Source organism: Quercus lobata, chromosome 1 (assembly GCF_001633185.2).
Source record: "Quercus lobata isolate SW786 chromosome 1, ValleyOak3.0 Primary Assembly, whole genome shotgun sequence".
Lineage (NCBI taxonomy): Eukaryota > Viridiplantae > Streptophyta > Magnoliopsida > Fagales > Fagaceae > Quercus > Quercus lobata.
Genome location: NC_044904.1, coordinates 18,314,535 through 18,386,623, shown reverse-complemented (window position 1 = coordinate 18,386,623; position 72,089 = coordinate 18,314,535). Strand labels below are relative to the sequence as shown.

The following is a 72,089-nucleotide window of genomic DNA, read 5'->3' as shown; positions in this document are numbered from 1 at the left end:
GTTGAATAGAGAATGTTTGTTTTGCTAAAGTCTTGTATGTCTTCTTTCCTTGGTTTGGATGAAATCAGATTATTATTATTATTTTATTTTATTTTTTTAACAGTTAGTGTAAGAACCCGGCTGTTTTTATTTTTATTTTTATTTTTTAATTTGATAAGAATTACAAACTCCTTTAGACAAAGATACATATATTTATTGAAGTTAGTACAATCTCCGGTCATGGTTATAACTCCTATTTTGGTTGTTAGGCTGGGAGTGTTTTCAATTGACAAGTAGAACATTAACAAATATGTTATTTGTTCTTTATGAGATGTATATGTGTTGATTGTAATTTTTATGTTGTAGAAGCCACTGAGAGTAGGAAATAATCCTTTAAATTGCTTCTAATATTATTGCATTTGGATTATTTAAAAGTCATATAGGCATGGCTATATGCATAAATTTGTGATGTTTCTTTTGCTGCTTTTACGTGTTTGAGCTTTTGACATCTTATTTTTAGATTAAATGATCTATCAGATTTTTCTCCTTCGTGTATGTGTGTGTTTTAATGTGCTATATGTGTTCTATATACTTACAGCCTTAACAATTTCATTCGAAGTACTGGTAGTTGCAATTTCAGATTGCCTCAATATCTTCGGGTCATTATTTATGAGGCCATAATTCTTTCTAAGGATGCTTATCACATGGTACAATTCAAGGGTTGCGGGCCTTTGATAAGGTAAGGGCTTAATGCAGGCACCTGCAATTTTGAGCAACTGAAAGACTTCATTATCAAAACCTAACCCAATAAGAGATTTATCAATGAAATTGCACATTAAAGAAGAGCAAGTCAAAAGACAAGTAATCCAATCAGTGTAACTCCCATCCAAATGGTTTGATTAATTATTTATTTGAATGGGTGCCTTTCTTGTAATTGGCTCAAGAAGCAGAATGCCAAAATCATAGACATCCCTTCTAAAAAAATCCAACTCCGTAACTCCACTGCCATCAGGAACTCTATTGCTCAAGTCATTGTCACTTGAGTTCACAAACATTAGTCCTCCTAGTTTCAATATTATTGCCTCTCCAAAATTTGATATCTTGGCATCAAAATTCTAATAAAGTAAGATAGCATTCAAACTCAAGTTGAGATGGACTACTGAGAAATGACAGTTATGGAGAAGGCATGCTATGCCTCTTGCTATCCCAATGGCAATTTTAATCCTCAAGGGCCAATCCAAGATCTTATCCTTATCTTTCACAGCATGTAGCCAGTCATAAAGGTTACCGTTCGATATATATTTGTAGAAGCATTTCCTTCCTTTCTCTACTGTTGTCTTTTCCCAAGTGAGTTATTTTCTTAAGATGATGCTTTTCCTAAATCAGTTTATGATTTGATATGCAGCTTATTTACGAATAAAACGTGCTATTTATGATATAATCTACTAGGTTGTAAGGAATTAGGGACTAATGTATTAGAACTTCAATGTGTAATGTTGGCAAACCATGATCAAAATGTTTAGTCTAGATTTAGGCTGCTCAAATTGTGTTTTTGTGTAAAGTTGGAATCGAGTGTACTGCAGGATTTATTGTGTAAATCTGCAAAGCTCGATCGATCGAAAATTAGACTCAATTGATCAAAGCTTGTGCAGATTGTTTTTCTGCAGAATTTTCCAACTCAGCCCAAGCCAGTTTGACGTGTAGGGTTTTATGTTTTGCCTTAAGTATAATAGGAAAAACCCTAGCCACATTTTATGGTTGTTGTTTATGCTATGTGTATGAATTTCTTGTGAGATCTAGAGGTGTTTGCCTTCATACATACTTAGGGTTATGAAGAATCATGATTCATGTCAAGAGCTTGATGATCGTTTCAGTTGCTACACAAAGAGCTTAAAGAGAAACACAGTGGGAGTACTTGTGGTTGCTGTGAATCCAAAAAAGTAGTTCGTGGACTTGGAGCTGTCATATGGTCATGGTAGTAAGTTTTCTACTCGAAATAGCAATAGGATGTTAGTGGTCTAAGTCGCTATTGTAAAACTTCAATTTTTTCATAGTGGATTTGTTTTACCTTGAGAATAGCCAAGTTAAATCATCCCTATATTTTTTACTGGTTTGGTTTTTCTGGGTTATCATATCATTGTGTTCTTTATTTTCTGTACTGTTTCAATGATATGATTTATCTGTGTTAACCTAGATTTGCATAATTTACCTAAGTTAATCACTTGGCTGAATAACTAGGTTAATCTTGTTTGTGTTTAAGGGGTCTAAAAACATACATAATCCTTGCTGAACATTCTTGATATGTAGATTACTTGCTGAAAATTGAATTTACCTTTTAAATCAGTTAAGTCTTGGTCCTATGAGCATTCAACGTTACAAGATTTTTATTTTTATTTTTTTGCTTATACCCGAAATTTTGTACATGCATGTGTTTGCTGCACCCATACCCAGTCAATGACAAACATATTGGATAATTTATGATATAATCCTTTGAAGTTTATAGAGTGCAAAAATTGTCAATATCCTTATGCTTCAAGAAATTTGTGGAAAAGGATTGTTCTAAAAAGCATCAACCAAATGTACATGGCTTAGGAAAGGAGTAGGTAGTTGTAGATTTCTCTGTGAGATTTCACAAATATAACTTTGATTTAGTGCCACCATCTTTTAGTTTTTTATGGGGTAATACAGTGATTGGTATTGATAAAACTCTACAATAACTTTTTCAGGAGTTTTGGTTTTTTTTTCCTACCCCAACAACTATCTTTTTTGCGGTTTTTGTATGTATTCTTAAAATTCGTTGTCCTCTGTGTAGTTTAATTTGGATAGTTATAATAAGAATCCTATAATCATGACAACATAGTTTGTATAATTGAGGTTTTTTTGTATTTTCTTTATTCATTAGGTCTTCATTTGACCATATTTAATGCATAAACACACCTTCAATTTTAAGGGAGTTTCTCATCATTTTAAATAATAATAATATAATCAAGAAAAATCAAAATAAATGGGAAGTTTTTTCCTTTTCATTTTCTTTTAAAAAAAGCAGTTTATATCAACATGAAATTCAAGTGATGTAATATTTGTGATTCTAGTTTTTTACTTAGTTGTAATTTTAACCTAATGTTTTTTGCTTAATTGTAGTTATGGTTAGGGGTTTTTTAGTTAGATCTTGTTTACATCTCAATGTGTTAATGTCATTCTTTCCATCTTATCATTTTCTTTGTGTCTTTGTTCAATTGAAGAAAATTGGAGTGCAAAATGGTATTAGACAAATAACAACTGACTGCCATGAACAAGGAAAACATTTGGAGTTGAGAAATTCAAAATGCAAACATTTGTAGGAGATGACCAACTTTTCAAAAACTAAGGAAAGCTATTAATCTGTTGTGGTTGGTCCCCACTTTTTCTTCTTTTTAAAACTCTAAGTTGTTCAAGTATTAGGAAAGTCGTTAATCTATGAAATAAATCAAAAGGAATAGCATAATCTCAACATATATTCTTCATTCTAACTTTATCACAGACAAATTAGATCATTTGGTGTTTGCTTGAATTGCATCTATTATTTTGTAAATTTTACAGACTCAAAGGAGGAGCGAACCGGACCTACAATTAGAATTCGTCTCCATCCAAACTGAACAAATATGATTACCACACAAACATTCATTTTAAACTCTCTCTTTTTCTTCTTTTCTTTTCTTTTTTCTCTTTTGGTGTTTGTGTAGGTGATTTTGCAGATTTGCCTGCACCTTAGTATATCTTACATGCCCACATTGCCTATCATAAACCAAGAACCATGCTACAAATAAATAAATGCTATGAACAAAATGTTAATGTTGTTCTAGATGTAAGTAGAGCATTGTATAGATGTAAATACTTCATTCTATTTTTATTACAAATAGTTCAAATTAGTTGATGTTTGTTTTGTATTGCGTGCATTTATGATTTTGTAATTTTTATAGACTTAAAGAAAGAGATTAACTTCATTTAAAATTCTTCTCCATCTAAATAGAATAGTTATAATTACTACATAATCATTCATTTTAAACTCTCTCATTTTTTGTTTTTGTGGAGGTGATTTTGTAGATTTGCATGCTGATATTGCCTATCATGGACCAAGAACCCACAATATACACTGTAGTCTATGGATTAGGTTTGGATCAAATACCCCTTTTCCACAAGTTTGCAGACCATGCTAAGACCATTGCCTACGTTGTTTTGTACGATTGTTTTTAATTTTAAAATTTATAATTAATTTACTTTTAAACTAAATTCTTTTTCTCTATACTATCCATTGTTATATTGTAAATAAATAAATTAATTAATGTTGTAAATATTATTGTTCTATAAAATGAATGGATGTACTACATTACCTGGATTAATTTTATTGTATTTTATTGTATTTGTTATGTCAAGTTGATGGTATTTCAAATATGCATAATGTTTTCGTGCATTGCACAGGTTAAATGCTAGTATATATAAGATCAAAAGCATCTTATAATCTATTTTTCTAAACAAAACACAAACTCTCCTCCTTCAATCGGGCTTGGGACCAGTTGTGTCAAATAGAAGAAAATGAAAAAAGAAACACAGGCAGAGTTACTTCTTTCATACACCAAAAAAATGGCAAGGATCTTTATTTTCATATATTTGAATGCAAGGACTTGAGGGAGAAGAGAAGAAAGACGAAAGTGGTCAGACACTCTTTAAAAAAATAAAGTCTCAAGATTGCAAGGGAGAGTCGAACCTTCTGCTGCCAAAGAGAAAACTTTGCCACTGGTCCTTGTTGCTAGACCTCGCCATCACTGTCTGCAACTTCTGTTTTAGCTGAAGAGTTAAGGGTTAGGACAAAGATCAGCGTACATGAGACTGTGAGAGAGAGGGATTTTAATTTTTACCACAACCCCAACCTCCATGAAAAAAACAATTTATGTATTTATTTTTAAATATTTTAATATGATGTGGCTGTAGAGTTGGCAGTTGAAGTGGTAGGTAACTCAATTCTTTATTATTCCTTTTGACACATTAGACTTTTCCATTCATGAGAAACAGTAGGGACAAAGTTAACACAGTACTAAAATGTTAAGGACCAAATTCACAAAATTGAAAGGTTAGAGACCATATTGAAATATGGTGTAAAGGATAGTACCATTTATGTAGTTTATCCATATATATATATATATATATATCCTGTTCACTTTTATTTGTGCCACAACATATTCTAAGCTATAGCAATTTGAAAGAGTTTTTCTTGGTATATTTAGGGTTTGGGCTTTGTGAGGGTGTTTTTGTGCTAAGTTTTATATCTATTTTGCATAAACCCATTTGTTTACACATGTAACAAAATAAGTGTTTAGGCTTCCGCTATCTCAACAAATTGGTATAAGGGCTTCTCTGATACAACAATTGTATATGCTAAAAAACAGAAAGTATGAAAAATATTGAGAGTACAAGTAATGAAGCTCCAAAAGAGAGCCATTACGGACTCCTTTAGTAGACCAATGACACAATTAGTATTATGGCAGAAAAGATAGAGAGGATTCTAAAATATGAAAATAATGAGTGGCAAAGAGAATAGCGAACTGCTTGAGGACAACACTAGGGTCAGCTCCTTTTGCACACTGGGGCAGGAACGACCTCCTGGTTACCATGAAATTCCTATAGACAAGAGACCCATAATGAGTAGCCTTGGGCTGAGACACCCAATTGGTACCAAGATTATTCACATGATCCAAATGGTGGCCAAGGTAGTAAGTGGATTAATTGGCACGAACCCACAGGGAATAACGAATAGAATTCAAACATTAAAAAAAAAAAAAAAAAACAGAATGTTCAGTTTGGACAATATAGGGTACTAACTGTTCATGAAGGAACACCTCATATTCAAACTCCCCAACCAAGACCTCATTAAGGAGTAAGCTTGTTCATTTCAAGCAAGTTTGATGATGTGCTCGAGTCTGCCTTAATGGGGTAGCCAAATCATGGCATTCCACAAGGGCAAGCCATGTGAACAATTATTATTACAAAAACTTCCCATAAAAACAAAATTAACTACAAACAACTAATGAGACGACATATTGTGAAAGAGAGCAAAGATCAAGATGAAAGCAATTAATTGTAAATCTTCTTGTATGAAGTGATAAATACAAGATTAACCATTCTCACTATAAGGGTATGGGCATGGTGGAACGAGTGCCTCAACAACACCCTCAAGCATTTGAGTAGCCGTCCTCATGGCAGGTCTAAGAGATGGGTCTTCTTGAATACATCAAATGGCAACCATCACAAACCTTTACAGCTTCCTTCTGTCATCCAGGGAAAGGCTTGCTTTGATACCACTTGACATGGGCTAAGTCAGACCCACAACTATATCACAAAATGGTAAGTGGCAAGATAAGGAAAATAATAATTAAGTATACAACTTCTTCTCAAAAAAGAATTAAGTATACAACTCAACTCCTATTTATGGATTGTTAATCCATGTCAAGCAAGAAGAGAAGAGATAAAGCACAAAAGTGACGCTGAAAATCAAAAGATTTTATTAGTGACTAATTATTAGATGCTCAAGGAAGAATGATGTGGTGGGCCTTTTTGTGTTTTTTTCTTTTTGGGTTGGATTGCTTCTTGCCGCACTGTGGCCCAATGATTCTGGGGTAGGAGAGTTAGGACTGGCTTGATTGAAACTTACCTCAAGCCGGCTTATGTGCAAGCTATAATCCTCTCACCAAGATCTTAACCACTCGCCTACGATAGAGGACACTATTACATAAAATGTTATGGCAAGAGGCCTTTAATACAACAATGGTACGTCTACTGACAGTAAAAGATAACACTTAAAAATCATTTTCTTAACAAGAAAAACACGACAGGAGTATATTTACTGCTTAATTATTCATAACAAAGGAAAGCAAAGGAGAATTAGTCTGTTGTATTCAATTCCTCGGCATTTTAGGTCCAAGAAGGGAACCATCCTTCAATGTGAGCAATCTCGCATGGAACTCCTGCCATAAAAATTGCTTACTTTGAAGAAATGGACCTAAATGGCTTGATCCCGAATCTTCTAACTTGCTAGAGAGTAGGCTATTGAGAGTGAGAGAAGGAAATAACCTATTGGTGCATGCCTTATTGCCCTTTTTTGTATTTCCCCCTTTCCCCTTTTCCTTTTTTTTTTTTTACTCTCTCTATTTACGCTGTGCTTTTCTCCTTTCTATTTTCTCACTTGTCTTCTTTTCTCTTTGCCTTTTTCACTTTTGTTTTTCCTCCCTTTTGCCGTGCACAGCTAAGGCCCTTTTATACTCTTTGCCTTTTTCGCTTTTGTTTTTCCTCCCTTTTGCCGTGCACAGCTAAGGCCCTTTTATACTGCCTACCATAATGAGTTTTACTATTTTACGCCTTAACTACTTTTGGCCTGGTGTGGGTGTCCTTCTTGGACCACCCATTGGTTTACCAGCTGCTCAACTAGCACCACTACCCTACGTTGGCTGCACCATGTCTTAATTCCAGACAAAAGAGTTTTTTGTTTTACTTTCTTGCCTTCTGTGGCATTCCCTCTGGCTAAGAATTGAGCATTCTCTCTTACTAATTCCTATGGCATGCATCTAGTGATTCCAGCTCATCTTTCTCCCTTTTGGGTTGTATGTCATCCCAACAGGACATTTCCCAAAAGAGTTTTGAGCAGGAATCCTAGAATAGACTTTCCCCTTCTTCCTATCACTAGACCATACCTTCTCTTACCTCTAACCCATGGCCCAATGTGCTTGTAGTGGCTGGGTACAAGTGGGTAATGCCTGAGCCCTGTGCATGCTCCACTCCCATGTGAGTCTAGGGCTTGTTTGTCATTCATGCATTTATCGTGGCCTGTGGATCGATCTGATCCTTCTGCGCATATTGCTACTTATTTTTAACCCTTTGTGGCGTGAAGGAGTCACTGGATCTTCATTCTCTGTATCTCGTTCCTTCCCTAGGCTGGGCTTTGCTCGGGTATGGGTTCTTTCCTTCTTCAACTCGGCCCCTGCCTTCTTTGTGGGTCGGCTAATACTTTTATCATGCCGCCCCATTGCTTCTGCCATGTTGTCGTTTGACTTGTGCTTGCTGGGCCTCCTTTGGGTCTACCGTACACTTTCCTTTTACTTATTTCATGTTGCCCAGTACTTCTGCTGGACTTGTTCTCATACTATTTTGGGCTTCCTTGGCCCATTTCATCCCTTTGGGGCTTCCTCGACCCACTTCATTTCTTTGGGCATCCTTGGCCTATTCCATTACTACATTCCCATGGGTTTTTGCTAAATCTTTCGATCTTCCCCGGCCCAATTACCATACCACTTACTAATTCGTAACCTTAAGCTCCTTCAGCCCATTTTTGCTTGCTTTCCATTTCTTATGATACCCATGGCCTTCCTACTCCTTCCTCTAGGTTTCCTTGGGGCCTGTTTGCTTTCTTTTGGCCGTTTTACTATTTTATAGGCTTGTGGACCATTATTCCTGTCATTCGGGCTTAATAGTTTTTTCTTGCCTTGCTTACTCTTCTTCCTTTGCCCTTTCCATATTGTTGGGCTGCCTTTTTACCAAAGTCGACATCAACATTCAACCCTCTGAGCATATGAATTGCTCCTGCAGTTCATATGCCAAAAAGAAAAAAACTTTTCTTCTTCTTTTCTCTCTCCTTTTTTGCCTTCGCGGGTTTTTTCAAACAGTGGGCCCTGTCCTATCTTCTTTCTTGCTGTGAATAGTGTTGTCTCGTTAAATTTCCTAGTTTGGTAGTTATTCTAAAACGTAGCTTTTGCCTCATTAATACGATGCTTCTTTTGGCGATTAACCCATTGTATCCTTTCACGTTATCTTTATTGTCATTAGTACTTGAACTCATTCCCTTCCATTATTCGTACAAAACGCCTTTTCACTCACTCTTTTCTTCACTGTGTTTCTTTCTCACCCATCCACTTTAACCAAAAGCCTCATCATGACACCAGTGAAAGGTGAGAGTTCCTCCCGCCAGAAGGGGAAAGTGATGTGAACCCCGTCAAGAATAACGAGACCCAACAACGAAAGGGAACCCAAGATCATTCTATGGACAGATTCAAATGGAAGACCTCGACCCGTTGTTTATGACAAGCAAGAACCTCGGTATAAGGAAGACGCCACAAACAGTGGTGGAAACTCCGTTTGATAAGTCGAGATGAACGCCACGAGAATTCCCGATAAGTTCGAGTAGTTCTTCAAAGAACCAAAGAGAATAAACCTCATAAGTTTTATTAATAATCTCTTAAAAACGTTTACAGACTTAGATGACTATTTAAGGGCTCCTTAAAACTTGACAGATAAGAAAATATATTCTAAAATAACTCCTAATTGATACCTAACCATATTAGGAATAAAGTTTGACCTAAAAAGCATTAAATGCACCTAAAAACAAGGAAATAAATCACCTAAACCTAGAATAACGTTTTTTACATAGACCCAAAATATTTCATGCCAATTCTTAGCCTTGACCGGATCCTTCTAGAACTTGAATCAAGGTGATGATTTTTTGCTGCACACGTGGATTATGCTCAATGGGCCTCCACGAATTTGCTTGAGCCCATAACTCTTGGATGAGTCCGTTGAGTACATCCTTGAACTTCTTTGCTTATGCTCTTGTAACCGGCCCAATTGGTACTTGAATGAGATCCTTCGAAGCGGTGCCTTGATCTCCATCATTCCCCTCCTCTTGAAAAGGATTTGTCCTCAAATCTTCACCTACATCAAAAGGACTCAAATCAGTAACATTAAAAGTGGCACTTACATCGTACTTACCAGGTAAATCTAGCTTGTAAGCATTATCATTGATACGCTCGAGGACTTGGAAGGGACCATCTCCGCTTGGGAGCAATTTGGAACATCTTTTCACCAGGAATCTTTCTTTTCTCATATGCAGCCAAACCCAATCTCCGGGTTCAAAAACCAGTTTGTGACGTCCCTTGTTGGCTTGTGTGGCATATTGCTCCGTTCTTTGCTCAATGTTGAGTCTTGCTTTCTCATGAATCTGCTTCACAAAGTCAGCTTTCTTTTTGCCATCTAAATTAACGTGCTCCGTCAAAGGTAAAGGAGATAAATCCAATGGAGTTAAAGGATTAAACCCATACACAATTTCAAATGGCGAAAATTTGGTAGCAGAATGAACAGCTCTATTATATGCAAACTCAGCATGTGGTAAACATTCTTCCCATGTTTTGATGTTCTTTCTAATGATTGCCCTCAATAGAGTAGACAAAGTCCTATTTACTATTTCAATTTGACCATCAGTTTATGGATGACAAGTAGTGGGAAACAATAGCTTAGTACCTAGCTTACACCACAAAGTCTTCCAAAAATAGCTCAAGAACTTAGCATCTCTATCCGAAACAATTGTCCTAGGCATGCCATGTAATCTCACAATCTCTCCAAAGAACAAATCAGCAACATGTGAAGCGTTATCCGTTTTGTGACATGGAATAAAATGTGTCATTTTAGAAAATTTATCCACGACCACAAAAAATTGAATCTCTTCCACGTTTAGTCCTAGGCAATCCTAACACAAAATCCATTGAAATACAATCCAAGGCTCACTAGGAATTGGTAAAGGAGTATACAAACCGTTGGGCTGCACTTTGGATTTAGCTTGCCTACGTGTGACACATCTACCACAAATCCGTTCGACATCTCGTTTCATATGAGGCCAATAGAAGTGTTCCTACAAAATAGCTAAAGTCTTTGCAACTCCAAAATGTCCCATTAATCCCCCACCATGTGATTCCTGCACTAATAACTCCCTCATAGAACAATTAGGTACACATAGCTTATTTTCTCGAAATAGGAATCCATCAAGCTTAAAGAACTTACCAAAGGCGATTTTCTCACAAGCACGATATTCCTCACAAAATTCGTGGTCTTCAACATATAATTCTTTAATGTGTTCAAAACCAAGCAATTTTGCATCAAGTGTGGAGAGTAAGGCATACCTGCAAGAAAGTGCATCAGCGACTACATTCTCCTTACCTTGCTTGTACCGAATGACGTATGGAAACGTCTCTATGAACTCCACCCATCGCGCATGCCTTTTGTTTAGCTTGTGTTGGCCCTTCAAGTGTTTCAAGGACTCAAGATCGATGTGAATCACGAACTCCTTAGGCCATAGGTAGTGCTGCCACGTCTCTAAAGCCTGAACCAATACATACAACTCCTTGTCATAAGTTGGGTAGTTTAAGGCTGCCCCGTTGAGTTTCTCGCTGAAGTAAGCAATTGGTCGTCCTTCTTGCATAAAAACGGCTCCTATACCAATACCTAAAGCATCACATTCAATTTCAGACGTTTTAGAAAAGTTGGGCAAAGACAACAAAGGTGCGTTAGTCAGCTTCTCTTTGATTAATTGAAATGCCTTCTCTTGTTCTTCTCCCCACCAAAATCCAACGTTCTTCTTGATCACTTCGGTAAGCGGTGTGGCTAAGCTACTGAAGTCCTTCATGAACCGCTGGTAGAAACTAGCAAGTCCATGAAAACTACGAACATTACCTACACTTGTGGGACTCGGCCAATCTTGGATTGCACGTACCTTCTCTTCATCAACCGTTATGTTGTTGATGGCTCGGCAATCAACGCACATTCTCCACGTCCCATCCTTCATAGGTACAAGTAAGACCGGAATTGCACATGGGCTTATGCTCTCCCTCACGTGCCCTTTCTCCAACAATTCACTTACCTGCCGTTGAAGCTCCTTTGTCTCCTCGGGATTGCTCCTATAAACTGGTCGGTTTGGAATGGTTGCACCGGGAACAAAATCAATTTGATGTTCAATCCCTTGACTTGGAGGTAACCCATGTGGTGTTTCCTCGGGGAAGACATCCTCGTACTCCTGCAAAAGAGAAACAATAGAACTAGGCAAAGCAAGGTCAAGTTCGTTAGTGTTTAAAAGTGCCTCTTTGTACAAAAGTACAATCATCGACTTATTTGAAAACATTGCTCGCTTGATCTCACTCACTTTTGCATAGAAATTCTTTTGTTTTCTCTCTGATTTTCTCTCAAGGGCCGAACTTTGATTTTCTTTTTCTCCCTCATTTTTCTCAGCCTCTCTCTGATTTTCACTCTTTTTCTTTTGCTCACTCTCTTTCTTTTGATCACTCTCCTTTTGTAATCTTACTTGATCTTCGTATACTTGCTGCGGTGTCAATGGTACAAGAGTGATTGATCGTTGATTAAGTACAAAAGAGTACTTGTTCGTAAAGCCATCATGCTTCACTTGCCTATCGAACTGCCATGGACACCCTAGCAATAAGTGTCCCGCTTGCATCGGTACTACATCACACAACACCTCATCTTCGTATTTACCGATTCGAAATGCAACTAACACTTGCTTGTTCACCCTTATCTCACCACTATCATTTAGTCATTGCAACTTGTACAGTCTAGGGTGCTTTACCATGGGCAATCCCAATTTCTCTACCATAATTGTGCTTGCAACATTAGTACAACTACCACCATCAATAATCACACTACATACCTTGTCTTTAACATAGCACCTAGTGTGAAAGATGTTCTTCCGCTGTATTTCATCAACTCCTTTTGCTTGCAAGCTCAATGCTCTCCTCACCACCAATGTCAATGCGCCAGGGGCTAAATACTCCTCCTCGGAAACATCCTCTAATGGTGGCATGTTGTCGGTGTCGGAATCTTCATCATCGGTCACAATTTCACCATTGGCTTGCAACACCATGACTTGCTTGTTTGGACATTGACTTGCTATGTGGCCCCTGCCTTGACATCTAAAACATTTAATATCACAATTCCTAGAGGTAGAGGCTTCAGTTTTACCTTGAGGAACATGGCTGGTGGTCGAGGACTTGGGCTCGAGTTTAGGCGTTTGTGACTTGTCCAGCGGCTTAGCATGACTCGATTTCCAAGAGGTAGAACTAGAGTTATGGCCCGCACGTGTCCCATTCCCTCTCTTGAGTTGTTGTTCCACTTTGATAGCCATATGCACCATATCTTCCAATTCCACATAATGCTGCATCTTTACCTTATCATGGATCTCCCGGTTTAAGCCAAGCAAAAATCTAGCCATTGTAGCCTCCTGATCCTCCTCTACATTAGCGCCGATCATAGCAATCTCCATCTCCTTGTAGTAATCCTCTACGCTTCGACTCCCTTGTCTAAGACCTTGTAGCTTTTTGTACAACTCTCGGTAGTAGTAACTTAGAACGAATCACTTTTTCATCACTACTTTCATCTCCTCCCATGTGTGTAATGGGTGTTCTCTATTCTGCCTCCTGTTTATCACAAGTTGATCCCACCAAGTAATAGCATATTCAGAAAATTCAATCACGGCTAATTTTACCTTCTTTGTCTTGGAGAAATTGTGGCAATCAAACACGAACTCCATCTTCTTCTCCCACTCAAGATATGCCTCAGGATCAGACCTACCTTGAAAGGACGGAATCTTCATCTTAATACCACCCAAGTTGTTATCTTTGTGATTCCTAGCTTCTCTAAATCTTCCTCCAGGTCTCCTATTGCTAACAATGGAATCCCGATCTTCTTCTTCATCAAAACCAGACCCATAACGCCGTCATCCTCCTCCCTCGGTGGAACTCTTTCCCTTCTACGCAAATTACGACCGTTTTGTGGTTGCTCCTCATGTCTATTCTCCATCTGATCTATCCGTTCGTGAACCTGTGCCATCTCCATCTTCATCACACGCCTCATCTCACTCATCATGACCTCCAAAAACACTTTCGAATCAGCCAATTTTGTATCATCTTCGGCAATGCTCTTACCACTATCGTGAGACATGATTGTTGCAAAACAAAGGTTAGAAAGAAAAAAAAAAAAAAGGAACCTCACGAATCACTCCCTTACGTGTTTACACTCAAGAATGTGGATCACTCTCCACTCGTGTTTCACTCAAAATAATATGGCTTTTACCCTCTGATGTTCTCACCACTCTTGCCTTTTTCCACTCGATAATTCTCTTTCAGTTCTTTTGAAACTAAACAAACAACTCAAAATTTCCAACAACAATTCACCAAGAACTAATCAAGGAATCTCAGATTTGAACGTAAGGAATATGGAAATTTTCAGATTAGAATTAGAAGGAATATGGCAGCTTTGGAATTTTGGAAGCACAGAATAGTGAATATTTTTTTTTTGTTCAGACTCCTTTCTGTCTTCTTCTTTGAGTCTCTCTCTTTTCTTTTCTTTTTTTAATTTTTATGATCAACAACTAGCTTTTGAGAATAATGAAATAAGATTTCGAAATAACTAAGAGATGTGAGACCAGACCAATAGTTCAGACATCAACAAGACAAACAAAGATTAAACAGATAAGGTAAAGGAAATTCGGCTAAGAAGAGATAAATATGTTAAAGGATAGGCAAACCTGAACTAGAAACCTGCTCTGATACCAAATGATGTGAACCCCGTCAAGAATAACAAGACCCAACAACGAAAGGGAACCCAAGATCGTTCCATGGACAGATTCAAATGGAAGACCTCGACCCATTGTTTATGACAAACAAGAACCTCGGTATAAGGAAGACGCCACAAATGATGGTGGAAACTCCGTTTGATAAGTCGAGATGAACGCCACGAGAATTCCCGATAAGTTCGAGTAGTTCTTCAAAGAACCAAAGAGAATAAACCTCACAAGTTTTATCAATAATCTCTGAAAAACGTTTACAGACTTAGATAACTATTTAAGAGCTCCTTAAAACTTGACAGACAAGAAAATATATTAGAAAATAACTCCTAATTGATACCTAACCATATTAGGAATAAAGTTTGACCTAAAAAGCATTAAATGCACCTAAAAACAAGGAAATAAATCACCTAAACCTAGAATAACGTTTTTTACATAGACCCAAAATATTTCATGCCAATTCTTAGCCTTGACCGAATCCTTCTAGAACTTGAATCAAGGTGATGATTTTTTGTTGCCCACGTGGATCATGCTCAATGGGCCTCCACGAATTTTCTTGAGCCCATAACTCTTGGATGAGTCCGTTGAGTACATCCTTGAACTTCTTTGCTTGTGCTCTTGTAACCGGCCCAATTGGTACTTGAACGAGATCCTTCGAAACGGTGTCTTGATCTCCATCAGAAAGAAGTTGCCGCTAATGATCTTGCCACCAAAACCATAGGCGAGGATGCTTCCCTCTCTAAATCGGAATGCTCCGAGGAGGATATAGGTCGTGATTCAGGTTGCGAGTGCACTCCTCTCATCGATTTGTGGTATGATACCCACATGCATTTTTTGGTGGTACCCGATGAGTATTTGCCTTCGTTGTCGGGTCGCGTGTGGCTTTCCACTTGCCATCATGACACGAAGGTGTCTTAGGTCCCTTTTGCTTCTTCAATCCCTGATCTTGATATACACCAAGGAAACTCGCTCCCCGTGCCCATTCTCTTCGAATTTGGGTTGGTTCTTTGGGTTGGAAGGAATGGGTAGATAAGGAGTTGTCCGATACGGGTTTTATGGCAGTGTTGCAGCAGGCCAGTGTATTGAAAGCTATTGCCTCGTCGCCTTACTTGTCCAACTATAGGGATTTGTTCAATCTCAGCCATTTGGTCCGCCGATGGTGCACCGCTACCCATATCTTCTTTCTTTCCTGTGGTAAGATCACCGTGACTTTGGAAGATGTGGCAAACCAACTACTATTGCCCATTCTTGGCGATGTCGATCCGAGCGACATGGAATTCCCTCCCGAGGAGGAGGTCGTGGTGGCCAAATTGAAGAAAGGGATGGGTGGCAACACGAAGTTGTTGCATTGGGTTGGAGCTTTCTCCAAGGCTTCTATTGTAGTTTGTCGTGTGGCATTTGTTGCATTCTAGCTTTGTAAGTTCTTCTTTGACTCTCACCCTTATTATGCTGCAAAACCTCTTTATTTTCGCTTAGCCGTGAAAATTTCTGCTAGGGTGAGTCTGCCATTAGCCCCTATGTTTTTGGGTCATCTATATGTGCAATTAGATATTTTGCAGAGTGATAAGAAGCAAGCATGCTCCTGCCATATAGTTACTACTTTTGCCACTAAAAACAAAGGGGTCTATAGCCACGTTTAAAAAACACGGCTATAGGGTATAGCCGCGTTTCCTATAGCCTCATTTGTAAACGCAGCCTAAACAGTGCAGCAATAGGCCTATAGCCGCGTTTTTGTAACCGCGGCTAAAGGTCTGCCCTATAGTTGTGTCTCTTAATCGCGGCTATAGGGTTCGGGCCTATAGCTGCGTTTTTAGAAAAGCGGTTACAAACCAGCTTTAAGCCGCGTTTTTAAACGCGGCTATAGGTTTTTTAAAAAACAAAAATTATGGATTTTTCTTTTTCCCCCAAAAAATTTAAAATTCAAATATAAAAAATTCAAAATTAAACACAAGTCCAAAAAACTCAAAATCAAACACAAACCCAGAAAATTCAAAATCAAATACAACATACTCACAATACAAACACACCCAGAAAATTCTAAATCAAACACAACATACTCACAATATAAACACACCCAGAAAATTAAAAATCAAACACAAACCCAGAAAATTAAAAATCAAACACAAACCCAAAAAATTTAAAATCAAACACAACGTGCTCCAAAATATAAGAACACAAACCCATGAATCTCCTTTTATTCAACAAAACCAACCCAAATCTAACACTAATTCCATTCAAGGAAAACAAAAGCACAAGCTTAGAAACACAAAAGAACACAAACCCATTTAAGTATAAGCACAATATCAACAACACAATAGCACAAATTCAATTACATATCCAAAAAATTCAAAATCAAAACTCAAATCCAAATCAAGACATAGACACAAATATTGCTAGAATATCCACTTCATTTAAAATTTTCAGCACCTCCTCCATTTTCTTACTAACTAAACATTAAAAGAAATAAATAAATAAAATAAAATAAAACGTAGATCTATAGACAAATCAGTACGTGCTTGAGATGAAGAAAAAAAGAAAGAAAGAAAATAAATAAAGAAGAAGTAGTAGCAAAGAAACAAGGAAAAAAAAAAAAAAGAGTTACCTAGATGTGAAGAAGGAAGAAAAAAAAAAAGAAAGAATAAAAGAAAGAAAGAAAGAACTTGATGAAGAGTTACAGTGGAGTACTAAGTGAAGAATGAAGAAAGAAAGAGAAAAGAAAGAAAAGATATGTTAAAGTGTGAGTAGGTGAAAGTGGGTATGTAGGTGTGAAATGGGGTGTACGTGGGAAGCTGAAGAAAACTTTTTTTTTTTTTTTGGGCGTTACCAATAGCCGCGTTTTTAAAAAACGTAGCAATAGGTCATCCTTAAAAAATTTAATTTGGCTGGACATATAGCCACGTTTTAAAAACGTGACTATAGGTCCCCCTTAAAAATTATATGGTGGACCTATAGCCGCGTTTTTTGAAAACGCATGCGGCTATAGGTCCCCCTTAAAAAATTATACGGGTAGACCTATAGCCGCCTTTTAAAAAAATGCGGCTATAGTCCACCCGAAAAAAATTTATTCTACTTGACCTATAGCCACACTTTAAAAACGTAGCTATAGGTAGTTATAGCCGCGTTTCTTAGAAACGTGGCTATAGCCCGCATTTTTTGTAGTGTGCCCATAGTACTATCTTGCAACATCTAACGTGGCTATAGCCTGCGTTTTTTGTAGTGTGCCCATAGTACTATCTTGCAACATCCACTATGGGAACGTTTTGCTAGGGTTTATCTGAAGTAGAGTTTTAAATTTCTTGGAATTTAGGTGATTAATTTTTATGTGGAGTAAACTAATGGAAATAGAGTTTAATTTATGGTAAACTATCTTAATAATTAATTAGTGTAGACACTTATCGCAAAATGAAGATAACAATAAAATTTTAAAAAAAAAATCAATAATATAATTAAAATGAAGTTTTAAATTTGTAAAGGAGGTTTTAACTCTTTAATAGTAATGTTGCATAAAATTAAATTCAAATTTAGAAGTTAGTACATTGATATGGTGATTATATGAGAATAAGAATTAAAATTTTAATATTGTCTATTATTAGAATAGTAAACTCGAGATAGAGAGGGATATTGCATGGGCATGGGTTGATGAAGAAAGTTTGGGTATAGGTGTGAGGAATTTTGGATAGAATTAAGCCAAGTCTTGCGATGTAGCATTTTTCATTTTTAGAACTTTTATTTTTTTGATGGTATTCATTTTTAGAATTTGCTACCATTCTTAGTGGGTTGATTTAACTTGAATTAATAGTCCTGGTCTATATCTATATATATCTAAAAGTTAAAGTGTAGCATTTATTATTTCTATGCTCCAGTTAAGCCACATCAGCATCCACGTCATTATCTTTTTTTCTTTCCAATTTTACTATTTTTTTTTAACATTCACTTATTTTTTAAATATTTACACTTTCTCCAACCTTTCTTCTTCCCTTACCTTTTCATTTCCTTACTACCCTCTACTTTAATATCCTTATTCATCTTTCCCTTCATCTTCCTTTATTTATCTCTTCTTATTCACTTCTTCTTACTATAAATTTGTCATTCTCTCTTTCATTCTTTACAGAGTTTTCACTCACAAAAAAGGTTCTCTCTCTCTCTCTCTCTCTCTCTCTCTCTCTCTCTCTCAATTTTTTGGAACTCTAATTTAGGTTGATACGATTTAGTTTTGTGTTTTAAGTTATTATTATTTGTTCTCTTTGATTGTTAAATATTATCCGATTACATTATAAAGAAATTAAGATAGTAGATAAGAATATAATATTATTCTATTACATAGTATGATTTGGATAATTTAGTGTTTATTGTTATATCTTTTAATTTTATTTATTTTTCTTCTCATCTTATTTTATTCAATATTGAAATTCAACTACGTCCTCCGTATCATTAAATTATTTATATTCTCTCCCTTTTAGTTTTAAAAAAAATAAAAAATGTAATATTTTACTTAAATTCAAATAAATAAATAAATTTGTCCTCATCAAATTGTACTCACTTTTTTTAACATTTATACTTTCTCCAACTTTTCTCCTTCCCTTTATCTTTTCATCTCCCCAAACCTTCTACCTTAATATCGCTCTTCTTCTTTCCCTTTATCTTCTTTTATTTTGTTTCTTTTTATTATTTTCCTCTTAGTATAAATTTGTCATTCACCCTTCCATTCTTTGCATAATTTTCCCTCACAAAAAAGGGTTATTTCCCTATCTTTCTCCCTCATTTTTTTGGTGGATCTTTTTTATTTTTCTTGCATCTCTACTTTAGCTTGATCAAGTTTTGTGTTATTTAGAACTCTATTTTGGGTTGATGTGATTTAGTTTTGTTCTTTAAGTTTTTTTTTTGTTCACTTTGATTGTTAAATGTTATCCTATTGCGTTATAAAGAATTAAAGATAGTATGTAATAATATAATATAATTATATTACATAGAATGATTTGGATAAGTTAGTGTTTATTGTTTTTTTTTTTTCTTCTCATATTATTTTATTCAACATTTGAATTCAGTCACATCCCCATATATATCATTTTATTATTTATATTTCCTCTCCTTTTTTTATATTAAACATATAATATTTTTCCTAAATTCAATAATTAGTATTGTCCTCATAAAGTGGAGTAATGCTAGGGAAACACTCATTCTTGCACCCAATGCATCAAAGGAAAAATGGAATACAAAACAAATGTCAATTTAGAAACACTAAAAAAACAAAAACAAAAAAAAAAAAACTAATAATGCAAATTTAATGTCATAGAATCATCATCAAATTTTGGAAAACGATAGGTTGCCAATGGAGAGAGAGAGAGATGGCAAAGAAAGAAAACAATACAAAGTAATAAAGAGTAGATAAAGAAAAAAAAAAAATCAAACGTCAATTAGTAACCACTAATTGGAAAACAAAGAGGTTGTAAGGAGAAGTAAAAAATAAAGCAGTGATGACCATACGGAGAACATTAAAAACTTTATAGTGTAGTAAAATAAAACGTTAAATACACTTAAAAAATTAAATCGATAATCAACAATTAAATACAATCATAGTACAACCAGTGGTCGTGGCATGCTAGTTCTCTGACCTAGGGTGAGGCTCACCAAACCCTAATAGTCAGGAGATAAGTTTAGTGCCTATATTTCAAGTGAGGCAATTGCAGTTCCCTCTCAACGTGTTGCCCTGTTGTTTGTAGTGGAGTGAGTTTCCTGTCCCTAGTAATGGAGAAGACGAGTTTGTGGGAGAAACTGTTCCTCTCAGAATTAGAAGGGAATAAGTTTGTGATTTGAGACGATCCAACAACTGAGGAACATCTACTGGCAGCAAAATTTCTCACCAGAAGAATTCTTAATATGGAGGCTATAGCTAAGAAATTCACTCTATTGTGGAAAACCAGAAAAGGGTTTGAAATTAGGGATATGGGTGACCATATGGTTATGTTTGCATTCCCTAATGCATCTGATATTGATAGGATACCGCTTGGGGAGCCCTGGACTTTCAATAGGCACCTGGTGGTTTTAGAGAAGATGAAGAATAGCGATGCCAATGAAGAGTTGGGTTTTAATCTGACCAGTTTTTGGGTGCAAGTGCATGATTTACAGTTCGATGTTCGTCACTAGAGGTAGCGAAGGAGATTGTTTCGGTGGTGGGAAAAGTTGATGCAAGAGCGACTAAGGAAGGAGGCAGTAGCAATTTCAACTTCATAAGAACTAGAGTCGTAGTGGATATAGCAAAATCCCTATGCTGAGGATGTAGGATTACTAGGGCAAGTGGAAAAGAGGGATGGGTAAGCTTCAAGTAGGAGAGATTACCTAACATATGTTACTGGTGTGGTGGACTAACGCACAGTGATAGAGAATGTCAATTGTGGGTAAAGAGTAGAGACACTCTGAATACTGAAAACTAGCAGTTCGGGGTATGGTTGCGTGCAGCCACACCAAATCCATCTTGGAGAACAGTGATCCAAGTGGTGGGGCTAGATGAAGAAGATAATTGGGATGAAGTTGGTCAACATAGGGATAAGAAGGGGGAGGAGTTTGAACCAGGTTTGGATGGAGGAAACGAAACAAGGCAGAGGAAAGACAGCGCAGAGGATGAAGCTAAGGCTAATCGATACGGGGAGGCTACCAGTGATGTTTCCGACCAAACTACTGTAGCTATTACCGTTACAAAAATTCCACCTTTTCAATATATCATTAAAGATACTCATTCAATCATGGAAGTTACTCCTAACAGCCTAGCCATTTCAAATTCAACCAAGAATAATTAGCAAGCAGATTTTATGGAGCAGTTAGAGGAAATTGATAATGAGCTCTCAAAGTTTGATAACATAAAAATAAGTGTGGGAATACCTGATAATAGTGGTTCAAAAAGCTATGCAAGCCTAATAGGGGATTCTGAGGTTATTGGGCCAAAAGCTTTGGGCTCTAACTCCACTTATGCTGCAGCAAAAAAAGAAGGTAAGACAAAAGGACGGGGCTGGGTCTATAGAGAGCAGAATAGAGGTGAGCCCAGTGGACAAAACTCTTCACTGTTAAAAAAAAGATTTTCTAGGGATGACGATGCAAAAGATGGGATAACAGAATGGAGTAGGAAAAATTGGCAAAGGCGGGCACATTATTATCGGCAGAGGCTGGGTCCCAGCCTCGCCGGGATCAATGAATCTCCTAGCATGGAACTTCTGGGGGTTTGGGAATCGCCATGTAGCTCAAGAGCTTGTAGATATAGTACAAGCACAAGGTCCTATGATCGTGTTTTTATCAGAAACATGGTTAGATCAGGAGCGAATGGAATGGGTTTGGTGCTAGTTAAAATTTGATGGATGCTTCACTGTCCCTAGTACAGGTTTAGGAGATGGATTGGCTCTCTTATGGAAGGATGAGGATATGGTTTGGGTGGACAACCTTTGAACTACCATATCGATGCTATTGTGCATGGGGGTTCAGAGAGAGCTTTGCAATTGACAGGGTTCTATGGAGAACCTAAGACAAATAGATGAAAGGAAGGGTGGAACATGCTACGGATGTTGAGCTCAAAACCGAAGCTCCCATGGTGTTGTTTCAAAGATTTTAACAAGCTATTGGAGGTGGTTGATAAAAGGGGAGGTGCACCACACTTCCATAACTTAATGCAATCATTTCATGATGCACTAGATGATTGTGGATTTATTGATTTGGGTTTCTCGGGACCAGAGTTTACTTGGCATGGAAGAAAGAGAGGCGAACTAATTTGGTAATTGTTGGATAGAGGAGTTGCAAATTACGAGTGGTTGGATAGGTTCCCTACGGGTAGAGTAAAACACCTTCACTATTTTACATCGTATCATAGACCCCTGCTACTTGCCCTTGATCTGAATGGGGAGAGTTAGAAGTGGAAGTGAAGATTTTTTAGTTTCATAGCAATGTGGTTGATGGACCCAAGTTGTGGTAACACGGTTTCTAGAGCATAGGCATACCAAGTCAATGGTACCCCTATGTTCAAAGCAACAGAGAAGTTAAGAAAATGCAAGAAGATGTTAAAGTAGTGGAGTAGGGCCCATTTCGGCAATGTCAAACAACAGACAAAGCGGACCAAGGAAAAGTTATGGAATGCTGAGCTGACTTTGGTTAGGGATGGTAATGACCAAGTAGTAGTGAGATTGAAGGCAAAGCTAAATGAATTATGTGAAAAAGAAGAAAAAATGTGGCACCAAAGATCAAAACTACAATGGACCAAAAGTGGAGATAAGAACACAAAGTTCTTTCATGGGACAACAACTCAACGAAAGTGAAGAAATTTCATTAAGGGGCTTCGAAATAGTGAAGGAATATGGCAGCCAAAGGAGGGATTATTTACAAAAATGCTTACGAACTTCTATGCTGGTTTGTTCACAACATCCAATCCTCACAACCTTGATAGCATTATGGATGGAGTTTAGGAAGCAGTCAAAGGGGAGATGAACTCAAAGCTCACAACCATGTATACAATAGAAGAGGTGGAGTTGGCAATAAAGGAGATGGCACCTTTAAAAGCACCTGGGCCAGATGGCATGCCACTACTCTTTTATCAAACTTAATGGACCGATGTGGGTATAGATATTTCTCAAGTTGTCCTAGCTTGTCTTAATTCTGGATCTCTTTTAAATTCCATAAATCATACTTTTATTACTTTAATTCCAAAAGTAAAAAATCCAGAAAGAGTTTATGAATTTCGAACTATAAGCTTATACAATGTAATTTATAAAATTGTTAGCAAGGTTATAGCAAATAGGCTTAAACCTTTTCTCAATAATATTATCTTAGAAACACAAAGTGCCTTCACTACTAGTAGATTGATTACTGACAATGTTTTGATTGCCTTTGAATCCTTGCATCATATGAAGACAAGTTGTACAGGAAAATCAGGTTACATGGCTTTAAAATTAGACATGAGTAAAGCATACGATAGGGTGGAATGGATTGTTCTGGAGAAAATTCTTTTGAAATTGGGTTTCCAGAACTCATGGGTATCTTTGATCATGGAATGCATCACTACGGTGACATATTCCATTTTGGTAAATGGGGAGCCACAAGGTATGATTACCTCAACTAGGGGACTAAGACAAGGAGACCCACAGTCTCCTTAACTCTTCCTTCTTTGTGCAGAGGGTCTACATGCTATCCTTTGAAAAGCAGCTAATGATGGGGACATTCATGGTTTCTCAATATAAAGAAGGGGCCCAAAGATTACTCACCTCCTTTTTGCAGATGATTGTCTATTATTTTGCAGGGCCAACTTGGTAGAGTGTGACCAAATAAAAAATATTTTGAACACCTATGAAGCTGCCTCAGGTCAAATGGTGAACAAGGATAAGACTACTCTATTCTTTAGTAGAAATATAGATGATGCTACCCAAGAAGCAATCAAAGTCTCCCTTGGTCTCCCGGCCACCCAACATTATGAGAAGTATTTGAGATTACCTTCTTTTGTAGGTAGGAATAAGAAAGCTTGCTTCACTCAAATCAAAGAATGAATTTGGTAAAAAATGCAAGGATGGAAAGAGAAGTTACTCTCTTGAGCTAGTAAAGAAGTCATGATAAAAGCAGTGATTCAATCAATCTTAGCCTATTTTGTGAATGTGTTCAAGCTATCAGTTAGTCTTTGTAAAGACAATGAGACTATGATCCAAAAGTTCTAGTGGGGAAGTGGTGAGGGAAAGAAGATCCATTGGGTAAAATGGAGTACGCTGTGTTCTTCAAAATCGGTTGGAGGCATGGGGTTTCGTGATATCCAAAATTTCAATAAGGCCATGCTTGCAAAGTAGGTTTGGAGGTTCATCCATCAAAAAAATACCCTGCTGTACAAGGTGTTCAGTGCTAAATATTTTCCAGAGGGTAATATTTTGGAAGCACCAATTCCTACAAAATGCTCCTATGCTTGGAGGAGCATTCTGCAATCCAGGCAGGTAATACAAAGAGGAGCGATTTGGAGAGTGGGGGATGGGCAAAAAATTAGCATCTAGGATCATAATTGGCTACTCGAACCTGGTATGAGCAGAGTGATATCACCAAGAATCAATGCAGAGCTGAATAGGGTGTGTGATCTCTTTTATCCCAATACAAAGATGTGGAACACGGAGGTGCTGTAGAACTCCTTTTATCCCTAGGAAGTTGACTTGATAAGAAAAATTTATGTGAGTGATCTGTGTAATGAGGATTGCCCCATGTGGCCTAAGTCACCGTATGGTTGTTACTCGGTCAAGTCTGCCTATCAAATGCACGCAACAGAGGTGATCAATAGAGCTCCTTCATTGTCTGCTAGGGAAGATTTGAAGGTATGGAGGGGTATTTGGAAGATCAGAGCTCCCCAAAAAATCAAGCACTTCATGTGGAGAGAAGCAAAAGACTCCTTGCCTTCAAAACAAAATCTGGTTCGTCTAAAAATCCCTTTGGATGAGACATGCTCTCTTTGTGATGAACAGTAGGAAACGGTTCTAGATGCGCTATGGTTATGTGACCGAGCCAAGGCTGTATGGAAATAGGTACCCTGTTTTTCCCGACTGTACCAAATAGGATATCGGTCTTTCATAGACCTCCTTGAGGCTATACTCGATTAAGGCTCACTTTACTCAGTTGCTCTCTTCTCAACCATAGCTTGGAGCTTATGGCAGCAACGGAATAAGATTCGAGTGCAGCAACCATCATGGCCTCTCCATGAGATCAGTAGCAGGGCAAAGGATTTAGTGGTGGAGTTCTTTGATATCCATAAACAACCTCCCAGATCAGCGGTGCAAACTTCTCTAGTGCGATGGACAAAGCCTCCAGTGGATTTTTATAAAGCAAACTTTGAAGCGGCTTTATTCAATAATTGCAATGTGGCTAGCCTAGGTGTGGTGATTAGGGACTGCAATGGAAATATTATTGGCACTCTAAGTCAGAAAATAGCTTTTCCTCAATCGGTGGAGCATGCAGAGGCTCTTGCGGCGTCTCGGGCTGTGACACTAGCAAGGGAGCTGAATCTATTCAAAGTTATTTTTGAAGGGGATTGCCTACGGATTATAAAAGCTATTAATACGAAGGAGGCTTGCCATACTCTGTTTGGTCATATTATTGAGGAGATACGAAGTCTTAGTTCTTCCCTATTGAGTTGCAGCTTTCAACATATAAGGAGGGAGGGCAACAACTTGGCACAAGCCTTAGCTAGAAGAGCAGTTGTATTTGTAGACACTGGTGTATGGGTAGAAGAACTACCTACGGATTTGGAAGATGTATTCCAGCTTAATTTAGTTCAATAAAATTCACTTACAAAAAAAAAAAAATAAATAAAATACAATCATAGTACTAAATTTAAACTTAAAACTAATCATACTCTAACTATATTTCTAATCATAACTAAAAAAGAGATGTTCTCTGGTAATAAAGAGATGTTCTCTGGTAATAATAGAAATTACATAAGAAATAACGTTAGAAAACTTTAAAATCCCTTTTTTGACATTTCATTTAACCTTATTTATAATATATATATATATATATAATATGTAAAGGTTAAAAAAAAGGTATATTTATGGTTTTTATTTACTTAAAAACTAAGGAAAAACCAATAATTGATAACTAAAATTATAGTATTAAAATATTTAATGAGATCATCCTAAAAAAATTATTACATGCAACGCGCGGACATACGACTAGTTATTTTATAAATGCCCTTGTTTTCTCCTTGATTGAATAACTCCTTTGTTGACTTTTCAAATTAGATGTTAATTAACAGTTTCTGTCATTTTATATAAAGTATTCTTGTTGATTTAATTTTACAACAAAGTTGTAGGACGAATAGCTGCCTTTGTTGATTTTTCAAATTAGATGTTAATTAACAGTTTCTGTCATTTTATATAAAGTATCCTTGTTGATTTAACTTTACAACAAAGTTGTAGGAAGAAAAAAAAAAAAAATTCTTCTCAAAAAAAAAAAATGTTGTAGGAAATTATTGTTTGTGACAACTAGTCAACTAGTAAGTGGCTATGATTGATTCAGGAAAAAAATGATACTATGCTAGGGCTAAGGTCCTTTCATTGATGGAAAAAAATTATGTACTCTCGAAACAGTGCTACAAACTCTAAGTATGTTTGGATAGCGGCAAGCGTCTCGCGTTTTGCATGTTCAGTGTTTTTTAGTGGGTCATGTGTACTGTTCATAGGACCCGTAAGTACTTTTTTTTGTTAGAAAAACAACTTTAAAACTGGACCCTACGGTATTATTTACACATTTAAAAATTATTTTACTATAATGTTTTTAATTTTCAGCAATAAACGGTATCTAAAGAAATCCATGGTCTACGTTGGTTTGAGATATACTCTTTTTGTTGTTGTGTTGTGTTTTATGACGGTGGTATCATACGTTTCGGATCTTTATTGGGATTGATGAGTTTCGGTGTTTCCTGCATTTTGCTTCTGCATTGTTGAGGTACGTACTCCGATTTGTGAAAGAACTTTTTTTTTTTTTTTTTTTTTTTTTTTTTTTGTTTGTTTTTGGATCCGTTTGGTTACTGAGAAAGCAGAGGAAAGTGGGAGAAAAAATGGAATCTTGGATTCTTGAGAAGGCCAAATTTGTTTTCGGGATTGTAGGTGTGTAGTAATAAATAATAATAGAGCAATGTTACAATTATGAAAACTAACTGGTGCCGCTCAAGGAGATGACCAGGAAGGAGCTTGGAACTTTCGGCTCGGGCCCTTGCCATCGACTCCACCTCCAATAAAAATTAAAAAGTATAGAGACTAGACAAAAATTTTAAAAACACAGATGAAAATGCAATCACAGAAGTATAAAGACTAGAAGCCTGGCTTTTGGCACCACAGTAATAAATAATAATAGAGCAATGTTACAATTATGAAAACCAGGAAGGAGGCTGGAACTTTCGGCTCGGGCCCCTTATATTGACTCGACATCCAATGAAAAGCATAGAGACTAGACAATGTAAATTTAAAGGGGTGGGCCTCACATGTGGTTGCCAGCTCATTAGAAAAGTCTAGTCTAACTTCTTTTTGGGTTTAGAACGCTATGGTTCAAAACTGGTCTTTGGTGATTGAAAAAGTTCGAATAGCGTTCTCTAAAAAAAAAAAAAAAAACAAAAAAACAAAACAAAATAGTCTAAATAGCGTTACTATTAAGCAAAGACTCTGAGCTTTCTTTGCAGGTCAAGAACGTTGTCAGCAATGGCAGCTCCAAGATTTCTTTCAAGTGGGTCAGCAAGAACTAAGAACTAAGAAGATGACTCTTGAATAAGAGATGGATTTTGCAATTTACGTGGTTAATGTGGTAGGGTAAATCAATTTTTATTTTTCTGTATAATACATCAAATTTTTCTATCTAAAAAATAACATTAGAAATCAAATTGACATAATATTTTTTTTTTTTATTGGAATGGTAGAAAATTGACATAATATTGAAAAGGAAGGTGTTTGGATTGAGGTGTTTTGAGTTATATCGCTCAAAACCCAAAATCTGTGGGACCCATTGAGTGAAAATTTATTTGATTAAGTTTTCAATTTTTGTTTCCATGACTCATATCTCAAATTTTTGAGTTGTGAGGATGATGACTGAGAACTACTCTGAAAGTATTTTCAATTTTTAAGAAATGTGTTTGATAGCATTTTCGTAAATAAGTGCAACCGTGGGGCCTGTTAATGACTTGTCACATCCTTGCTCAATACCGTTGGAAGCTTTTCTCTTCTTTGGCTTTAGCTACAGCTTCACAATGAAGGTCAATAAATACGTACACCTATCGTTCCCCTCTGTTTTTTCTCTCTACTCTTTGTAGCCATTACTACAATTCCAACTTCCCCTAAACCTAACATAAATTTCTTCATTTACTTTTTCTTTTCCTGCTTATATCACACGCGGGAGGGAGAAGTGACCATTTTGAACCATACAGGCTATGGGCTCCAAAAAAAAAAAAGTGACAAAGTTGAGTTATGAGAATGAGAAACACGATTTTGAGTTATGAACCAAACAATTAAGAAGTTGGGGACCACATTTATATTTGATATAAAATATAAGGACTAAATATGTAATTTATCCTTAATTAAAAAAACAACTTACAATCTCATGCATTTGTGAAATATTTTGTAAAAATTTTCTTGTGTATCTAGACTTAATGATTAACAGATCATGTCATAAATTTAAATGCATAAAACTTATAAAACAATTTGTCACTAACCAAAAAAAAAATAAAAAATTTAAGCATTCGTTTATGAAAAATGCTACCCGGCATTAGGTTGTTTAAATCTGCTCATCACCTTCATTACAATTTTCCTTCTCAAAAATAAATATAAATAAATAAATAAATAAAAACCTTCATTACAATTTTTTAGCAAAAGTTTTAATAGAGCATTTTCCTTTTCCTGTTGCCTGACTTACAACAGCAATTCCTCTTGATTGAACCCATTTCACTCTGGCAATCATGGATTTTGTTCTGCCTCACCTACTTTTCTTACTAATTCTGTTACCAATTTTCTCTATTGCTCAAAATAATGGTAATGTTACCACTGGAAACTTTCTCACAGCCACTAACAATAGCTCTCCATGGCTATCACCTTCAGGTGATTTTGCTTTTGGATTTCACCCACTCAACCAGACGGATCTCTTCCTGCTTTCCATTTGGTTTGCCAAAGTACCAGATAAAACCATAGTTTGGTTTGCTAAAGATAGACTAGATACTATTCCTGCACCGAGGGGATCAAAAGTGGAGCTAACTGCTGACCTTGGGCTAGTACTTACTGGTCCTCAAGGGGATGAGTTATGGAGATCTAATAACATTCTTCGTACAGTAGCCAGTGGTGTTATGAGCGACACAGGCAACTTTGAGCTTCATGATCGCAACTTTAATAAGCTATGGGAAAGCTTCAACAATCCCACAGATACTTTGTTGCCTTCACAAAATATGGATATTGGAGGGGTGCTTTCTTCTCGACAATCAGAGACACACTTTTCCAAAGGAAGGTTCCAACTACGGTTGATTCCTGAAAAAGATCTTGTGCTCAATACCATAAACTTGCCCACGGATTTTCAAGATAACTTTTATTATTCAAGTGGTACAAGTCAACCATCGAATCCTGGTAAACAACTGGTGCTTAACCAGTCAGGCGATATTTACATTCTGAGAGATGACAACCAAACACTTCCTCTAAGACAGGGAAAGCCAGAGTCAGCTGCTGAATTCTATTTCAGAGCCACTCTCAACTTTGATGGAGTTTTCACGCTATGTTCTTACCCAAAGAATTCCAGTGCCAATGGAATCTGGACTCCAATTTGGTCTGTGCCGGATAATATTTGTGTTGCCAGTGCTGCATTCGCAGGTAGTGGCACTTGTGGTTTTAATAGCATATGCACCCTTGGATCTGATAAGAGGCCGATCTGTACATGCCCCAAGGGATACTCCTTACTCGATCCAAATGACCCATATGGCAGCTGCAAACCAGACTTCATTCAAGGCTGTGAAGACGACAAGCTAAGTCCTGGAAAAGATCTTTATTATTTTGAAGTCCTAACAAATACATATTTTATAAACTCAGAAAACTACGCAATCTTGAACTCTTATACTGAAGATCAATGCAGCAAGTCTTGCATGGATGATTGTATGTGTGTCGTTGCTGTTTTTAAAGACGGTGATACCTGTTACAAAAAGAAGCTACCTCTCTCTAATGGGAGAGTGGACAACAGCAAAATTGGCGGGAAGGCTTTTATGAAAATCAGAAAAAATAACTCAATTACACTTACGGATCATCGTTTGCCAATTCCGGAAACAAAGAAGAAGAATCATGACAATTTGATCCTCATGTGGTCAGCGCTTCTTGCTAGCTCTGTGTTTGTGAACATTATATTAATTGTTGCAATTTGTGTGGGTGTTTTCTCTATTTACAATAAGAAGCTCAAAACTCCTATGAGAAATTTTGGTGCTGTGGAGATGAATTTGAGATGTTTTACTTACAAAGAACTTGTAGAAGCTACAGATGGTTTCAAAGAAGAATTAGGTAAGGGAGCTTTTGGTGTTGTTTACAAAGGAGCTATAGAAATGGGTTCTAGTGTCCTAGTGGCAGTCAAGAAATTAAATAGTTCAGTTCAAGATTATGAGGGAGAGTTCAAGACTGAAGTGAATGTGATCGGTCAAACACATCACAAGAATCTTGTTCGTTTACTTGGATTCTGTGATGAGGGACTACACCGATTACTGGTATATGAGTTCTTGAGCAACGGCACTTTGGCAAGTTTTCTTTTCAGAGACTTGAAACCTAGTTGGAATCAAAGAATCCATATTGCAGTTGGGATTGCAAGAGGCCTTTGGTACTTACATGAAGAGTGCAGCAACCAAATTATCCATTGTGATATAAAGCCTCAAAACATACTTCTTGACAACTGTTACAATGTGCGAATTTCCGACTTTGGATTGGCAAAACTTTTGAGAATGAACCAAAGCAAAACTCATACTAACATCAGAGGAACGAAAGGGTATGTTGCACCCGAATGGTTTAGGAACATGCCAATCACACCTAAAGTCGATGTTTATAGCTATGGTGTCATACTACTAGAGATAATTTGCTGCCGTAGAAGCGTAGATATGGAGAAAATTGAGGAAGAAAAAGCAATTTTGACTGATTGGGCTTATGACTGCTATAGAGAAGGTGCACTAGATGCTCTAGTTGAATATAATGTGGAGGAATTGGATGACAAAGAGAAGCTGGAGAGGTATGTGATGATTGCCATTTGGTGTATTCAAGAAGATCCATCTCTAAGACCTACCATGAGGAGGGTTACGCAGATGCTTGAGGGTGTTGTTGAAGTGCTCGTTCCACCTTGCCCGTTTCTGTTTAGTAGGACAGGTTAATCCAACATTAAAGATTTACGATAACTATGTCTGTCTTAGTCTTTGCTCTCTATTGCAATATGCAATCAGATCTTTTGGTTGTAGTTAAATATGTTTTTTGGTCTGTTTTATAACGATCTTTGTTATATTGGTTAATGTACTCTTGGGTGGATGAGGGCCGTAAAGATAGATGTAGCTGTAGAAGTTTGTTAATGAATAAAATTCCTACGGAATTTTTTTTTTTAAACTATAAAGCATAGTTTTGCTAAACAGTGTGGTCTGTTGTTTGAGTTTCTATGAGTTTGCTGTTTCTTGTCCTGTGATATTGTGATTTTCCTTTTCACTGTGTTCTTTCTATTTCTTTATGTGTTTGTGCGTACAGGAAATTTATTTGCTGATCAAACACCATATATAAGAAAAAGACTGGGCAATGAAACAGAGACAGCTAAGATGGTTCGTGTTCCATAGCCTATGGGTTAGTGAGGGCAAGGATACCTAAAGATTATGTTACATTTTGATAATTAGGTTCAATATATTGCATCTGAAATAATTGTGTTCAATAACTCCATGTTAGAGGGCTATGCTAGCTACTAAGCGCAGGACTCAAAGACTTGAGGAGACAAGTGTGACAAAGCCCAGTGAGGGTTACATGGAGCCATAATGCACCTTGAGACCAGTCAATATTTAAGGCACAACCCTATGTGTGATATTTCATGAACTCTTAGGCCACTAGTCCAACGTACAATCCTAAAAAGCCAGCATGAAAGGAACACTCAAAAGATGAGAGAGAGAGAGAGAGAGAGAGAGAGAGAGAAGTCCTATAATGCCTAGATGTACATGAGAAGTGCATGATAATCGAACTCATTAGAACTTGATTCCGAAACAAAGTTCATCCTAATCCAAACTAAAAATATGAGACAATAAACCTGAAAACCACTTAAAAACTGGACCTATTACGAAGTTGGCTTTTTAGCAAACACATGGTGTGCATGAACAACAATGACCATACATAAAAGTCAATGAGCATTATATGCAGCCCACATACATCATCTAGAAATAACCTAGATAAAACTTTTGTTTGGAATTAGTATAGAAAAGTGAAAATATAAAAAAACTTTTTTGTTTGGTTGAGAAAAAATAAAAACAATAGAAAATAGAATTGGTAAAAATTTACTACGTTCCTTTAAAAAAAAAAAAACAGAAGTAACACGTAATATTTTTATTAAAAATTTTGTGTATGAATGAATGAATACTTCATTAACCAAAAAAAATAAAAAAAAATAAAACTGACTTGAAAACTGAAAAGAAACAAATGAGCAAAAAAACAAAAACGAAAAAAAAAAAAATGAAAGAGGCTTGAACGTGGCCGAGTGAAGAGCCAAGAGGAAAAGAAAAAATGTTCACTCAAGGAGCTCGTGAACCTTGGTGGTTCAAATTTTTGTTCAGAATGGTGGGGCACTTTTGTCTTACATATTCAACAATCCTTTCCATGCCTATTTTCTCTATTTCCGAGAGACAAGTTTTGTGCGGCCCAGGTGGAAAATATCTAGGCCCACCCAAAAATTTTCTTTCCTCCCTCCTTAGCAAATTACATGCAAATTCAATTTCTACTTTATTGTTTTCCTTCCACTCTATTTCACCTTTAACCAAACATACCTTTAATAATGCCAAAAGGATATTAAATGAATGGAATTGGGAATTTGGGACATGGATGGAATATAATAAAATAGAGCCACTTTGAGGTTCTTTATGAAATGAGGCATGAAATAGACCGGATATAATTTGATCATTATGAGCAAATCTATAATTTTTGTAGACAGATCCAATCATTAGTTCTCAACTATAGGGGCAAATGGAATCCTATACATAAATCAGTTACTAAAAGAATGGAAAAGACTTTGACTGTGTCACTTAAGTTATATAGACCCAAGAGTTAAGAATAACAAGTTCATTACTTTTAGATTAAAAACAAGTTCTTCATTACTGAAAGACAAAGTTTCATCCAAATCAGCTATCTTTGTCTACCCAATAAGTGGCCATATATAAACAATTCGCATGACTCATTTAAAATTTATTTCATGATTACAAATTCAATCAAGTGCTCGTACAAACATAATTAATTTAGTTTCAAAAAATGCAATAACTCAAGAGTTATAGGAAAGTAATGTTAGATTAAAATGTTCATAAGTGTCCATGATACAATATGCAAAAAGGATCCCAATGAGTTAAAGACACTTCAAAATTATGGAAATTTATCAAGCAGCAACGTACAAATGGGTTCATTAATGAATTAGGAGAAAGTTAAGGAGAGTAATGCATAAAGTCCCACTTAACTAAAGTGCACCCAATCACACAAGCAAAAAATCCAGAATTCGAAAATCTATTGAATTTTGACAAAACCATTGCAATTTGGGTTAAAATAAGTTAAATTTATGGGAAAAAAAATAACTCATACAAACATAACCCTCGAGCTCTCAATCTAGCAAATTCAACTTAAAAGCACATGGGTTTGATTCATCAACGTGTGACAATTCCAAAAATTCTTGACAATTTCCAAACAAGTCCCAACAACTCCCTAAAAAGTCACAGTTGACAAAGGGTTGATGTCGAGACAAACTTGAAAGAATAAATATTGTTGTACGCAGTTTTACATACAATTAAAAAAGCAATTAAAGTCACGATTTCTAACTTAAAAATCATGACTTGAAGTCACAATTTATTTGTTTTTCCAATTGTGTAAAAGTGTGTGCATTGAAGTGTGTGTAATGAACACTACATAGCTTGAAAATTTTCCTAAAATGGATTGTTAACGAGTGCCCTAAGGGCACTCGTTAGCATGACCCTTAGTATATAAATTATGTTTGTGTGGTTGGTCCTAACCATTAGGATCTCATCATTTTATAGTGAATGATGTGGTTATTCAGTTAAAAGTTTGAACTATATGGGATCACACAAAGGAGACATTTTTCATGCTCTCATTTGCCAATGTTTTGAAAACCATCTTAAAAAGAGATTTTTGGCAAGGCAAACTGTGAAAGTAGAATTTTGAACTCACGGATTCAATGAGTCTTGCTATTTCTTGAGTAATGCTACATACAAAAAACAAAAACAAAAAAACAAAAAACAAAAAAAAAAACTTTTTCACACCAATTAAGTTGACAAATTTTTACTGCAACCCTGCCACTAACATAACTTTATTACCTACTGCTAACAATCTGCCACATTAGCAAGTTTCAATTTTTTTTGTGTCTCTAGAGTTTCTCCTCTTTCTTTGAATGAAAATTTTATTTTTACTATACTTTTCAACATCAGTGCATTGAGTTTTGATCCTCAGAACCAACTGAGTTTCTGCCAAGCCCACAAAAAATTATTTGGAATATATTTGGACAAAGAGATTGCAACAATCTATATATATATATATATATAGAGAGAGAGAGAGAGAGAGAGAGAGAGAGAGAAAGAGAGAGAGAGAGAGAGAGAGAGAGAGATGGGTTCAAGTTACACCTAGTGTAACTCTTGTAAAGTAACTTCTTTTTTACACTGTAGATTTGTAATAGATCTAACGGCTAAAAAAATATCATTAAATGCTATTAGTTTCCACCTCATTCGTAATTAATACTAGCATTTTATCTCTCCTTATTTATTTATTTTCACTTGATTAAAGGGCACACTGCCATTTTTAACAACTTACATTTCTATACTTGGAAAAAATAAAAACTATACGAGACAAACAAAGAAGTACTAATAAGACGTGCTAAAGGGCACACTGCCTCTATCTCTAATGTTGTGTTTTTGCCTTCTTATTTTGATGTGTAAGTTTTGTTAACCAAACAAAGAAGTACTAATAATAGAGAGTCATTTGGTTGAATATTGCTAAATTCAGAAAGCAATAATATATTGTGTCAGTGCACAACCTCATAAGTCTTGTATGGATCTACATAAGGAACCAACTATAATGGAGAGCTGAGGATTATTTGATTCTGTAAACCATTGGATAGCTTTTCTGAACTAAAAAGAATATGGTTCTAATTGATCTCACGGGAGAAAAAAGTAATCAAGCACAAGGAGAAAATTCAATGTATTCACAAGCAAGTTAGTTCCAGTCAGCTCTTCAAAAAAAAAAAAAAAGTTAGCTCTGTTTGTTTCAGCATTAATGTTTTCTGGAAAATAGGTCATTTCCAAGAGAACATTTGTTGGAAAACTATCTCATTTTCCAGTGTTTGGTAACGACCTTGAAAATGGGCTTGAGAATGTTTTCTAGTGTTTGGTATGTACAAACATTTTTTGGAAAACTATCTTATTTTTTTGGAAAACTATCTTATTTTTTTAGAAAACTATCTCATTGCAGCTATACCACTGCAATTTGTGTGGCTCTAGAACTCTAAGCATCAATACCAAGTGAATAGAAATACGCATATTGGCAAGAAGTGCTTATCTTTTACCATCCCACACCTTTGTAGCAGATAGCTTTCTCAGCTTCCTATCATGATTGAGCATGGCACTTACACTATTAACCACCAAAATTATGCAATCAATATCCACTAGTAACAATAGCAAACCAATCATTCCATATTAAAATAATTTTTAGCCAACAAAAGGACTAAAAGTTGCTTCCAAATCCACATGCCCATGAAACAAAAGGACTAAAAGTTGCAAACCAATACCCATTATAATGATCTCAAAACCTACAAACTAGACGCCAAATAGTCTAATAAATACCAAAATGCGAAATTGTCCAAATAGAAAAGCATAAATTCTAACAAAAATGCACCTACATAATCAAAATTGGCTTAAATAGTTGTCAAAGAAGTTCTGCAACCATTGTCTATGAAGCTTGTCATTTTTCAACATGAATGACCTTGCTTGTTTTTCATCCCCATTCAAATGGTCAAATGCAGACACAAGCATATTTTCTTCAAATCCATCCATCTTCATAACTTCTTCATAAAGACTGCCAAAATTTAGCTAATTTTCAGAAATCTTTTCTATTGCAGAAGCAACCTTACCAAGTTGTATGGACAAATCTTGGTAAACAGCATCTTCAATCATAGTAGCATGACTTCGTTTCCTGTGAGACCTTGTTTCACTTGAGGCCACATGTGAGGGATCAACTTGCTTCTTTTTGGATATGTCATCAACATCAGCATCAACAAGCGGAGGTGAGTCATCCAACGCTTCTACACCTATATCACCTACTCCCTTGGAAAAACCTCCTGTAGCCATATCCTTACCCACAACCAAAGCCATCTCATCAAACATCTCAATTTTCTTGTTTAGAAATTGTGCATGATTTGGATGTGCCTGTGTAAAGAAATGAAAAGAAAAAAATTAAAAAGAAAAAGAAAAAGAAAGGAATAGAGCCAAAAACTAATATGAGAGCAATAAGGATAATGAAAAATTTTAAACTTTACAATGATACAAACTAAAAAGTTTCTACCTATAAAATAAAAATAATAAAAGTTTCTTACCTCGACTTCTTCATCATACACTGTCCTATCACAGGTGATCATTTTCAAATCATCATTCCATCCAAACCCGCTTTTCTTATTACGAAGTAATGCAATTGTATTCCAATTGGTTTTAAGTGTTTTAAAGCGATGTTCCACATGCTTTGGAGTACATTCAATCATAAATTTCTCAGTAATTGCTTCAGCTACTTTAGCATATGATGCATGTTTAAATGTGTTGGATTGCTTGTTTACATGAAGAGCCTCATCTGCAAGTATCTCAAGTAATAAATTCTGCCTTGGTTGTGACCATCTAAAGTTGGTCTTGGTGTCCTTGACCTTCTGAGTATCCTTTTTATTTCCCATTGCAATTCTATTACAATGATATTCACAAGAAAAATGAGACAAAATGAAAGAAGAATATAAATAATATTCAATACAAAATATGAACTGGGGGTGTGCATGCCAAACAAAAATAATTGTAACATAAAAGTCTTGATAATATAAAACCAAAAAAAATCCATTACATAACCAAATAATATAAAGAGTATGAAATCACTCCATAGCATTATAATCCTCCCACATTTTACGACAAATATTATCCCGTGTTTAAACCCATTCTCTATTTTCTTCTTGGACTTCCCATTGTGATTGTTGGACTCTTCTACTTGTACTGTCATTTGCAAGTGGACTACCACAAAGCCCATTGTTCATAATTGAGTTTAAAGGGTCAACTCCTATTATATGATTGTGAATTATGCAACAAGCTAAGACTACATCCACTTGTGTTGGGAATGACCAAAAAGGTTCTGCATCTAACACACGGAAACGTTTCTTCAAAACCCCAAAACAACGCTCAATGCTAGTGCGTAAAGAAGAATGGCGAAGATTGAATAATTCTTTGTCATTTCTTGGCGGGTTATCACTAAACTCTTTCAAATGGTAACGAACACCATGATAAGGGGATATAATTCCTTTCCGAACTCCATAACCAGCATCACCAAGATAATATTTACCTACACGTTCATAGTCAAAAGGAAAAAAAAATCACTCCAAAAGCTACTATCCATAATAAAATCACTTTCTATTCCTATAATACCTTCAAAAATTTTTAATCCCCTTGGCCTAGAGAGTGTATCATTTAAGACACGTGAATCATGTGCACTTCCTTCCCAACCAGCTAATACATAAGGGAATTTTAAGTCAAAGGTAGCAGTAGCAAGGACATTTTGTGTTGTTCCATCCTTTCTGCCGCGAAACCTTCCTTGTATTTGAATTGGAACAGATGCACGAACATGAGTTCCATCAATAGCTCCCACACAATCCTAATTACGACCAATATAAGTTACATTTATCTTATATCTTTATATGTATATAAAAAAACAGGGGAAAATAAAAGCCTATGGAATTTACCTTAAAATAGGAGTTAAACCTGCTGCTATTTCTTATCTCCAAAGGTGTATCTTTGTCAGGCTCTCTAATCATGTGTTTGTATAATTGCAAAATAGCTCTAAGGACATGCCTAAAGTATCGATGCAGTGTCTCAACTGATCTATAAAACCTCCCACCAACAACTCGAAACCTCACATCATGTCCAATAGTGTGTAAAAAAATTAACACTTGTTCTTTAATGGATATATGAATGGTATCTTAAAGTAGATTATTCTCGCTCAAAATTTTGCATAGCGCATAAAGAGCAATGGGTCTCATCCTTATATGATGGAGACAACGCATATCACCTCTACAAAGAATATCATTCATATATGTCTCTCTTTCAAACTCTCGATTAACATGAGGTTCTCTAGGCATAACTCTTCTAGATCTTAGTCCTTTCAAAAGAACAACACCCAAAGCAATAACAGATGTAGCTGCCCCCATTATGGCAGCAGGAAGTGATGGGTTATCCATCTATATTTCCAAAAAAAAAAAAAAAATTGATGAGTATGAATTAAATGTGTACTTACAGAAAGCATTCATATATACAGGTACCTAAAGAAATCACTTCATAAAAAAAATGAACACTTTAAGTTTGATGAGACTAAACTATAAGGTAACAACATCATCACTCCATAAATACTAGAAACCAATGGCGGCTCTAGGAATTTTTTCTAGGGAGGTCATTAAGAAACTTAAATTAAACAAAAATTTAATTTAGAAAAAAAAATTTGAATATATTGAATTATTGAAAACAAAAACACACAAATACATGAAATTTTACAATTTTCTTCTACGAGTTTTCATATTTTGAAATCGTTTCATGATAGTTTATTATCAGTTCTCATTATCTATAGTCAATATAAGTATGACCATTTTATTTTGTTAAATTTGTATAATATTTTTATTTTTATGCAATTGTGGTTATATATTTGTCATTTTTTTAAAAAATTAAAAAAAAAAAAAAAAAAAAAAACTCAATTCCACTTGCACTGTATAACTATTAACTCACACAACCACACTCATCCTTCCATAAATAATACAATAAGTTGTTATTTGATTGTGAGATAAATTGATATGTGATCAGAGTGTGTAAGATTTAAAATAAAGTGTGCAAAAATATTTTTAAAAGTATTAAATTAGTAAAGCAATATATTATATATATATATATACATTTTTTTTTTCAAGTCAGGGGGTTCATTTGAACCCCCTGAAATGTATGTGCAGCTGCCCTTGCTAGAAACAATAACTATTGAGTTTGTTATTAGAGGCTAAAAATTGACAAGGTAATAGATGGTGAAGGAGGGACATTTGCCCTTAAAAACACTCTATTTCTGGACCACGTTTTGACTGGCTTACAAACACTCTGTTTTTGGACCGAGAAACAGAGTATTTCTCCTAACGAAAACAACAACAACAACAACAAAACTCTTTAATAATTTTAATTCCCTAGACATTGAGAGAGGATTCTAATATGACTAACATGAAAATATATATAGATAAAACCTCTTCTATATCTCTATCATGGCTGGACACATAGGCCTGAATATATAGAAAAGATACGTGCCAATAGCCAACTAGTCATTAAATCACAGGTTTATTTCTGACGTGATTTCTGATGTTTTTGTATACAAAACGTTTGACAATAATTACAGTGACGTATAATTGAATAATGGCTACCATTGAAGATCTGGATAGTAAACCGTGTGAGCATAATTGAAATCAAGAACCTTACCATGGGAATACTGCAAGGAAGAGTTGTTGACCGTGAGAGACAAATAGAGAGAAATCTGTGAAAACTGAAAAGAGGAGAGACCAGAGGGGGAGAGACAGTGAGAATATGAGAGGAGAGAAAAAGCAAAGAGAAGGGAGAAAACTGAGAACTTACCGTGAGACTGTGAGACAGAGGCGCCAAAATAGTTGTTTCCCTTGACTACAGAGGGTAAAGAAAAAAAAAATATTTATAGGAGATGTGATGCGTGAGAGAGAGATTGTTTTCCAAAAAAAAAATTTGGAAAACATCCCATAGAAAATAAGCCTTGTTTTTATTAGGGTTTTCCATTGACTAAAGATAGTTTTCCGTTGACTAATTTTTTTTTATGCTACCAAACACTGGAAAATGTGGAAAACTATCTATATAGATAGTTTTCCAGTGAAACAAACAGAGCGTAATTGAAAATGAACTTGTTCTTCTCAATCAATCAAATAAAAAATGAACTACTATTTCCAAGTACTTAGCTGAAGTTACTTGACCATTCTATTTCTCAATGATTATCTATCTTAGATATTTTTCTTGTATAGTTTATTTTTTTTCAAGTTTAGAAATGTAAGTTGTTAAAAATGGTAGTGTGCCCTCTAATCAAGCAAAAAACAATAAATAAGGAGAGAGAGAGAAAATACTAGTATTGATTATGAATGAGATGAAAAGTAATAGTATTTAATGATATTTTTTTAGCTATTAGATCACTTACAAATCTACAGTGTAAAAAAGATGTAACTTTATAAGAGTTACATTAGGTGTAACTTGAACCCATCTCATATATGTATATATATATATATATATATATAAGCTTAAGCATAACATTTATTATTACTACAATCTTATTGAGCCACATCAACGGTCACATAATCCACCTATTTCCAACCATTTTTCCCTTATTTTTGAACCTTCTTCTTTTTATTAATTACTAGTTATAGGCTCGTGAGTTGCACGGTTTTATGAAAAAGCTTATAAAATAAATGTATAAATAATTATATATATTAATAGATTCAATAAAAATAAAAGAAAAAAATTATCAAGTGTAAATAATTATCTCACTAAAATAAGAGGTAAGATTTCATCCTAAAACTAAATTAAATTGATAATTCCAAATTGAATTTTAAATTGATAATTATTTTAAAAAAATTTACTAAACAATTGATAAATCTAAAATTAATATAATCTTGATAATATTATAAATTAAGACTAAAGTCGATAATTCAAGAAAACACGTATAGAACATCTTGATAATTTGATGTAACATAAAAATCAAATAAGAAAATTGTTAAAATTAAAGTATTAATTCTAACCATATTTAATCATTAATTCTAAGACCCTAACCCTAAGCATATAAATTAGATCAAAGCTAAGAAAATTAGTTTAAACAAAAGGCAACCAATACACAAAACCTAATCAATTTAATAAAAACAAAATGCAAAAACAAAGAAGGAGGCTTTAGAAACTTGACAATGTTTTCCAATGTTTTGAATTCATTAATTAAAATCACATGAAGAGAAAAAACTAATAATAACGCTAAAGAAAATAAACAAAATGAAAATAATAATAATAAAAGAAGAAAGAATGCATACCTACATTGTCATGGGATTTAGACATTCACATATTGAAATAAGTTTCACTCCAAAAAAGATATATAGGGTTATATATTGGTAGAGTTCCATTTGAAATATAATTCATTTAAATCTTATTGAAATTAAAGATATCTAATCAATGTTTTTGTTTTTATCCCATAAAAATTGGAATTAAAAAAAAGGTCATATGAATAGGAAAAAAGAAAAAAGAAAAAAAAAAAAAAGAGTTGATTCAACATAACGTAACATATAAAAAATTTAAAATTTAAAAAAAAAATTTAAAAGAGAGAAAGATATCATGGTTGATAGCTATAAGGAATTTACATATATATATATTTTAAATGTCATCAACGTAGAAATTATTAAATTAATGGAGATATATACAGTTTTTTTGGGATAGATAGAGATTATCAAATTATTGGAGATATATACTGTTTCTTGGGATATATTTATATTAATCACCTCTTGAAGAATTTGGATTGTGCTTATCCAGTTTTGTAGCTTGATATTCTGATAAATAAAAAAATAATGTTAATTAGATGAAAAATATTATCTAAGTTAAATTTTTGTATGTTAAATATTATCCCTTAATTTAAGAAATATATCCTAACAAATAAAAAATAATGTTAATCTAATTTTATTTAATGATAAGAATAAATTAGAGTGATGAAGAAGATTGTTGCAAATCAAAGATAAGCACTTAGCCATTAGCATAATCACAATTCATGACATGAGATTATTATATTAGTATATAAATTTTTATGATTTGGCAACATCTTTTATATTTCCTTTGTCACATGACTGTACGTCAAACTGGAAGCCAATGAACCCACTAAAAGCTACAATGCTAAAAACACTGTCAATTTTTTGTTTTCCTCTGTTTTTGGTTTAAATTCTATCCTTAGGTAATTCTTTTAGATAAACACAACTGTTATAGTTGTAAATGAAATACTATTTTCTTTCATTACTTGATTTGTCATATTTATCCAAAAAATATGTATATATCTATTCTTAAAATCTAAAAACTTATTAAAATTTCTGCAATTTAGTAAAGCCACATGGCGCAACCACGGCGTCTAAGCCTAACTTTTATTATATATAATATGATATAATGTATCTTACTACTACACTTCTTACAACCTTTCTCCCTCCCTTTTACCTTTTTATCTCTTCACTACTCTCAACCTTAATATCACTTTTCCTCTATCCCCTTCTCTCCCTTTTTATTTTGGCTCTTCTTATCCCCGTCCTATTACTATAAATTTGTTATTCTCTCTCCTATTCTATGTATATTTTTCCACACAAAAATTTATTTCCATCTCTCTCTCATTTTTTTTTGTGATTTTTTTTTTTTTTTGGTATCTCTACTTTAGATTGATGAATTCATGTGTTCTTTAAGACTCTACTTTCCGTTAATGCAATTTTTTTTTTTTTTTTTTTTGGAGAAAAGCGTTGATGCAATTTGGTTTTATTATTTTAAGTTATTATCTTTTTCTCTTTTCTTTAATTGTTAAATGTTATCCTATTGCATATAAAGATAATGTATAAGAATACAATGTTATTCTATTATATAGAATGACTTGGATAATTTGGTGTTTGAGGCATGACTATTACTTTTACTAGTTGCAGACTCGTGCAATGTGCAGGAAAAAAAAATTATTTACTAAAATGAAAAATACTATTTCTCTTTTAAGAACTCAAATGGTAAAGCTAAAAATTGTTCATTCCTAACTAATAGTTAAAAAGAAAATCTTTCTCAATAAGCATACATTAGACACTCTACCTTTCTCAAATAACATTTGTGTTTAGTTTATTACGAGAGCACCAAAATTTTGGACAGGGAGCTAATCAAACTACACAATATTATGGCAACTTCAAAGGCTGACATTATGCTTATAAATTTAATATCTTCAAGTTTCTGCCCTCTATTTTAATGTTTACTTCAACTCTGAGATGATTACTCCAATAGAAACAATCTTAGTATCTTACTAATTGACATCTCTTCTACAGTCAGTTACATTTTTTGGTTCTTCTTTTGAATTCGAAAGCTATTTTAGACATTTACATCTAACATTGTCATCTAATAACTATAGTTCTAACCCTTTGAAGTATGTAAAAAGAATGTGAGCTTGATTATTTCTTACTAATACAATGCTTATCTAGGTACATTCAATAATATCTACTAATAGCTTACAACCCAAAAGTAATTCACCACACCTCTATTATATAATTAGGCTAAAAATAAGCATGATTTGGATAATGTCTCCGTGATCAGTCTAGGATGAAAAGAGCAACACTATCGCATTAAGGATTTGGGATTTCTAATGTATCACCTTCAATTTTGGTTTTTGTAGCATCACAGTGGAAGCAAATCAATAGCTTAGCACAATCCCTGCGACAAAGAAAGCTAACTCAAATTATAATTTTTTTTTTTTTTTTTAGAACAAATCTATATATTACTAAAAGCTGAAGCGTAACGTTTAATGCTGCTGCTCTCATGTTGCGCCACATCAACTGCCACGTCATTTTTTTTTTAAATATGATTTGTTCTACAATTTTAAAATGGTTTTTACAATTTCCAGCCTTATAAATGCAGCCCACTACTTATTTATTTACTTCCACTATCACCCTATAATAAATCTGTATAATTAATCCAGCCCACCTTTTATTTATTTAGTTCTACTATCAAGCCCAACTCAAAGTATTTTCAGTTCAGTTTTAAGATTTTGTGTGAGCCTTTTCATCTTAAAGGAAAAACAAAAAAAACAAAATGTTGAAGCTTTAGGTTTTTTTTTTTTTTCAATTTTCTTATAATTGTTTTTAACATTTATTTTTTTAATATTTACACTTCTCCAACCTTTCTCTTTTCCTTACCATTTCATCTCCCCACTACTTCAATATTTCTCCCTCCCTTACCTTTTTGTCTCCCCACTACCCTCTACATTAATATCATTCTTCCTCTTTCCCTTCATCTTCCTTTATTTTTGTCTCTTTTTATTCACACCCTCTTACTATAAATTTGTCACTATCTCTTCTATTCTATGCATAGTTTTCCCTCACAAGAAAAAAAAAAAAAAAAAAAAAAAAAAAAAAAAAAAAAAGAGGTTCCCTCTCTCTCTCTCTCTAAATTTTTTGGTGGATTTTTTTATTTTTCTTGCATCTCTACTTTAGGTTGATAATTTTTTATATTCTTTAAAACTCTATTTTGGGTTAATGCAATTTAGTTTTGTTTTTTAAATTGTGATTTAGTTTTGTTTTTTAAATTGTTGTTGTTGTTGTTGTTGTTTTTCTCTCTCTCTCTCTCTCTCTCTCTCTCTCTTTGATTGTTAAATGTTATCCTATTGCGTTCTAAAGAATTAAATATAGTATATAAAAATATAATATTATTCTATTACATTGCATGATTTGGATAATTTAGTATTTATTTTGTTACATAGCATGATTTTTTATAGTGCTTAATTTAGATGTTAAACTATGAGACTTTACTAATTTTTGTTTATTTTCTAATTCTTTGTGGTGGACAAAATACTCTTAATAGTTGTATTAGAAGTACTCTATAATGCCATTTATTTAAAGAAAAGCAAAGGTTAGCCAAACGAAAATAATCGGATAGGTAACGAATTTTAACTTTTGCAATTTTATTTTTATTATTATTATTTTATAACAATGCATGTATAGAAATTTAATTCTTAGATTTTGCTAATAATGGTTTATTTGATAATATGTTTTGTGCGGCCAAAATTATAATTTCTACAAAGAAAATAACCTTAATAGATTATCAAAAACAAAAATTTATCCTAATATTGGTTCAATTAATCATTGTTAAGTTTTATTAATTTTTTTTAGTTTACGTTTTTTGGGTGTTTTGGATTTCCTATATTACATTTATGATTGTTCCTACAATAAAAAAATATATTTATGAAATACATTACTCATTATTAGATTAGTTTAAATTGTAATTTTTTTTTTAATAAAACCACCATAAAAATAATTATCTCGCGCAACGCACGGGTTAGTGGCTAGTTGTATATAATAGATATAAACTATATGGTTGTTTCCTCTACATCAACAATCATAGAAATACAAAGAGAAGTGCAACCCCAACAACCATTATGATTTTAATCAACAATATTGTACACTAACACATCAAGCATAAACTGTCAAATGATTGGTTAGTAATAGGAAAAGAAGAAAACCTAAAGACTAAAAATTCACTAGCTTTGGTCAACGAATGCTACATTAAATTAAGGTAACAAACTTAACAGGAGAACTTGAACTTTTTATTAAGTATTTTATACGTAATATAAATGACTTGGGAGGAAAGAATAGTTCCCAACAAATTACTTGTTGACTCAAAAGCTAAAGAGCACTCCAAGTCACAAAGATGACAATACTACCCAAACACCAAAGGCAAGTGCTGAACATAACTTAAATAAATTTAAGACAATCTTATTTTTCATGAGGTTGAAATGCAAAATGCACTAAGAATGGGAATATACATCTAACAAAAAAAAAAGTATCAAAGAGAAAAAGATATACCAACCCAATGTGACACATTTCTTTGAAGATTGGAACTTCTCTAGGTGGGGTTCATTAGGGAATAGAAAAGCTAATTTCAAAGAAATAAACAGTAGATTGATATCTCAATGCATACGACACATTCTAAAAATTGTGTTGTCCTTAAAATATGCATGTTGGCATAGAATGAAGAAGACCAAACTCATATAAATCACAAATAAGACAAAGAGAATCATTATTGTAAATTTAGAATATCCATCATTTGGCACTTTGTCTAATTCAGTTTGTCATCATTTCTTCATAATAGAACAATACAAATTTTGTGTACAAATATATATGATTTATGACTATTAAAAGGGACAATCAAACAGGGGGCCAACTTCAAAATCAGAGGTGTTGATAATCTATGCTACCCAACATTTTTAAGAAAAAACTAACCTAAGAAATCGAGGAGTAGATACAGTGGAGAGAGCGACTTTACCACCAAATCTTAGATATGTGTTTGGCTCATTAAATCTACATCAAAATGGAATCTCCTCACCTGCCAAATCATTTTGGGAATCTCAGGCCTCATAAATGGTGTGGGGTCAAATACACCAAGAGAGGAAACTATAATGATGCAAACTTGCTTTGAAAAAAAAAAACACATGCATATGGAGTTAATAGTTCAGTTTTGAAAGGGATTAAAAAGGACAAACCTTCAAATGTGCATTGTGTCTTTCCCCCCTCCCCCCTAACGTCAGATATTCTCATCATTCTTGGTCCTAAACCTGGATTTGAAATACCTTTTGTAGGGCTAAGGGCCTAAATGGTATATTGGGCCTTAGGCCTTGGCTGAGAGTATAGTGATCTGAGAACAAATGAATGGTGTTGGATGGATCAAGCTTGGAATCTAATGAGTAAGATGCGAACGGAAGGTGGTCTGAGGAGAAATGTCTCCTCGGATAGGTTAAGCACGGCTCAAATGTGTATCCTAAAGTTTCAAGGTAACCATCCAGGAGGCTCCAATGGTAGGGACATGTATCTCGAGTGTACCAGAGGGCTGGGAGCTCAGAAATATCTAAAGAAAAGATATTACCACCGCATTAAATGCTCTGCAGCTAACTTTCTGGCTGCATTAATGTGGAGAAAACCCCTGAACAGTGCTGCCTTAGCTATCCCAACTCACAGAGAACCTGAAGGAGTGTCCGATAGGACAAGCACTTAAGTAGTGGCTTAAATGACTAACAAGTGTAGGACCAAGATCATTCAAAGGAGACTATATAACATAAGAAACCCCCCATGAAGAGGGGATCAGAAAAAAAAAAAAAAGGAAATACTGTAGCAATTAGGAATCAAACTTGTAATAGAGCTTCAAGAGCAATTTATAGGAACCAGTCTCCTCGGACGTTGCCGAGGATATTTTTCCTTAGTGTAAATTTGTTATCTTCCTTTCTTTATCATCAAGATCTGTTTATTTGCTGCTTAATTCATTGAAGCACAGTTTTCCAACCCATTCTCTACCAATTTATTGTTTTGGGCTTTTTGGGCCTTTTGGGCCTAAGTCCATATACATTTTGGGCTAGGAGTTCAAACCAGGTCCTTACAATTGGCGCCATTTGTGGGAAGATTACTCAGGTGATAGTGAGTGCAACGTTTAACCATGGTAAGTTTAGGTCTATACCAGATAGAATCCATAGGATCCCAACGTGAAAATCTTTTTGTCAACCTCAAGCGAAGGAGGGATCGGGAGGGGAGTGCGCATACTGTCTAGTCTGGTAGGAGTCAGCCCCGGGATAAGAGCCATCTCTCTCGTCAGGATGATACCAGAGCCCTACAACTAGAGGTTGACCATCTGAAGAGAAAGCTACACCGTGCACAGCAAAAGCGAACCCCCTCCGACTCTGACGTCTCCTCTAATGATGGAGAGGATGCCAGTTATAGACAAAGGTAGGACCCCACCCAGCAAGTCTTTCTCCTACGACAAGGAGCACCATCATAAATGTAGGTATAAGAGCCTGCCTTGCAAAGGCCTAGGAAATTGCGCTATAAGTAAGGCATTGAACCAAGTTTCCAGATCACCCTTCATGCGTAGGATTGAAGGCACAAGACTTCCTCAACGATTCAACCAACTAGCGTTCACCATCTACAATGGTCGAACAGATCCCGTGAAGCATGTGAGCCACTTCAACCAAAGAATGGTTGTCCATTCCAAGAACGAAACCTTGATTTGCAAGGTGTTCCCCTCCAGTCTAGGACCCGTGGCAATAAGATGGTTTGATGGCTTAAGGGCGGGTTCCATAGGTTCCTTCAAGGAGCTCACCTAGGCATTTGGCTCTCGTTTTATCACTTGTAGCAGGGTTCCTTGGCCCTTAGATTCCCTATTGTCTTTGTCCATGCAAGAAGGGGAAACCCTGAAAACGTACTCGGATAGATACTGGGAGATGTATAATGAAACAGACGGTGACTATGATGACGTAGTCATCAGTACTTTCAAGGTTGGCCTCCCAACAGAGCACCGTTTAAGGAAGTCTTTAACAGGAAAGCCTATCACTAGCGTGCGCCAACTCATGGACCAAATTGACAAGTATAAGAGGGTTGAAGAAGACCAGCAACAAGGGAAAGGAAAGGATAAGGTTATCCCTCAGGAGAGGAGGGATTTCAACTTAGACCAATACAACAACAACCAGCCTCGAAGAGACTTTGCTAGGCAGTCAAAGTCTGCCAATACTTAGGCGGTTAACACGATGTTCCAAGAACCGGTACATCAAGTTCTAGAGAAAATTAAGAATGAGTCATTCTTCAAATAGCCAAATAAGATGGTAGGAAACCCCATGAGACGTAATCAGAATCTCTATTGCCAATATCACCAGGACCAGGGACATACAACAGAAGACTGTAGAAATTTATGAGACCATTTGGACCAACTGGTCTAAGAAGGAAAGTTGAAGTAGCTCTTGCATCATTCTAGTGGCCAGGGGAGCCAGACCTGCTCGGAACCCCGAAGAGATGCTTCTTCAAGACCCCATTTGGGCACAATAAATGTCATCTTTGCCGCTCCAGGGAGGATTGGTTCTTGCCCCTCTAGAGTGAGGTCTATAGCTCGGCTATCAACCGAGGACACCAGTCTAAAGCCGAAGAGGGCTAAAGTGAACATCCAGCCGGCATTAAGCTTTTTGGATGAGGATAAGGTTGGAACTATACAACCCCATGATGACGCTTTGGTGGTCACGCTCAGGATTGAGGGATATGATGTGAAAAGGGTGATGGTGGACCAAGGCAGTGGTGCTAAGATTATGTACCTCGACTTATACAAAGGGCTAAATTTGAGACCCGAGGACTTAATAGCCTATGATTCTCCTTTAGTGAGTTTTGATGGGAAGGTTGTCATTTCGAGGGGCCAGATTAGACTACCCGTGCAAGCTGGTTCAGAAGTAGTAGAGGTGAACTTCATCATGGTGGCCGCTTATTCCCCCTATACTGCCATTGTGGCCAAGCCCTGGCTCCATGCTCTAGAAGCCATCTCTTCTACTCTGCACCAGAAGGTGAAATATCCGTCGGGCGGCCAAATTGAAGAGATTGTTGGAAGTCAATCCACGGCTAGGTAGTGCCTAGTGGTCGCAATCTCACATCAGCTCGAAGCTGTGTCCTCAGCCTCTGCTAAAAAGGGCTTATAGCAATTAAGAGCTCCGGTGTTGCCTATCAATGGACCGGCCGTGGAGGTGAATTGCGAAGACTTGGAAAAGGTCGTTGTTGGTGAGGATCCGGAGAAGTTCTTTCAGATCGGGGCTCAGCTACCTCCTCTAGAGAAGGAAGAGCTAGTAGAGTTTCTTAGAAAAAATGTTGATGTGTTCGTATGGAGCACTTATGAAGCCCCGGGGGTGGATCCGAGCTTTATCTGCCATCATTTAAATGTTAATCCATCTGTCACTCCTAAGAAGCAACCGCATCGGCACTCATTTAAGGATCACTCTAATGCCGTCAGAGATGAGGTGAAGAAGCTTAAGCAAGCAAGGGCTATCAAGGAGGTTTTCTACCCTGAGTGGATGGCCAATACTGTGGTGGTAAAGAAGAAGAGTGAAAAATGGCGAGTGTGAGTAGACTTCACAGATCTAAATAAGACTTGCCCGAAAGACCCCTTCCCTATGCCTAAAATCGACCAGCTGGTGGATGCAACTGTAGGCCATCCTCAAATGAGTTTCTTAGATGCCTTTCAAGGGTACCACCAGATACCATTAGCCCTGGATGATCAAGAAAAAACAGCTTTCGTCACTCCCACTGGAAACTACCATTATAAGGTGATGCCCTTTGGTTTGAAGAATGCAGGGTCTACCTATCAAAAGATGATGATTAGGATGTTTGAAACACAATTGGGCAGGAGTATTGAGGTCTATATAAACGACATGGTGGTGAAGAGTAAGGTAGTGTCCGAGAATGTGGGAGATCTCGAGAACATTTTTGAAATTCTGAGGAAGCACAAGTTACACCTTAACGCTTCCAAATGCTCTTTTGGTGTGGGATCAGGAAAATTTCTGGACTACATGGTTACTCACAAGGGAATCGAGGTCAATCTTAATCAAATCAAAGCCATTAACAGTTTACAACCACCTCGAAATCCCAAAGAGGTCTAGAAGCTTACCGAAATGACTGCTGCCTTGAACCGGTTTATTTCTCAGTCAGCGGATAGGTGTAGACCCTTCTTCCTCTTGATGAATAAGTGAAAAGGATTTGAGTAGACCGAGGAGTGTGCTTTGGCTTTCCAACAACTTAAAAAATATCTATCTCGGCCACCTATCATGTCCAGTCTTGAGGTGGATGAGGTCTTGTTTGCTTATATCGTTGTGGCCCCTCATGCTATAAGTTTAGTGTTGATACGAGTTGACAGTGGCATACAACAGCCAGTTTACTATGTGAGCAAGTCACTACATGATGCCGAGGTTCGTTATCTACCACTGGAGAAAGCCATCTTGGTGGTGGTGCATGCTACACAAAAGCTTCTCCATTACTTCCAAGCACACATAGTTGTTGTCCTAACTCAGCTTCCACTTAGGGCTATACTTCGAAGTGTTGATTACACGGGGAGGATTGCTAAATGGGGCATAGTTCTAGGGGCTTTTGACATCAAGTACATGCCTCATACCTCTGTCAAGAGCCAGGTCCTTGCGGATCTGGTGGCCAAGTTCGCTAAACCTCCATTAAAAGAAGTGACAACAACACAAAACATAGATGGAAAATCAGTTAGTACAATCTCCCTACAAGAACCTTTATTCTATAAGGTATATGTTGATGGTGTAGCAAATCAAAGGGGCTCTAGAGTGGGGCTAGTTCTGGTTTCTCCTGAACAAATCACCATTGAAAAGTCACTAAGACTGGGCTTCTCGACTACAAATAATGAGGCTGAATATGAAGCTCTGCTAGAAGGAATGTCCATGGTTCAAAGAATGGGGGGAAAGAAAGTAAAGATGTTCTCGAACTCAAGATTGGTTGTTGGCCAAGTGAAGGGCAAGCGAGAAGTAAAAGATAAGAGAATGCAAGGGTATTTAAGTCAAGTTAGGCATTTGCAATCAAGGTTTGAATCATTTAGCCTATTGCACGTCCCTAGAAGTGGAAACACACATGTTGATTCCCTAGCCACGCTTGCAACCTCCTCGGTGCAGAACTTACCTTGGGTTATCCTTATAGAAGACTTATGCAAGCCCACAAAGGTGAGCAGGAAGGTGGTTCATGTTCACCAAGTTAGAGTGGGGCCTAGCTGGATGGACCCCATAGTACTATTCTTGAAGGAGGATATCCTGCCCGAGGAGAAGTCAGAAGCTAACAAAGTACGAAGGAAGGCTCCTCGGTTTTGGTTATCCGAGGATTAGAAATTGTACAAACGCTCTTTTTTTGGGCTATATCTACTCTGCATTCACCCTTAGGCATCAGAGCTACTCCTTCAGGAGTTACATGAAGGAATTTGTGGAAACCATACAAGAGACAGATCTTTGTCTCACAAAGCCATCATTCAGGGCTATTGGTGGCCAAATATGCAGAAAAAAGAGCAAGAATATGTGAGGAAGTGTGATCAGTGACAAAGATTTGCACAAAATATACATCAACCAAAAGGAGTCCTTAACCCCCTATCCAGCCCTTGACTATTTGCTCAATGGGGCTTAGATATTGTTGGCCTTTTCCCCAAGGCAGCAGGGAATAAGAGATATTTGCTAGTCAACACGGACTACTTCACCTAGAGGGTTGAAGCTGAGCCTTTGGAAAATATTAGGAACGTGGATGCCAAGAAATTTTTTTGGAAAAATATTGTCACACGGTTCGAGGTCCCTCGTACCCTCATCTCAGACAATGGCCTTCAATTTGACAACAAATCTTTCAAGAGATACTGTTGTCACATGTCCTTTGTATGTATAGAACTACACTTCGTAGGTCAACAGGATAGACCCCCTTTTCAATGACTTATGGAGCCGAGGCTATTATTCCTTTAGAAACTGGCTTCCCAACATTAAGGACTAGCTCATTCAATTCGAGTAGTAACAATGAGTTGCTAGAAAAGAGCTTAGACTTTATTGAAGAAAGAAGAGAAAGTGCAATGGTTCAATTGGCATACTACCAACACAAACTCAAGTAAGGTTATGATGTCAATGTGAAGCTGAGGCCATTAATGCCTTGTGACTTGGTATTGAGAAAAGTTCTAGGTACTGCAAAGAACCCGGTGTAGGGAAAGCTGGGGCCCAACTAGGAGGGGCCATACCGCATCACTTCGATAGCTAGTATAGGTGCATATTTCCTCGAAGACCTAGATGAACATTTAATACCACAACCTTGGAATGTAAATAACCTAAAAATGTATTATTATTAATGAAAGTTTCCTTTGTCATATGCTCATTTATTTTGTAAATACATCGTACTTCCCACTATTATCTTTCTAAGTGTTTAAACAAAACCTTAGTTATACCTGAGTCCTTGGACCAGATGCTTTGGGGAAATTAACACTCTATGACATCTTTACAAGTGTTTAAACAGAACCTTAGTCATACCTAAGTCCTTGGACCAGATACTTTGGGCAAATTAACACTCTAGGACATCTTTCAAAGTGTTTAAACAGAACTTTAATCATGCCTGAGTCCTCAGACCAGATGCTTTAAGGGAATTAACACTTTATGACATCTTTACAAGTGTTTAAACAGAACCTTAGTCATGCCTGAGTCCTCGGACCAAATGCTTTAGGGAAATTAACACTCTAGGACATCTTTCTAAGTGTTTAAACAAAACCTTAGTCATGCCTGAGTCCTCGGACCAAATACTTTGGGAAATTAACACTCTATGACATCTTTACAAGTGTTTAAACAGAACCTTAGTCATGTCTGAGTCCTCGAACCAGATGCTTTGGGAAAATTAACACTCTAGGACATCTTTCAAAGTGTTTAAACAAAACCGTAGTCATGCCTGAGTCCTCAGAGCATATGCTTTGGGGAAATTAACACTTTGTGACATCTTTCAAAGTGTTTAAACAGAACCGTAGTCATGCTTGAGTCCTCGGACCACATGCTTTAGGGAAATTAACACTCTGTGACATCTTTCTAAGTGTTTAAACAAAACCTTAGTCATGCCTAAGTCCTCAGACCAGATGCTTTGGGAAAATTAACACTCTATGACATCTTTACAAGTGTTTAAACAGAACCTTAGTCATGCCTGAGTCTTCGGACTAGATACTTTGGGGAAATTAACACTCTAGAACATCTTTCAAAGTGTTTAAACAGAATCGTAGTCATGCTTGAGTCCTCGGATCACATGCTTTGGGGAAATTAACATTTTGTGACATCTTTCTAAGTGTTTAAACAGAACTTTAGTCATGCATGAGTCCTCGGACCAGATGCTTTGGGGAAGTTAACACTCTATGACATCTTTATAAGTGACTGATCCCTCAGATCGCATACTAGGGAAAAATTAACACCGTGATGTCTATTGGTCTTCTACTAAGTGTCAAAACAGATCTAAGGTTATGCCTAACTTCTCGAATTGGTGGCTTTGAATAAATTAAGGTCCTTAATTATTTATCCAACTGTTGGGCAGAATGAAGGATATCTCTCCCTTTTATTTTTTACAAAGTATGTATCTATCTACATTAGATTCAGGCTTCATTGTAGGAGGTTTAATTCTCAATACAAATATGTGGTAGACCTCTTTATTATTGGTACTTGGTCAAATTACTTAGATTAGTTGCAATGTGTTATTGTTAGTTTTTATTAAAGACAAAGTAGCAGCGATTCAATGCTACTTGCAATAATAATAAGATTCAAAGCATATAAAGTAAAGGTGCAAGAGATAAGAAGAAAAGCATTTTCATTAAATAAGAGGAGTACATTATATTCAGTGACAGAGTGCCACTACCAAAAAAAAAAACACTACAAGAAAATCCTAAGTGCTAAGCCTTGGCCTTGGGAGCAAGAAGGTCTTCTTTCTAGCTTGGCTGAGAGGTAGGAGCATCCTTGGCCTTAGGATCAGCTTCTTTAGTCTTGGCCTCTGCTTCCTTGTCCTTGGTAGTGTTTTTGGCTTCTGAGGAAAGCTTTTTCTCCTTACCCTTACCCTCTCCTTTGGCCACCTCAGCCCCTTAGCCTTGATCACCATCTTAGCTGGATCCCTTCAAAGCCTCAGGGAGAGGGAGAGCAGCTTGGATAGTTAGGGGCTACTTAGAGGTCTCTGGAGTAAGGGCAGAGGGAGAAGGGATGGCACCTGGGACTTCACGGGTATCTGGGTGATAATATATGCTCCTAGGCTGCCTCCAAACAAAGTCTGTAGGGACTCCTACAACACTAAGAGCCCTATCCCATGTCCCATTGCAGTAATCCCTGCATACCTCGGAAAGCTCCTCAGCGAGCCTAACTTACGTTTCTTCCACACCGAGTAGATAGGACGCTTGCTTCTTAGTCTCGGCTACTTCCTTGGCCAATTGAGCCACCTCCTTGGCCTTCTACAACTCAGCCTTGAGATCTATAACCAGCCTTTGGGTGGCCAAGTCTATCTTGGTCAAGTGCAGTTTTTGACGCTAATCCTCGGCCTGCCTCTCCACGGTCTTTAGACCCGCCTCGGCACTCAGGCGAGCCTTGTCCACTTCTTTCAACTTCTCAGACAGCTCTGCCTATTCTTGTTTTAGGCCCCCAAGGACTTCTCAACATTAGCACGGGAGAAGGCCTCAGCGTTGGCCTCATTACAGGCGTCGCAAACCCACTCCTCGACTACAAAACCTTATTGAGCAACCTACACAAAAACAACGGAAGAATCACATGAATAAAAAAGTACGGAAAGAACGAAAGTATAGCTTAGCATTTAAATTCAAGGATATGATAGATTGCTTACCATAGCGAGGTCCCTCTTCAGGGATAGGAAGAGGTCGTTCTACTTGAAGTGCCTAGAAGCCTCCATGTCTCTGGGAGGAGAAGAGGCTACTCTAGGGCTTCAGCATTGTAGCCTACATGCCCTCTTTGGAAGTCCCTGACTAAGGCATTCCAAGGGATGGCACCCCATCCACCTCCAGCCAAGGAGACCAAGTGCGTTATGGAAGGCGCACATTAGCCCTAGTTTGCTCCTCCCAACTGTCCACAGAAGTGGACCTCTTGTCCCGAGGGTCTTTGGCCACCTTTTGCTACTTGGTCCCTATCTGAGGGCCCACCTCCCCTTCTTCAAGCTCCTAAATCAGCCTTTTCTTCTTTAGATCAGGAATGGCTTTTAGTCGAGGTCGATGGGAGGTGGAGGAGAAGGAGGAGGAAGTGTGGGAGGAACTTGGGACTTGGTGGCTTCTTTCGAAGTTGACACCTTGTTCCTGGCAGCCATGAGGTCTTTTAAGCTCCTATTTCCCCGGTTCAATGCCATCTCGCCTTCCTCTTCTTCGGAGGTGCTATCTAGACGGACAATCACCAGAGTGGGGTGTGAACACCTGAATGCCTATTAGTCTCGTCCTCGACGTTCGAGATGTTGACTACAAGAGCCCCAGGATTCTCTTCTTCTTTGAAGTGGAATTTGTCTATCTCCTCCTCTAGTGATAGGTGTGAAGAGGCAATCTCCTCCTCGGGCCCTGCTGCTACCTCAAGCAGAACTCATTGAAATGGCAGCACGACTGGTGGAAGATCATCTTGGGCTACGAAATTTGGGCGTGACACGTCAATCCGAGCCAGCCGCTAGTCACCCGTTCTTATGGCATGGCCTATTTCTTGGTATATTTCTGAGATAGGCTTGAAGTCCAAAATTAAGTGGACCGCTCTCAACTGCCTATCTTTACTTACAAAGATCTCGAACCTCAGCAAGTAGTTAAGAGCTTCAATGTTGGTCAGACTAAGCCTGGGCGTTACGTGCCTCTTATCTGCAAAAGTAGCCAAGAAACAAAACATGGTTAGAAAGTTAAAATCCATTATCAAAAGAAAGCAAGATGAAAGGGAAATAATGGCATGGTCAGGGTTAAAGAATCTAAATCTCTTGCTAAGGAACCTAACTCTAAGGTATCCTCCCTGACTCTCCCTCTCGAACGGGGCAATGAAGGCCATCATGCCATGCTCCCGAAGCTATCAGATAGTCGTCTTTCATACCCTTGTTAGATTTAGGTAAAAATGATACTAGTCTGACAACGTCAGATCGGGACTTGAGATAATATCCCGCCTTTTTAAAGGAGTGGCACTCATACATATGGACCACATCATGCCAGGTGAGCCCCAAGCGCAGATGCTTATTGAGAGCATTAACACTACCTAAGACCTTAAATAGGTTGAGCGCACATTGGTGAGGGCATATCCTATGGTTGATGAGGTAATCCTGTGTTATCCTACCCATAGGGAGAGTCATTCCCCCTTCTATGAAAGTTATCATAGGGATGATGACTTCCCCATCTTCTCTGTGTGTCACTATTTGTTTTGGGGAACAATATCGCAGGGCGACTCCTTGTGGTATGTGGTATTTATCCTTAAATGCCTCAATTTTGGCAGAGGAGTCTACTAGGTGCTTAAATCTACCCATCAAGACAAGCTAAAGGGAAACAACTGAAATTGGTAAATGAAGAAATAAGAACTGGAAGGCCGAGGAGATTGGCTGAGGAGAAAAAGAAAAGTTTAAAGAAATAGAAACTTACAAGAACTAAAATGTGTATTAGTCCCTGAAACCTTTAGAAAGATTTTCAAGGATCTCTTAAAGAAATGGTGTGGGAAGTTTAGTAACTTAAAGAGCTTTGTGAGTTTGAGTGCTTGGGATCTCTGGAGAGCTTGAAGACCTGTGAAATGAGGCAAATGATTTCTCCAAATGCTTTATATAGAGGGCAAGATTAAGTGGGAGTTATCCTGCTCAAAACCCAAGGAGAAATGTTAGCCATTGGATTAGCGTCTCACCATTGGATCTGGGGAACATAGCGCCGCCTGGAGCAATTAATGACACCTCACAGGCTTCGAAGCGTCAATAGCAATTATGGGGTGTGCAAAACGGCACTCCCACATGTGCAAATCAAAGGGCAAAATAATATTAGCACATGAAAAATCAAAACCCCACTTTTCTCCTTGGATGAGAGGGAAAAAACTAGAGTTTTGAGAGGCTATTGTAGGGTTAAAGGCCCAAATGGTATATTGGGCCTTAGGCCTTGGCCGAGAGTATAGTGATCCAAGAACAAATGAATGGTGTTGGATGGATCAAGCTTGGAATCTAATGAGTAAGATGCGAACGGAAAGGTGGTCCAAGGAGAAATGTCTCCTCAGATAGGTTAAGCACGGCTCAAATGTGTATCCTAAAGGTTCAGGGTAACCTTCTAGGAGGCTCCAATGTTAGGGACATATATCTCGAGTGTACTAGAGGGCTGGGAGCTCAGAAATATCTAAAGGAAAGTTGCTACCACCGCATCAAATTCTCTGCAACTAACTTTCTGGCTGCATTAATATGGAAAAAGCCCCTGAACAGTACTGCCTTGGCTATCCCAACTCATAGAGAACTTGAGGGGGTATCCGATGGGACAAGCACTCAAGTAGTGGCTTAGATAACCAACAAGTGTAGAACCAAGATCGTTCAAAGGAGACTATATAACATGAGAAACCCTCCATGAAGAGGGGATTGGAAAAAAAGAAGGAAATAGTGTAGCAATTAGGAATTAAACTTGTAATAGAGCTTCAAGAGCAATTTATAGGAACCAGTCTCCTCGGACATTGCCAATGATATTTTTCCTTAGTGTAAATTTTTTATCTTCCTTTCTTTATCATCAAGATTCGTTTATTTGCTGCTTAATTCATTAAAGCCCAGTTTTCCAACCCATTCTCTACAAAATTATTATTTTGGGCTTTTTAGGCCTAAGTCCATATACCTTTTGGGCTAGGAGTTCAAACCAGGTCCTTACACCTTTTAAGCCATCTCAGAAACCATTTAGTCCACAAAAAGGGTGAGCAAGGTTACTCATGAATCCAGATTGCTAACCCTAAAGTGAACCACTAATGTTGTAGAAGATTTACAAAAAAGGTAACTTTGATATGTAGATAATTACTAAAATATTGATACCCTCTAAGGTATATTTACATTTACATTTAAATTTATTTTATATGCTTTGAGATGTTGGACTTGGTTGGTGTTAGTGGTAAATATTTCTTCATTTTATATGCTCATTATGCATCTTTCATTATATTAAAAGAAAATACAAAACCATTTTTAACATTTAATGAGGAAAACCCACATTGAATTTATAGTTTTTATTTTTTGCATTGGAGCATAAAACTGCTCAATATAATTCAATGAAAATCAAAATAACTTTTATTAAGAATTGTGGCGACAAAACATAGATAAAAATTATGTGATATTTTACACCAGTCATGTTTTTCAATAGAAAATATCTAATCTCTGAACATATTACAATCTCAAAATCTAAATATCAGTCTAATGGTACTACAACATGGTAAAAAAAACACCAATACCCAGAATCATACAGTCCCAACGAAGAAATTTCAAATCCTACAGTTAATTCAAACTCCTGATTTGTTTTGCATATAGTAATGAGGAAGTACTTGTTCATCAAACTATGTTTCATTGTCAGTTGTACCTATGCCCATTTGTCACCAAGCAACCTCATGGGGCTCAACCCTTGGTTTTGAAATATCAATGGAGATTAAATTGATAAGTCTAGTTGCATGATCCAATTTGGGTGGTGGGACAGCAGGGAATATATACTTCAGTAAGAAGATGCTTAAGAATTAGGAAAAAATCTACCAATCCATCTTAAAACTGCGCATATAATCAAACTAAATCTGTTGAGTTTTAAATATATACTCACTCAGCTATTTTATCAAACAATTGGCATGCATCTAACAAAAGCAACAAGTTGTAAAGAGAGAGAGAAGCAGGTAGTTTTCTAGGGAATGACTCAAAGGCAAGAGAGAAAAAAAGTAATTAATGAATAAGAAGTAGAGAAGAAAATAAAAGATACCTTGAGCTTTGGGAAGGTAGGAAGTAGTGAAGCACAGTTGCGAGAAGTACGTAGATTGCCATTGATGGTGGAAGGACAGACATGGAGAGCTATATACATCCTAGAAAGAAATGTTACACCGGTTCACTATCTACGTTGTAAACGGAACGCTTTGGTTGAAAGAGAGAGGGAGAAATATTAGTTTGATATGGCACAGGAGGCCAGCCAATTGAATGGTTGAGGCACAAATGAATTGTACCAAGTGCATCAACGGTTTTGTCAATTTATCAATATTTAATTATATTTTTAAAAAGAGAGAAAATATAAAGAAAAGGGAGAGAGAAAAAAAATGATATGGCCGTTAACATGGCTCAACCGGAGGAGAAATTATAGAGTCCTCTGGTGGACTATGTCATTTGTCCACTATTCCACTAAAAAACTTTCACTTATTTAAAATTGTTGAGTCAGTAATTAATTTATGTTTTAAAAAATATTCTAACTAACAATTTTAAACATGTGGAAGTTTTTTAGTGAAATGATGGACCACATCACTTGTCCACCATGTGGATTTTATAATTTCTCCAACTGGGGCGTAGCAATAATAAATGCTACGTTTCAACTTTTAGATATATAAATGGATTGATTAGCTCATCTTTGGATTTTTTAGTGGAACACAAATCTTTTATAAATTTATGATATTTGTTTGTTTCCAAACAAATTTTATCGGTAAGTCTTAACAAATCATGAATACATATTTTTGAAAATGAAAATTCACGTTTATGAGCATAATGTAGTTTGTCATCTCGACTTCAAAATTTCATTAAATTCAATTTTTTTAAATTGTGCCAATGGCTAGTAAGCACTAGAAAATAAATAGCTTAACAATTTCTTAAAGTGCATGTGGTTATACTAACTCTTCCGATTTCTATTGTAACTATGGAACTAGTATGTTTCAATCATAATATTGTTTTTCACAGCAAAATGAAACATAATATTTTGATAAAGTATTTTTTTTTTATTAGACGGAAAATTGATACAAAATTTATCGCAAAAACAATATCGTAAATAAAACTAAGAGTTCCATTTTGAAAGATCTTATATGATTTGAGTTGAAATCTATTAAGAAAATTTTATTAAGTATCTTTAACTTTCTTAATGCTGAATGTTAAGTTATGTTTTTACATAACGTTTGTATTATTTTTTTATTTTATTTTATTTTATTTTTTTTGAGAAACAAACACACACACACAAGGGAGAGGGAAAGAGGTTCTAACACAAAAGCACATCACAACTTCACTCAAAAGTCATGGTAACTTTTAAGGGGCATAACGTTTATAGTTGGCTGTATTTTATGACAAATGTTGTAATTTCATTAATTATCCTAGTATTTTGTGAGATTTATTGCAATGAGTTTAGTCTTAAGTTGGTGAAGATTTTTTCAAGAAAGTGGAATTCATGACTAAATCGCATCTAGCTCGGGACTGTAGCACTTGCCAAATATCATGTGAGGAGCACATGTTGAAGTTCAAAAGTCAAGATATCTCGCAAGTATCTCACTCTTAGGCCAACTCGTGAGTAACCTGTGAGACACTCTGAACAGCTGGATTTTAAGTGTGGCGTTTCCTCTCATTACCCACAAAATTGTAAGGAGGCTATTAGAAAGAAAAACCTAGAGGGTTGAGGTTTTCACAAAACCCACCTTTTAAAGAGAGCTACTCATCGTTAAGTGAGAATTTATTTGTAGTCTTTTCTCCTTCCCCTCTCCCATTGTTACACCTTAAGAGGAGATTTTACCCAAACACAACCCACACACAATCTAAGAGTTGAGAGTGTTTTGGAGCTTAGGAAGCATTGGTACTTTGCCAAATTAAGCCAGTAAGGCTTGGCAGTATTGCGGGATCCGGGAAGTTAGTGAAGACAAAACTCCAAGAAATCCGTTGGTAGCTGGAGCTTGGAGGGCTCAAGTACTTGCGTGGATTAGGCTTAAAGGGTCTCTTTCATTATCCTTGTACTCTAACTTATTTACTAGTGGATAATTTTGGCTTGGAGGGCCATGGAGAAATTTTTACGCCTAGTTCTTCAATTTTCCTCTTCAATAACACATCACGTATTATCTTAGGTTTGATGTTCTTTTCTTTGCTGCCCTTTTCATTATTGCCTTGCACATATATGTTTATCCACGCAATTGTTGAGTGCTTCAATTAATTAATTTTTTAATCACATATAGTCCGCATTAAGTATGTTAAACTTAAAACTAATTAAGTCGTAATTAAAATTTGGGAGTCTTAATTAGCTCTAGCATTTAGATTATCGATCTTTCACTAAAAAAATTGTTTTATTTTTTATATTAATTTAGTTTTGAATTTTAGTATAATTTTTAAATAGTGAAAACAAATTCATTCATGTTTCGGCTTCCTAGTAGCAAGCAACTCCTGGTTCCAAAGGTGCATATGGAGGCGAAAAAGACAAAAGTTATAACGTGTGAAGAGGTGTAGTTGAATAAAATGGAAATAAGAAGGGGGATACAGCTGCATCTCATTTCGTATGTTGAATCTCAATTCTTCTGTGTAGGACCACTTTTGAAGAAAACAGATAAATGCTTGATGCTTGAGTCTTGACACAAGTTAAATAACTAAATCAAAAAGTTAACAACTCTATTTATTATGAGCAATGACTTTGGAATTAGAAGAAGATAAACAACGCTATCTATGAGCAGTGACTTTGAAATTAGAAGAAACAATTGTTTTACATTTGTTCACATCTGCTATTTTACACTATTTGAAATCCAAAGCGATAGTTACAAAGTTTAATAGTCGACTATTATACTATGCAGTAACCATTCTATATAAGATGTAAAAGTTAATAGGGTTAAAAAATTAACTTTTTAACCTTTTACTTTTTAACTTATTAACTTTTATATCTCACAGAAAGATAGTAATTGCATGGTACTGAATTCAAATATATATCACACACATTTCCATAATTGATGCGAGAATATTTACATCTTAAATTATCCACATTTTAAAACATAAATATAAATGCAAAAGAAAATATGTGAATTAGTGAATATGTAAGAATCAAAATGCTTCGTAAATTGAAAACAAGAAGGTGGATACAATTGCATCTCATTTTCTATGTTAAATCTCAATTCTTCCATGTAGGACCACTTTTGAAGAAAACAGATAACTAATTGGTACTTTTTTTCTTTTTTTTTAAGAAAGAAATAATTGGCACTTGACATAACTAAATCAAAAGGTTAACAACACTATTTCTGATTGAGTAATGACTTTGGAATTTGAAAACTATTGTTTCACACTTGTTCACATATACTATTTTATACAAACTAACATCAAGAGCAATATTTAGTACTATTATACTATGTAAGAATGAGATGTAAAAGTTAATAGAGTAAAAAAAATTTAACCTTTTATTTTTTTTACCTTATTAACTTTTATATTTCACATAAAGATAGTGATTGCATGATATCGGATATAAATCCATTTCACACACGTCTCCACAATTGATGCGAGAATGTTTACATTTTAAAAATTTTCACACTTTAATGCATAAATGTGGATGTAAAAGAAAAGATATGAAATAGTGAATATGTGAGAATAAACCTTTGTAATTTACTATTTCTTTCCCTTTTTTATTTTTCTTTTTTATTTTTTTATTTTTGGCTACAACTACTATTTTCCTCAGCTTACTAAATCTGAAATGGAGGTTTTGGGATTTATTAGGTTAATATTATTCTACTGTTGGGAAGAAGAAAAACCTATGGTTTGAATAAAAATATGTTCACAGAAGAATAAGTGGGCAATACCTTCTTTCAGGTGGAGTTTTTATTGGTTTGTTATGCCACGTGTATAAGACCTGATCATTATAGTATGTTAGGGATGGATAATCTACTTGCGCAACAATTTTCACAAAAATTAAATTTGCAAGCTTTTAGTGACATCACTTTTTTATTTATTAAAAAAGCAACTTACAATCCCTTTTTAAAAATTTTTTTTTTAAGGAAAACTTACAATCCCATGTAATTATGAAATATTGTATAAAAAAAAAAATTGCGTCTCTAAACTTATTGCCTTCTTGGTTAACAGATATCATAAATTTAGCTACATGAAACTTATAAAACAAACATGTTACTAACAAATAAATTAAAAACAAAAACAAAAACAAAACAAACAATTTAAGCATTCATTTATGAAAAATTCTACATGGCATTAGGTTGATTAAATCCACCCACTACTTCATTACATTTTTTAGCAAAATTTTTAATAGAGCATTTTCCTTTTTCCTTTTCCTTTTCATTATGCCTGTCTTAAAGCACTCACAGCAGTGGTGCTATATTGCTATATTTGAGCTCCTCAAACACCAAAATCATGCTCCAGTAGTGGAGCTAAATCTTTTTTTTTTTTTTAGTTTCATTGCTATAGTGCACATCTATATATAGATGTGCACTGTTCATAAGAGCTAAACAAAAAAAATATTATTTTACTCCCGGATGGATTAAAATAATAAAATTTGGTTCTCTCTCTCTCAGTCACTCTGTGCCTCTCTCTCTCTCAGTCACTCCAGAAGCTCTCTCAATCACTCTCTGTTGCTGCCATGCCGATCAGCACTTTTTTTTTCTTGCTGTGGGCTGTAGTGTGGTGATGGTTGTGATTGTGTGGGTAAATCGGCATCAATGGGTGGCTGGGTTCATCAGTGGGTGGCTGGGCTATGGGTCTCTCAGTCACTCTGTGGTGCTCTCTCTCTCAGTCACTCCGTATCGCCACCACACCGATCAACACTTTTTTTTTTCCTGTTGTGGGTTGCGGTGTGGTGATGGTTGTGGTTGTGTGGGTAGATCGGCGTCGGTGGGTGGCTGGGTTCATCAGTGGGTGGCTGGGTGGGTTTGTGGGTAGATCGATGTGTTCGTGGTGGTGGCTCGGGTAGGTTTCGTGGTGGTGGGTGTGGGTGTTGCCTGGTGGGTCTGGTATATCGGTGTGTCCATGGTGGTGGCTCGGCTTGGTTGATTTTTTTTTCCTTTGTTGTGGGCTGTGGTGGTGGTTGTGGTTGTGTGTGTGTGGCTATGATGTACGTGTGTAGTGAATATATTATTTTATTGTAGTGAGATGAATTATTTTATTGTAGTAGATATATTATTTTATTATGATGTTTATATTATTTTATTGTGTTAAAAGCTAAAATAGATCCATTGCTGCAGCATATATATAGGTAAAATAGATAAAATAACTTTTGGTGTAGCTAAAAAGCTAAATTTTTAGCTCTACTGCTGTGGATGCTCTTAGAACAACAATTCCTCTTGTTGTTGTAAGCTATTCATGTATTCCTATTGATTGAACCCAATTCACTCTGGCAGTCATGGATTTTGTTTTGCCTCACCTCCTTTTCTTACTAATTATGTTACCAATTATCTCTATTGCTCAAAATAATGGTAATGTTACCATTGGAAACTCTCTCATAGCCACTGACAACAGCACTCCATGGCTATCACTGTATGTCCCAGCCACCACCAAAAAAAAAAAGTAGAAAAAGTCAGATTTTTATGAGTCTCACTTGCTCCAGCCTACCCCACCCTTCCCCACTACTCATTTTTCACTCTTATCTCTTTATCTCTTTGACTAGCCAAAGCTCCTCACCTCACCTTTCTTTCTTTTTCTTATTTTTCATTTTCTATCTAACACTCCTCTCCACTGCCTCACACTCTCCCACTGGTACCTCCATGCCACCATCTCCACCATCATTTTTCCGGCAATGTCACCGGAAAATCCTTAGGAACCTTTAAGCACATTCACATCTTTTATTTGAGATAAATATTTCTAATCTTTTTGGTGGGTTTATATGCTTTTACTTGAGGTTCTTTAGCCTAAGTTTTGATAATAATATTCATGTGATTTATGAGCATTGGAAGTGATATTTATGGGAGAAAATAGGCAAATGCCCCTTTAAAAAAAAAAAATCCAGCATTTTACTCCATTTCCCAAACTAATTAGGGAAATACCCCTCTTTTGAAACTCGATTTTCTCAAAATCAAGTTATAAAAAAAAAATTCTAGAGCCCTATAGTGGCGTTTTTAAAGAGCCTATAGCGACGTTTTAAGCACCTACAATGGCGTTTTGTAACTCGATCTCCATGAAGTCGAGTTATATGCAATTTTTTTTCTTTTTTTTACCTATAACTCGACTTCATGGAGATCGAGTTACAAAACGTCACTATAGGTCCTTAAACCGTCGCTATAGGCTCCTTAAAAACGTCATTATAGGGTTTAACTCGATTTTGAGAAAATCGAGTTTCAAAAGAGGGGCATTTCTCTAATTAGTTTGGGAAAGAGGGCAAAATGTTGGATTGTTTTTTTAAAAAGGGCAAAGGCCAATTTTTTCCGATATTTATGTGTTTATATGTATGGGTTTTGTATTGATGGAATTATTTGATGAGTGGGTTTATGGTTTGTGCTAATAGTGGCTATCTAAGGTTTATTTGTGATGGAAATTTAGGATTTTGAGTTATAACATGTAACATGTGATGGTTGGTAAATCTAATTTTTCCATTGTTATTGGGTTTATTTGGAGTTAGTTGAAGTTCTAAATTTCTTGTCTTGGAGGATATTTTGATTTTGGTTTCATGGGTCTCTTATTGATGTAGTGTAAATTTTATGGAAACTAGTCATAATGTGGGAGATGATATTAAATGGGTTAACTTTATAATTGGAGTTTATGCCTTGTGAATCAATTTGTTGAGAAACTTTGGAAGTAGAATTTATTATTATTGATGAGGTTAAATACTAGACTTGCCTAATTAAGTGTTTATTTGGCAATTCCTAAATTGGAGCTAGATACAATTTTAAGCTTTATGCTTATTGTGTTAGGTTTGCTTGATATTGTTGAGGTTCTAGTTAATCTCCTTAGGAGCTTGGAGAATTAGGCTTTTTGTGGGTTGCAAGGTAAGTAGTTTTTTAACGGGATTTTTAGAAAATAACCATGTTGTATGAATGTTGTTTTTGGGTTAGACACACTTTTGGAAACTACTTATGGAAACTATATTTTCCTAAAAACTATTGTGTCGTAACCTTAATATATATATATATATATATGATTATATATGAAAATGCATCATATTTGTTATTGCATTTGGGGAAATGCATGAATTGTTGATATGGAAAAATGAGCATCTTTTATTTAATCTCTTATAAGGAAATCTTGGATTTTATGGTATATTAAAAAATTTAAAGATGCTTATCTTGTCTAGTTATGTGGGAAATTGTTTGAAAATCTTTTGACAAGAATGAAGTTGAAAACCTTACAAACTTTGTGGAAATTAAATTATTTAAGGTTTTTCTAAAACTACCTAGTTATAAACTATATATTTGAAAGGAAATGTATACTTGTGAGCTTTATGGGTTTTTAACACCATGCCATGCGTGATTTCTCGATGATCACCCGATTTGGTTTTCGTAGTCTGTGTGACAATGGAATCAACTCTAGGTCAGTGTCCTTTTACTTTGGATGACGCATTCTTCCCTGCTGCCCATGGAGGGAAGAGGTTCCTTGATTGTGTGTGGATGAGGCTGCTACCCATGGAGCCAAGAGACCACATGCAAGAGAGGTCCTATTTGATGCGCTCTCTCTGCTACTCATGGGGAAAGAGAAAAACCTTAAGGGTATGAGTGAGGCTGCTGTCCATGGGACCAAAAGTCTACATACCAGAGAGGACAATATCATGCCAGTTGTGAATGGGTGGATCACCTGACCGGTCTATGTGGTAGTGTGGTATATTTGTGATAATTTACCTTACGTTAGATATTATGGCTTTGGAAGTTATATTGTTGGTGCTCACAGATTCTAGTATATAGTTTCAAGATATTTACTTTGAGAAACTGTGTTTCATTATTTAATCATTCTTGTCATATTATTATTATTAAAGATGAAACTTGCATTTCCCCCACCTCCATTAATTATGTTACTTACTAGACCTTAGCTCATCCCACCCTCTAACAGTTTTTCAGAGTAACTAGCTATACCTTGGATATAAAGCTTACTTCGTTGGTGATGATTGAAGTGCTATGGTACCTATAAAAAAAAAATGATTGAAGTGCTATTTTAAATTTGGAGACTTTTGTGGTAAATGGTTGGTGACTCAATTTTGCTATGTTCAACGAGGCTTTAATTAATTCTATTGGAGGTTGGTCACTTGAGGTTTGTTAGCCATAGACGTGGTAGGCCTAGACTAGATATTAAGATTCCTTATTCTTGATAAGATTGTGACTTTGTGTAATTCAAGAGTTTTGTATTATATATTCATGTATTATGTGGAGGCACATGATTTTTAGCTATTGTTCATAAATGTGTTATAGAGCTTTGACTTGTAATGTGGAGATTTTAGTATGGTTATATATTCTTATCTTGTGGAAAATAAAGGAAAATAAAGATCTCCTATAGTTTGTTTTGCCAAAAAGGAAAAATCTACAGGTACCCTTGGGATGTATTTATCATGCTTTGGACCCTTTTTGGTTTGGGGCGTGATAATCACCTTCAGGTGATATTGCCTTTGGATTTAACCAACTCAACCAGACAGGTCTCTTCCTGCTTTCCATTTGGTTTGCCAAAGTACCAGATAAAACCATAGTTTGGTATGCTAGACTAGATAACCCTGCACCTAGGGGATCAAAAGTGGAGCTAACTGCTGACCATGAGCTAGTACTTACTGGTCCTTAACGGGATGAGTTATAGAGATCTAACAGAATTATTGGTACTGTAGCCAATGTGTTATGAGCAACACAGGCAACTTTGTGCGTCAATATAGCAACTTTAATAAGATATGGGATAGCTTCAACAATCCCACAGATAAGTTGTTGCCTTCACAAAATATGGATATTGGAGGGGTGCTTTCTTCTCGACAATCAGAGACACACTTTTCCAAAGGAAGGTTCCAACTACGGTTGATTCATGATGGAAATCTTGTGCTCAATACCATAAACCTGCCCACGAATAATCCTAGTGAAGCTTATTATACAAGTGGTACTAGTGATTCTGTTACATCAAATCCTGGTAAACAACCGGTCTTCAACCAGTCAGGCGATGTTTACATTCTAAGAGATAACAACCAAAAACTTTCTCTAAGACAGGTAAAGCTAGAGTCAACTGCTGAATTCTATTTTAGAGCCACTCTCAACTTTGATGGAGTTTTCTCGCTATATTCTTACCCAAAGAATTCCAATGCCAATGGAAGCTGGACTCCGATCTGGTCTGTGCCAGATAATATCTGTGTTGAAAATATTGTATTGACGGGTAGTGGCACTTTTGGGTATAACAGTATCTGCACTCTTGGATCAGATCAACGGCCAATCTGTACATGCCCCAAGGGATACTCCTTACTTGACCCAAATGACCAGTATGGCAGCTGCAAGCCAGACTTCATTCAAGGCTGTGAAGAAGACAAGCTAAGTCCTGGAAAAGATCTATAATCATTTCAAGTGCTAACAAATACATATTGGCCAAACTCAGACTGTCAAAGTTCAACACCTAAAAGCAAGAAGAAGAACCAGCTGCAAGCATCAGGGAGGAAGATCTAAAACAGGGGTTATACGACAGAAAATGACCCTGTACATATGATAAAGCTGCATGTCGTTTTGTTACTTTAATTATTTTCTTAGTGTTCACACGTGCTATAATCAGCTGTAACTATCTCTTACACGTGTTCCTTATAATACGCACAATTAGTTAGAGCTTAAGCAAGTTAGTTAGCTTAGTTTTTCTTGTATAAATACGATCTTGATGTACAGAATTATTTTAAGCTAATACAATCAGATATTTCTTGTTCTGTTGCTCTCTGTTTTCTTCTTTCTCTGAGAGTATCTGATTCTTTTACAGACTATGCATTCTTGAAGCCGTATACTGAAGATCAATGCAGCAAGTCTTGCAAGGAAGATTGCATGTGTGCTGTTGCCGTTTTTAGAGATGGAGATTGTTATTTCAAGAAGAAGCTACCTCTCTCTAATGGGAGAGTGGACAACAGCATTATTGGCGGGAAGGCTTTTATGAAAATCAGAAACAATACTTCCATCACACTTCCGAATCATTGCTTGCCAATTCTAGAAACAAAGAAGAATCATGACAATTTGATCCTCTTGTGGTCAGTGCTTTTCGCTGGGTCTTTGTTTGTTAACATTATATTGATCGTTGCAATTTGTGTGGGTGTTTTCTTCATTTACCATAAGAAGCCCAAAAGACCTTCAAGAAATTTTAATGCTATGGAGGTGAATTTGCGATATTTTACTTACCAAGAACTTGTAGAAGCAACAGGTGGTTTCAAGGAAGAATTGGGAAAGGGAGCTTTTGGTGTTGTTTACAAAGGAACTATAGAAATGGGTTCTACTGTCCCTGTGGCAGTTAAGAAGTTAAATAGTTCATTTCAAGATTATGAGAGAGAGTTCAAGACTGAAGTGAATGTGATTGGTCAAACACATCACAAGAATCTTGTTCGTTTACATGGATTTTGTGATGAGGGACTACACCGATTACTGGTATATGAGTTCTTGAGCAACGGCACTTGGGCAAGTTTTATTTTCGGAGACTTGAAACCTAGATGGAATCAAAGAATCCAAATCGCAGTTGGGATTGCGAGAGCCCTCTGGTACTTACATGAAGAATGCAGCAACCAAATTATCCATTGTGATATAAAACCTCAAAACATACTTCTTGACAACTATCACAATGTGCGAATTTCTGACTTTGGATTAGCAAAACTTTTGAGAATGAACCAAAGCAAAACTCATACTAACATTAGAGGAACGAAAGGGTATGTTGCACCCGAATGGTTTAGGAACATGCCAATCACACCCAAAGTCAATGTTTATAGCTATGGTGTCATACTACTAGAGATAATTTGCTGCCGTAGAAGCGTAGATATGGAGACAATTGAGGAAGAAAAAGCAATTTTGACTGATTGGGCTTATGACTGCTATAGGGAAGGAGCACTAGATGCTCTAGTTGAATATAATGTGGAGGAATTGGATGACAAAGAGAAGCTGGAGAGGTATGTGATGGTTGCCATTTGGTGTATTCAAGAATATCCATCTCTTAGACCTACAATGAGGAGGGTTACGCAGATGCTTGAAGGTGTTGTTGAAGTTCTTGTTCCACCTTGCCCGTTTCTGTTTAGTAGGACAGGTTAATCCAGCATTAAAGATTTACAATTACTATGTCTGTCTTAGTCTTTGCTCATATTGCAATATGCCATCAGATCATTTGGTTGTAGTTAAATATGTTTTTTGGTCTGTTTTATAACGATCTTTGTTATATTGGTTAATGTACTCTTGGGTGGATGAGGGCCGTAAAGATAGATGTAGCTGTAGAAGCTTGTTATGTTAATAAATAAAATTCCTACAGATTTTTATTTATTTTTTATTTTAACTATAAAGCATAGATTTGCTAAACAGTGTCGTCTTTTTTTTTTCTTTTTTTTCTGAGTTTCTATGATTTCGCTGTTTCTTGTCTTGCGAGTTTGTGTTTTTCCTTTTCACTGTGTTCTTTCTATTTCTTTTATGTGTTTGTGCGTACAGGAAATTTATCTGCTAATCAAACACCATAAGAAATAGACTGGGCAATGAAACAGGGACGGCTAAGATGGTTTTGTTGAAGTATGTGCATTTCAAACACTTAAACTATGCTTGTGTCCCACATTGGTTAGAGATGAGTTTTTATATATGTTTATAAACCATAGCACCACTTAAGTGTTAGTTTGAAAGATAATGGGCTAAGGGTTAGAGTTGGACTTGGGTTGAGTTTAGGCTTGTCTTTATCTCTCTTGTTCATCATTCCTTTTCTATTCGTTTGCCCTTTAGTCCATTTTGGTTCAAGTGGTGCAGCCCATCAGCCCTCAGATCAGTTAGCTTATAAACCCTACAACTCACACTATTCAATACTCATATTTTTCTCATCTTCTCTAGCCATATCTCTCTCTTTGCTGCACAGAAATTTCAGCTTCAATTTTTTTAAGGAAAGGAAAGGCAAATTAAGGTTGTTCTTAGTTCTTTTTACTTGAATATGTGATCAACTTGAAGAAATCACTATAGTCTAATCTTGGGGGGTTGTTCAGTCAAGAGAGTCATTTACACTGAGTTTTACTCCGAGTGGCACGAATCAACCTTTAAAGACAACGCATTTTGCATGATTTTATAGTTTATGAGATCTTTCTAAGTCTATCTATTTATTTCTGTCATTGCTAATTTTTTAGGGTTTGTATTGTTGAATCAAAACTTGTTTATTTAGCCATATTTTCCAACAATTTTAAAAGTTGATTTTTGTGTTTTAAAAATGAAGAAACAAGTTGTTGATTCTCTTAAGGTCATTTTAGAAATTACAAAGCTTGAGACTTTTGATGGAAATAATTTTAAATATTGGAAAGAAAGGGTTTTGCCCATCTCGAAATTTACCGAAATTTACCAGGTTCTTTATGAGCCTAAAAACCCGAAGAAGATCCTAAAAATATAGCAAAGTGGGAAAAAAACAAATAAATTGTGTGTTTATACTATTAAGTGTGATTTATCTAACAAGATGTTTGATAATTATTGTCATTTTACTTGTGCTAAAGATTTATGGGATGAACTTAATGGTCGTTATGGGTTTGAGGATAAGGGTGCTAAAAAATTTGCTACGGCTAAATTTATGTCTTTTCAAACGGTTGAGGAAAAAAGTGTTTCTAGTCAAATTG

At 36.0% G+C, this 72,089-nt stretch overlaps 2 protein-coding genes, 1 long non-coding RNA gene and 1 pseudogene across 3 annotated transcripts; 2 read left to right on the top strand and 2 right to left on the bottom strand.

Moving 5' to 3' along the window:
- Positions 1–28,769: 28,769 nt before the first annotated feature.
- Positions 28,770–31,485, top strand: LOC115981846 (G-type lectin S-receptor-like serine/threonine-protein kinase RLK1). The gene has a single exon (XM_031104244.1). The coding sequence runs from the start codon at positions 28,839–28,841 to the stop codon at positions 31,257–31,259; it is 2,421 nt and encodes an 806-aa protein (XP_030960104.1). The 5' UTR covers positions 28,770–28,838; the 3' UTR covers positions 31,260–31,485.
- Positions 31,486–37,294: 5,809 nt separating this feature from the next.
- LOC115950241 (protein ALP1-like) lies at positions 37,295–38,593 on the bottom strand. The gene is made up of 4 exons (XM_031067475.1): positions 38,425–38,593; positions 38,099–38,310; positions 37,785–38,010; positions 37,295–37,701 (listed from the first exon to the last, which is right to left on the bottom strand). The coding sequence occupies exons 1-4, from the start codon at positions 38,591–38,593 to the stop codon at positions 37,295–37,297; spliced, it is 1,014 nt and encodes a 337-aa protein (XP_030923335.1).
- A 15,691-nt stretch (positions 38,594–54,284) lies between these two features.
- LOC115981851 lies at positions 54,285–59,606 on the bottom strand. Its single transcript, XR_004089464.1, has 3 exons — positions 59,394–59,606; positions 55,316–56,315; positions 54,285–55,216 (listed from the first exon to the last, which is right to left on the bottom strand). It is a non-coding gene; the product is annotated as an uncharacterized LOC115981851 (long non-coding RNA).
- An 8,297-nt stretch (positions 59,607–67,903) lies between these two features.
- LOC115950233 lies at positions 67,904–70,754 on the top strand (annotated as a pseudogene).
- The last annotated feature ends 1,335 nt before the right edge of the window (positions 70,755–72,089 follow it).

Coding starts and splice junctions, on each gene's coding strand:
- LOC115950241 (XM_031067475.1), bottom strand. CDS start 38,593: ATGGATAACCCATCACTTCCTGCTGCCATAATGGGGGCAGCTACATCT. Junction 38,311..38,424: donor GAATGATATTCTTTGTAGAG/GTGATATGCGTT, acceptor TATCCATTAAAG/AACAAGTGTTAATTTTTTTA. Junction 37,702..37,784: donor GGGATTAAAAATTTTTGAAG/GTATTATAGGAA, acceptor ATGAACGTGTAG/GTAAATATTATCTTGGTGAT.
- LOC115981846 (XM_031104244.1), top strand. CDS start 28,839: ATGGATTTTGTTCTGCCTCACCTACTTTTCTTACTAATTCTGTTACCA.